The following is a 72,089-nucleotide window of genomic DNA, read 5'->3' as shown; positions in this document are numbered from 1 at the left end:
GGCAAGCCAGGACCCTGCTCTGACACCTAGTCCATTCTCTTCTATATAAAACATACATTAAACCATAAACATTCATTTTTGTAAAGCAGCAAATGGAGGAGTTAAATTCAAACTTAAGTGTGAAGTCTAAGAAGAAGGATGAACATAGGTGGACCCAAGGAGATCATGGTGTTAAGCATGCAGTATACAGCAATGATGTACAACATTGAATTAATAGCTTGCCTGAAAGAAATTAATTTTGAGTCAGACATTGGAATACAGATTAGGAAAGAAAATAAAGGAATGCATTTCAGGGTTTAAGTCACTTATTCATGGATTCAACAACTATTGAACAGCCACTATGTATGTACAAGATACTCTTCATAGCGCTGAGGCAGTAACTATCCTCAGAGTTACAGAATTTACACTCGAGGGTAAGCCATTAGTGTTAAATAGATGAGATGTGTTGAGTTTATGGCAAAATATACATGGCACTGACGTCAATGGAGTGGATTGACAGACGTCCTTGAATTCTGGACTCAGATGTTCAAACATGAAATAGGTTAGTGCCTGGAGAGTCATAATAAATTGTTGAACAAGTCCAAAGTGAAAGGCCATTCTTGACCTTTCTAGTCCTTTTCTATGACTGGAAAGAGACAGGGTAGACAAATAAGCAACAGCTCTGAGTCATCTTGAATATAAGTGTGTCCTATCATGAAGAGTAGACAATAGGAATAGCTATGGAAACAGAAAATAAATCCTTCCAACTTTCCACAGGATTTAAAAAAAAAAAAATCTCTACCCAGACTGACTTTGAGCTGGGTTTAGCAAAGCATTCGGATATTACTCTCGGATAAGGAACACCATAAAACACCTGTGTTAGGTAATAAAAGTCAACAACTCTCCTTTATATCAGGGCTTAATATCACCAATATTTAGTAGGACTTCTACATGGCCTGGTAAAGTAGATACAAATAGGCCTACTTCTCCAAAGAACTAGAGATAAGTACTTCCACAAAATATTGCTATTATGATGTTACTTATATCACATTTACAATCCTGTAATAAAACCAATAATAACACTTTGTACTTATGAACTGCCTTACACTGAAAATCTCAAGTGTTTTATAGACCATAAAATCTCCCAACACCCTTCATGAGATAAAGAATAATTTCTCTCCTCAATTAACAGGTAAACTAGAAACTAGGGTAGCTGAAGGACTTGCCCAAGGCCACTGAGGTAAGACAGAGTCCACTTGTTCAGAACAAGTGGATAAGCAGAGCTGATCCTAGACAGAAGGGTGACGTAGGCAATGCTTTATACTGGGTACTGTTCTACTTCCCTTTATTTCTCTACCAACTTTTGGCAACTCTCCTAAGTCTCTCTGAAGGTGTTAACAGATACCAGTTGATAATGCTCAAGGTGTTAGCCTTCCCAGAGATATCTACATTTTATTAGGGGGCTCTTGAAGGCTGGCTGGATGTCAAGAACCAATGAAAGGAGCTCTTTGAAACATCGGTGGCAAGTCATGTTTCTGTTCCCTTTTCATAACTCACAAAGTGTGCCGTCCAGGGCCATTTGTTCCTGTACTCTTTCTCCCTGGGGACCCTCTCCAAAGGAAACCATCACTCCTGCTACATCTGTCAGCACACTGAGGTTTTGCTTTGTGTAAGGAGCAGCAGTGAAAACAAAAGGAATCACCTTTGTGACCAGAACTACCTGACACTCATGTAGGGCTTGGCCCTGTATGAGCCATCTTTATGTTAGGAGGGAGGATCCCTGAAAACATCTGGTAGCCCTGTTTTTTGTGCCCAAATATTGTCAGTAAGCAACTTACATCCTGGCCTTTGCCAAGAATACAATCCGATCACCGCCACCAGTGGAATTCCTTTCACCTAGCTGGATAGACATTTTCTGTGGTATTTCCAAGGAGATGAACAATATCTAAATTGTCTTTCTACCTGAGAGGGGGAAATGGAACGATTTGAAACCACCAGGAAAGTGCCCAGTTGCACATAGCTCTTGGTTGAGACTTGTATCTGGTTTCCTGAATCAATTTCCAACTGCCAGTCTACTGCTAAGAGAAAGATGGAGACTGAGAACTTGGGGCCGAAGTTTGCCATGTGATCATTTGCATGTCTTTTATGACAATATGAGGAAGGTGGTTACCTTTACATTGTGATTAGGTGCTGAATGTAGAGAGAAAAATATTTTAACCAATCATTTAATTACTAGAAGAGAACTAGACCTGCCTTTCTCCTAAAAAGAAAACAAATTTCTGTTAACATGAAGTTCTTCCGCACAGTCTCTGTAGAGGCTGTTGAGGCATGCAGTATGGACAAGTTTAAAAAAAAAAAAATCCATCTTTTTTTTTCAACTTTCTGCTATCATAGGTAACAGGATAACACTGATTGTGACTCAGTATCCTCTTGTCAGCCATTTTTTTTTCCTACAGGAAGTGTGAGCTCTCCAGAGAGAGAGAAAAAAAGAGAGGAGAAATTACCCTCCACGAGGAATGGTCACACCACAATCCCTTCTCTTTCCTCCTTTGAGGATTTTGGGCCTGCACACACACACATGCCAGGTGTGTTTCTCAAGCCACACGGTCCGGAATTCAAACTTTGCGGTCAGCCATGTGAGATCCATCTACCTTAACCACCAGGCCATGGAGCTGGCTAATAGACATAGTGGAATACCCATTTTAAATTGTCCTTCAACTTCTCATATGTTTATGTATCAAATTATAGTGGTGTGTAGTCATCCAGAAAGGCTTCATGAAAAACAAAATGAAATCTTGAAATCCGAAGTTCACTGATCTGGAGATTAGCATTTTGGTTTTGGTTTTGTGTGTCATATTACCAGGAAATTTGCTCTAGGGTGTTTTAAAACAATAACTGCCACAGGAGCAGGAACAGATTCCTTGGGGGTATTCTTTGTCAAGGCCTCTGGATTCAAAAATACATATTAAATGAGCAGCACAGGTAATCATGAATTCCTTTTCAATTATTCCCACTTCCTTCAAAATATGTAATTCAATAGAAATGTACTGCACGCTGAGTATAGATGTGGAATTACAAAAATGGAAAAGCAACAGCTCTCAGCCTTGCTGAGTTTAGGATTTGCCAGATCCATTCCATTTTCATTCCTGTCCAGTCAAATCCTCCTTAGCTCACCCAGAGTACTATCCAGACACTCCTGTTCTGTTTACAGCTCAGCAATAGTTACCACGATTGACAACATGGATACTTGAAATATTTATATAGCATTTATGCAATTGCTTTTCATTGCCCAGTAAAAGAACTTGTTTGCAGGGCCTGGCACCTTGCCAGAGCTATCTTGATCTTAATTTTATAAGGCAAGAATTTACCCCAGAGTTCAAAAATTGAAAAACAGGGTGGAGGAGTTGTTGGTAGGTGATCATTTGTGGTCAAAGAAAGCTGTTTGCTTTTCCATGGGCAGATATCCAGGGGCAGTTTAAAATGACTTCCCTCAAGGAAGAAACACCAGAAAAACACCTGGAAACCCTGAAGCAAAAGTAAAGAATAAAATTAGTCCCCAGTGGGGAAATTTATCATTTCTACACCCCCATCTGTCCATGATCACCACACCTAAGCTACTTTAATTGGTCCTGTCAAGGTTTTACATGGGTTCATCTGAGCAGCTACACCTGGAAATTCGCAGGGTGAAAGGCAGAGGCATGCAACCATGTAATGAATGGATCTCTGAGTGGCAGAGGTGACAGGTGTCATCACCACCCTCAAGAGCCCTTTGACTCCAGACACTGGAGCATCAGTAACCTCTTTAGTCCATAGCCCCACTGCCAGAGATCTCTAGACATAGGAGTAGGATTTGCAGGAAGAAAGAGGGATGATAGGAAAAAGAATTAAGAAAGTTGAAAAAGGTAAAGAGATGGGACTGAACTTGAGGGCAGGAAAAGGGAAGAGGAGAGGAGTGAGCAGCATATATTTCAGCATTACCAGCTAATCCTTCCCTGTGCAAACTTGGAGGCATGAACAACTGCAAGAAGACAACTCAAGAAAACTGAATGGAAATGTTCATTGATTGTGCAGGGCACAAGTGGCCAGGCATGAACTGATTTCTAAAGTGTTATGCTTTTATTTCTTTTTTAAGTTTTGTTTTAAAGAACTATTTTTTAATTTAACTTTATTTATTTATTTATTTATTTAAATTTTACCAGAGAAAGACAGAGCAAGAGAGAGAGAGAAAAAAGGGAAAGTGAGAAAGCAAGCCACCAGGTCCAGGACTTTCATTGCCCAGTAAAAGAACTTGTTTGCAGGGCCTGGCACCTTGCCAGAGCTATCTTGATCTTAATTTTATAAGGCAAGAATTTACCCCAGAGTTCAAAAATTGAAAAACAGGGTGGAGGAGTTGTTGGTAGGTGATCATTTGTGGTCAAAGAAAGCTGTTTGCTTTTCCATGGGCAGATATCCAGGGGCAGTTTAAAATGACTTCCCTCAAGGAAGAAACACCAGAAAAACACCTGGAAACCCTGAAGCAAAAGTAAAGAATAAAATTAGTCCCCAGTGGGGAAATTTATCATTTCTACACCCCCATCTGTCCATGATCACCACACCTAAGCTACTTTAATTGGTCCTGTGAAGGTTTTACATGGGTTCATCTGAGCAGCTACACCTGGAAATTCGCAGGGTGAAAGGCAGAGGCATGCAACCATGTAATGAATGGATCTCTGAGTGGCAGAGGTGACAGGTGTCATCACCACCCTCAAGAGCCCTTTGACTCCAGACACTGGAGCATCAGTAACCTCTTTAGTCCATAGCCCCACTGCCAGAGATCTCTAGACATAGGAGTAGGATTTGCAGGAAGAAAGAGGGATGATAGGAAAAAGAATTAAGAAAGTTGAAAAAGGTAAAGAGATGGGACTGAACTTGAGGGCAGGAAAAGGGAAGAGGAGAGGAGTGAGCAGCATATATTTCAGCATTACCAGCTAATCCTTCCCTGTGCAAACTTGGAGGCATGAACAACTGCAAGAAGACAACTCAAGAAAACTGAATGGAAATGTTCATTGATTGTGCAGGGCACAAGTGGCCAGGCATGAACTGATTTCTAAAGTGTTATGCTTTTATTTCTTTTTTTCTTTTTTAAGTTTTGTTTTAAAGAACTATTTTTTAATTTAACTTTATTTATTTATTTATTTATTTAAATTTTACCAGAGAAAGACAGAGCAAGAGAGAGAGAGAAAAAAGGGAAAGTGAGAAAGCAAGCCACCAGGTCCAGGACTTGAACCATGGTCAGCCATGTGTGAGTCCAGCACCCTTAACCACTGCACCACCTGCCAGCCCCAGTGTTATGCTTTTAGATGGTTTCAATTCAGGATATAATCACGTAAGAGGTAAAGTGAAAAATGAAAGACTAGTTCTAGAAAGAAAAAGATCTTTCAAATAACAACCCTTCCAAAGAGACAAGAATCACACTCCATACACTGCTTTCAGACATGGTTCAGATCAAGGGAGAGAAATCTATTTGCATTTCATAAGCCATGAGAATTTAAACACAGGGACCAGCAGTTAGAGTAATGGCTATGTCACTGGATTCCCATGTAGATGACGGCGGTTTGAGTCCCGGACCCAGCGGCTTAAACTCAGCCAGGTGCGTGTTCTTGTGTGCCCAGGATCCCAAGAGGAGAATGGAGGAGAAGTGATTGCAGCGTGGCCATCCTCCCGGGGTATGATTTCTCACTTTCTGTCTCTCTATCTCTTTCTGTCTTTCTGATGAGCACACACGCCCTATAGCAAAAACCTCTCCGGAAAAAGAAAAAATATTATTTTAAACACAATTACAGATGACAGTTGTGACCCGAGCTGTCTGCAGGAAGACGCTGATTAGGACAGTGGCTAGGGTGCCATAGCACACGTCCTGAACACTACACATGGGACACAATGCAGAGAACGCCTGAGCAGACTCTCCAACTGTCAGAGTACAAGTGACATTTAAGCTGGTGGGAGGAATTCTTCCAGGTGGGCTCACGAAATTTCTCACGCCGTGATTCACGCATGACTCAAAACATTGTACCAACAGAGAAGTTGTCAATTGTTAGAAGTAAAATATTTTATCTTCCTCCCCTTCTTCCTCCCTCCTTGCCTTCCTTTCTCTTTCTTTCAGAGTGAGGTGTAGTGGTAAATTCTCATAGGACCTTTATCAGTGGAAATTTGAGTAAAAGTGGAGTTAAATAATACAAGGAAAATACCATCAGGTATGTAAATTATTGCGTCCTCAGAAAAGCCATGATGTGTTTTTGCATAGAAAAACACATCATGACTTTTCTGACAACCCAGTAGTTATAAAAACTTAGTGCACATGCTGTTTGGATATATTAATTATGAACCAGGACATAAAGTAGCATATATAGGGATAGGGATCCACTCTCTTCATAGTATAATTTCTTTAATTTTTAGTAAATAGAAAAGAATCAAAATGTTGCCTTATTATAAACACATAATCACAATACACAGAGATAGTCTATGCCTAAGGCATAGGAAAGAGGAGAGTGGGATATATATCCCCTAATGCTAATTTTACTTCTGTTTGGGTCCTGTGACTATGGGTGATGTAAAAATATATAAAATGAGGTTTCTGCCCTCAAGGAGCTGACTAATTCTTTTTCCATGTGATATTTGTTTAGTCATCTTTCATTTTCATATCATTAAAGTGTTAAGGAACATCTTAATTGAAAAGCAGTTTAAGAGAATCCAGAAATTAAAAGAAAGAAGAAGAAATAAGGGCTAAAATCAAGTTATTTTGCACTATAAGAATATGAACATATATTTTCATTCTATTGGGTCATCCAAAAAGTCATGATGTATCTTTCTATGTTTTTCTTTTCTTCTTTTTTAGAGAGATTTTTGCTATAGGAAACGCATACTTGCCAGAGAGACAGAGAGAGTTAGGCCCAAAGTGAGAAATCACCCCTGGGGAGAGGGGGAAATAGCCACCCACAATTCCTTCTCCTCCATTCTCCTCTCAGAATTTTGGGCATGCATATACATGGGATTTCGTGAATTTTAAGCTGCTGGGTCCAAGATTCGAACCATGATTGACTATGTGGAAATCCAGCAATGTAACCATTACGCCATCTGCTGGCCATTCTACATTTTTCTATGCAAAAATAAATCATGACTTTTCCAATGATCCACGTATATTTATATGGAAAACAAATGTGTTTGGAGGAGATTATTTGGCATAACACCCGTTCAGTTTATCACTATTCATTTGAATTCCACTCAGCAAATATGTGTTAAGGAAATATGTATAAGGAAATTGGGGAAAGGCAGTGGGAATAAAAGTCAAATAGTAATCCATGCCTTCAAGGTCTTTGCATCTAAAAGGTAAATTAACCTAGTAATATTTCCACCTCTCTCCAACTCCAATTTTGTGTCTTGAGTTCTTTTCAGATTTTCTTATTTAGAACAGAGAACAGGACCAAACTTTCGGATAAAATCCTCTGATTCTCAACATAAAGCATTAAGAAAGTCAGAACTCCTCACTCACTGGTCAGCGTTCCGCAGGCTATCCTTTCCAATGACTCTTTCTGTTGTCTGAGCATTCTTTTGTCCACACTCATATGGTTGTCTTTCCCATCATGCAGGTCTCAATGCAGTGTCTTAAGAAAGACCTCTCTTTCCATCTCAGTAAACTAGAACACTGTCCTGCATTTCCAGCCTCCACACACTTTCTGAATCCTACTAATTTGCTTAACTATCTTCATGACACTCTTGGCAAATTCTGTTTTGTTTTGTTTTCATTTATTTTTTATTTGGGTTGGGTTTCTTGTCTATGTTTTTTGGAATGTAAACTATATTTTACCACTCCCACCCCCATGGGATGTGATTACACAGAAATCCCTTCTCTTCCGTCTTTCTTTCCTTTCAAGATTTCAGGCACATGTACATGCACCCAGCATGGTTCTCAAGCCACTGGGTGGGGAATTGAAACCACATGGTCGGCCATGGGTGATATAGCTACCTCAACCACTACACCACAGTGGGCCCAAGGATGGGTATTTCATAAGTTCATCTCTATCTCCAATATCTAGAATAGTATGTAGTTTATAATGTACACTTAATATTTATGAACAAATGAGAAAGTAAACACCTGCCTCTGCCTCTCTGGACCTTGCCGTCTTGACTTTACACTTTAAAATAGGACAAACATTTACTTTATCCCCAGCTGCATCTCCAGCACCTGAGAGTATCTAGTACATAATGGATGTTCAATGAAAGTTGTTAACAAAAATGAAGATAGGACAGGAGCCAGGAAAAAAAAAAAAAAAAAAAAAAAAAAAAAAAAAAAAAAAAAAAAAAAAAAAAAAAAAAAAAAAAAAAAAAAAAAAAAAAAAAAAAAAAAAAAAAAAAAAAAAAAAAAAAAAAAAAAAAAAAAAAAAAAGACCTCCAAAACCAGAAAATCAAGAGCAAAACTGCTGTGTAAGGCAGGTTATATAACTATATATTGATCTCTGTGTGTTTTTTCCCATGAACCTTCCGTCAACTCCTGTTTTCAAGTTCAAGGTGTGTCTCAATTCTGTGTCAAAAATTGAGGAGCTGAGTGTTCAAGCTCAGGCTGGAATGAATGAATGGGAAATAGCAGACTCTCTCTGTGCAATCCCCTATAGAAATAAGAGTCAGCCGGAGAAAGATGGGCAGACGGAAAATCTGGGGAGGAAGAATTAGATGAGAAGTCTAGCCACTCCTTCTTGGGGTTCAGGTTCTTCTATTACTGCCAACTTTAAATCAGCTGGATTTTGTCTTATCTTACTGAGGAAATAGTCATTCCTTTATGAAAGTAAACAAAAGCAGCATGAATGGGGGCTTCAAAAAGATCATGGGAATTTCACCAATTTCAATTTTTTTCCTACCCCAAAGTAAATTTGTACTTTGTACACAATTGGTATATGGAATTCCATTTTTTCATGACCTTTTGAAGTCCCCTTGTGTCACAGAGTCTTTTAAGTGCTGTAGAAAAGCTCTAAAGATGATGAAGACATAAAAGAACTTAAAAGAACCCTAAGGATTGATTAGGAATCACTTCGCAGAAAAGGTAGCATTTTCAGATGTGGCTTAAGGAGCACAAATCAAGCAAAGGAAAATATCGTGTGAAGGAAACATGGAAAAGAACAATTGCTGGGACCAGCAGTTGGCGTAATGGCTGTGTCACTGAACTCCCATGTAGTCCACCGCAGTTTGTGCCCTGGACCCAGTGACTTAAAACACACCGGGCGTGTGTGCGTGCGTGCCCAAGATCCCGAGAGAAGAACAGAGGAGAAGGGATTGCGGCGTAGCCATACCCCCTGGGGGGGTGATTTCTCGCTTTCTGTCTCTCTGTTTCTCTCTGTCTGGCAAGCGCACACACCCTATAGCAAAATCCTCTCCAAAAAAAAGAAAAAAAGAAAAGAACCATTGCCTATGGGTGGAACATGGAGTATATGTGGGAAAAGAGAGAGATGCATCAGGAAATTAGATTGAGGACAAATTGTGGAAGGCTATGAGAACCATACTAAGGTATTTTCTGTTTTGAGGGTTTTTTTTGCTTTGTTTTGTTTTATTTTAATTTAGTCATTAATGAGCAGCTACTTGTTGCTTTTTAAGAAAGTTTATAACATTCATGTACAAAGTTTTAAGGGCTTGAATCTACTGGAAGTATTTACCTGGTAGGCAGAATTCTATAATAAAATGACTTCCAGAGACCCTCCATCTTGAATGTGGGAGGGAGCTAAGGATCTAATGAGAAATCACTTTGGTAATTAGCTAACGTTAAATGGCAAGGCTAACTTTAAGAAAGGGAGGTTATTGGGCTATCCTGTGGTACGGTGGTTGGGGCGACTAGATTCCACATAGCCAGATTTGCAAGTTCAAATCCTGGGCCCAGTGGCTTGAGGAGCATGCCGGGTGAGTGTGCATGTGTACCCAGGATACCAATAGGAGGGAGAGGTGGAGGAGATGGAACTGAGACATGGCCATTTCTCATGGGGGATGCTTTTTCACTTGCATTCACTCTATATATCTATCTCTAGTGAGCACACATGCCTTTTACCAAAATTTAAAAATAATGGGGTGTGTTGGGGCCAGCAGATTGCATGGTGGTTAAGGGCGCTGGACTCCCACATGGCTGACAGAGGTCTGAGTCCCAGGCCTGGCAGTTCAAGTCCCAGAGCTGGCGGCTTGCTTTCTTTCCCTTTCTCTCTCTCTCTGGTCAAATTAAAATAATAATAATAAATGGAATTAAATAAATCTTTAAAAAATAAAAATAATAATGGGGCATGGTAGTAAATGTGCTGGATTCCCACATGGCTCATAGCATGGTAGTAAATGCGCTGGACTCCCACATGGCTGACAGAGGTTTGAGTCCCAGACCTGGCAGCTTGAACAATCACTCCAGGCATGTGTGCAAGAGTGCCCAAAATACCAGGAGGAGAATGGAGGAGAGGGGATTATGGCATGGCCATATTCCTTGGAGGTGGGGAGTGCTTTCTCACTTTCTCTCTGTGGTAGGCCTGCCCCAGGCACGTTTTTTAAAAAGGATGAGAGCCTTTCCTAAAGAAAGAAGTTAAAGCACTATATTCAACACACAAGATATCCTTTGTTGATGGTTTGAAGACAGAAGGGAGCACGTGGCAGGTGGATTCTAATACTATAGTTAATATCAAGCTCAGGCTAACAGACAGCAAGGAGGTGGGACTTCAGTCTAACGACCATAAGGAACTGGATTCTATCAAAACCTGAGTGAGCCTGGACGAGGATACCATCAGGCCAACCCCCTGAATGGGAGACCCTGAGCAGAGAACACGGCTGAGCACACCTGGCCTTCTGAAATCCAGAGCTGTGAGATAATAAATGGGTGTTGTTTTAAGCCTCTAAGTATCTGGCAGTTTGTGAAGCCACGATAAGAATCAAACACAGTTGGAGTAAGAAAGAACTAAAAGCCACTTAAAAATTAGTCTGTATTAAAATACATGAATAACTCATTGAAAGAGGTCGGAATAAAAATAAAGACGGCATATGGGAGAAATAGCAAAGAAATAACCTCTTTCTGACTCCGCGGTGGATCTAATATGTAGTCAGTGAGTAGAAGGTAAATAATCCAGACTGCTAAAAGAATAATAGTGTTGTCCATGGGAGTTTGGAACCCCAGAATATGTTCGGAAAGGATGATCAGTTTCATTTTAGGTGTACCAAATGTATATGCCTGCAGGATATTCACAAGTTTATCAAAAATGGGGGGTGCTTAAAATTCTGCAGAGAATGTCACTACGAAGGTCTTAAAGAGGATAAGCATCTATTTGACGTTGAGGACCAGGGCTGAGGAAGACCCAGAACTATGTATTTAACGATCAGAGATGACCACCAAACCACCGAGAGTGAGGACTTTTCCATTGGGCTTCCTCCCAGGGCAGAGCAGAAAGACGCAAGGACAATAAGAGGAGGCAGTACACAGAACAGAGGGAGAGCAGAAAAGAAGAAGGAAAATGACCAGAAATTCACAGGGAAAAACCAAAGAGGGAGGGCGTTTCCAGGGCCTATTGAATTTTGCAATTAGGTCTTCATTATTAATCACAAAAGCTATTATGTTCTTTCTGCCAGGCTAAGATCACACACATGATCTCATTTAATCCTCACCCCTCTTCTTGAAGCATGTGTTATTATCTGCAGAACAGTTCTTGGGGTGGCTAAGGGCAAAATCCACACCGCAGCCAGTTGAGAGGAGACTGCGTGGGGAGAACACAGTCTGCATTGGGGATAAATTTGGGATAAAAAGGGATTGAGCCCCTACCAAAGGCTAGTCAGTGTGCCAGTCAGTTCAGCACTGCTTTCTACTGTCATCCAACTAAAACTGGAAGGAATGTGTTGTTATCCACCCTTAAAGAAGAACTGAGATGTGGAGATCCAATACGACCCCAGATCCTATTTCCAATAAACCTGATTGCCCCGCACCGGCACAGAGCTGTATAGACGCTGACTGTTTTACTGCACCTGGCCAGGAACTGTACTAGGAACATTTCCAAGAACTGCACTTTGACACTTCAGCTTAAATGCTGATTTCTTAAATAATAATGTCATAATAGAGGGGCTCAGAACAAAGACGCCTTGAATCTGAAGCTCAGCTCTGCCACCTACTGTGTGTCCTCTAACCTCAGTTTCCTCATCTGTTAAATGGGATGTGGGACCAGGCAGTGGTGCAGTGGTAAGGCAACTAGACCCACATGGGAGAAGATCTGGATTTCTGTACCAGGACCTCTGTGCATGCTCTGGGCCCACACCCAGAATCTGGAGGCTGACACTAGGGGTGGATTGGGCATGAAGATCCTATTAAGGGTGCCTCTTTTTCTGTCCCTCTGTGGAGAAATAAGAAAAACTTTTTTTAAAAATGAGCATTGTTGTGAAAATTCTTTGTAAAGAATACATGTGAAACATGAAGCCGGCGAGTGCCTAGGGCATGCTACATGCCCAATAACATATTAGCGAATAGTTTATTCTCCATCTTGCAGCCAAGAAAAGAGAGAATTACAAAGGACTGACGAGCTAGCCATCCCAAGAGCCTGCTCGGGACTCCGGGATCTTCCAGAAGCCCCTGGGTTACACCACCACTGCCCCATCCCGCAGGGAAACCTCTTGCGGGGCAGTGAGGGGCTGGAACTCAGGGTGGGGGTGTGGTGTGTTTGCTTGTGTGTTTTTGACATAGGATATCTCGCACAGATTTTTCTCCTGGGGGACGATGAAGAGGCAGGAGAAAGGGGACCTGCCCTGGGCGAGCTCTCTGGAAGACAGAAGCGATGGCCAGGGCGCAGGTGCAGGGGTCCCCAGGAAAGAACCGGGAAGGGAAGCGAGAATCTTATTCATGTCATGATTTTATTTGGAATCGGAGGGGAGGGGGGGAAGCCAGATTAAAGCTCTTCTCTTTTCTCTGCCTTGCTGCTAACACGAATCTAGACACCGTCCTTGAAGAGATTAAGGGGGTGGGGGGAAATACCTCGTCCCTCCTACTCTTTCTTTCTCCTCGATCTTCTTTCCTCCTCCTCTCCCCAGGCACCCCTACCGCTACTTCCTCTTCTCTCCCTCCCCCTGCTGGTTCGCTGGTTACTTCCCACCTCGCTTCTCTCCTGGCTATAGCGGGGTCCGAGCTGTCTACGCGCCAGGGAGAGGGTGAGACTGGCTGCGGGCTCTCCAGATCAGCCCGAGAACCAAGGAACGCAGTCAGCGCCTCTCTCTCTCTCTCTCTCTCTGTGTGTGTCTCTGTCTCTCTCTTTCTCTCTCTCTCTCTCTCTCTCTCACACACACACACACACACTCACACACACATACACACTCACGCACACACACGTACACTCAAAACTCGGACCAGCCGCTCCGCGGCTCCTCCAATCCCTGGAAAGGGCGAGCGAGCGCCCTCCGGACCGCGGTGCGCACCCCTGTTCCAGAGGCGTCCAACGCGGCTCTAGTCCTGTTCCCAAGGGCCGCCGCTTCGGCCGAGCGTTCCCGAAAATCAAGCAGGGAGGGAAGGGAGAGACAGATCCTGAAAACACCCAGGCCACACACGCCGCGACCTCAGCTCTTGCTCAGCGTCCGAGTGGAGACGGCGCCCCCGGCGCTCTGCGCCCGCCAGACCCGCGCCGCTGCCTGGGAAGAGCCCACCTGCCGGGCCGCGCTCAGCCGGCGCCGCGAGTAGGGCTTGTCGCTGTCCAGTTCGGGCCGTGACCGGGGCTCCGGGCGCCCTCCCCTCTACTGGCTTGAAGTTCAACGATCCGCTCTGCTGCCGACCCCTCTGGCCTTCCGAGAGCCCCCCGCGATGCAGGGAGCGGACGCGCGGCGCCGAGCCCTGGCCATGGCTGGGGCGCGCTGGCTGCTGTGTCTGTGGCTGGGCTGCTCCTGTGTGAGCCTGGTGCAGGGAGACGGACCCAAGCTGCATTCGCCCGAGCTCCGCAAAGCTGTGCCAGGCGACCGCGCAGCAGGTGGTGGCCCGGGGCCCGAGCTGCAGCCGCACGACAAGGTGTCGGAGCACATGCTGCGGCTCTATGACAGGTACAGCGGCGGCCGCAGGGTCCAGGCGGCGCGGATGCCAAGCTCCCCTGAGCGCGGCTGGAGGTCCCCGCGTCCCCAGCCCCTGCGGGAAGGCAACACGGTTCGCAGTTTTCGAGCGGGAACAGCAGGTGAGTGCATGAGATAAGACCCCTCTGCGCCCCGCCCCAGCTTTCTACAGGACCCCCTACAGCTTGCTTATCAGCCTCCTGCGTACCGTGCTGCCCAGGGACCTTTCCCCACCCTCCGGGTCCCTTGGTGTCAACACTCCACATTATTCCAGCTGCCGCTTGGGTAAGCCCAGTTTTAGAATCCAACAGGAGAGAGAGAAGGGCGTGGAGTAGTGGTGGGGTCCGCTGGAGGAACTGCGTGGCAAAGAGGAAGGGGCGACCCCCATCCCCAGTGTGGGCTCCCGCCTGGATGTCTGCAACACCTCTGGGGTACCTTCTGCTGATGATTCCTAACTCGGTCAGCGGAAATTCCCTTGGGCTGGTCTTTAGCCATGTTTACCCAGAGGCAAATGTCGTTTTATGCCAGCCCCAGGGCTGGCCGGGAGAGAAAATTCACTCTTGAATTAGGTGCTTTTCCGTCGCCTTTTAGAGTGTCACTTCTCCAGGTCTTGGACCCGTTCTTAACTCGCGCCCTGTGTGTTACTACAGTGTATTGGATACTTCCTCATATGACAGTCCCTGGGTGGCAAACACAAACAAACCTGGTGCTTGGGTGTTTCCATTATTTAAAACTCATCTGGGCAAATAGTGATTGGTTTATCCACCCTGGGAGGAGCTGCAGGGAAAGAAGGGAGAGTAGCCTGGACTTAAACAATTCTTGGAACCTGGGATGAAAATCTGCTCATCCCCCTTTTCAACACAAATCACTGCAGATTGAAATTCACAGTTTAACAAGGTTCCTCCTAGCCCCTGTGGTGAAGTGAATAACTTATACTAACAGCCTCCCTCCCTTGTGCTAACAGCTTGAGGGAAAGTTTCCTGGACACTAACTCTGTTTATATGCTTTGAGGATGCACCAGGCTTTTTCCGCTCACTACATTGGTGATAAATGGAAATGTAACTGCAAAGCCTGCCTTCCGTGAACCCTTGAAAAATAGCCAAGAATCTTCAAGGAAGGAGGCCATGCTTCAACGCTTTATCAATTCTGTCAGAATCGCTAGAAAGAACTCTCCCCAAACATTGATATGTAGGACTCCTGGAAAAAAGAAAAGCTTAAGCATCCATCAAGGAAAGCCCTAGGTTGACACTGTAAATACACACTGGAGCTCGTAGGCATGATGACATTTACAGTAAATGTGAATTATGCTTTGTAGGGCAGAAGTCTTCTTCTGAGCTGAACCAGATTTCACTCTCTTCTTAAAACCACTAACGTGATCTATAAGGAGCTGATCCCCCTTTAGAAAACAGAAACCTGCTCTTCCTTATCCACAGCATCCCAGCCACTTGAGGGGGCTGTCCTGACAGACCACACTAGTGAATGCTGTTTAATTTGGTGCAACTCTGAGGGCAGGGCTCAATGAAGGAGCACGTGAGAAGTAATGAGGATTGGGAGGAGATTGGGTGGGCAAGGCAGATGGGAATAAGGAAGAGACTCAGTTCGCTTTTACCTTGCTACTCGCTTGCTCAGTTACATTCATTCGCAGGGAACAGCTGTGACACTCAAAAGGCCTACAGTTTTTTGTTTGGTTGTGTTGTTTTATTTCTGAATCAACAAGTTTCTCTTTTAGTATGAACTGCAAGGTTTAGAGGTGGAATTTGATTTTGTTTCATTCACGTGTCATGTATAGCTTTTATTTTTTGTGGGCTAAGTGAACAACTCAGGCACCATTATACTTTCTGGCTTCAACTCATTCCACACATTATAATTTCAGTGTCGCTTATCAGCCTCACTGAAGTCTTAGACCATCAAATGATGAACTCTGATACAGAGGCCAGACAGTCCCATGAAATGATGAAGTGCAGCTGGAAGCATATACACAAGGCTGTGTGTCCTGATAAGAAAAGTAATCCCTTTAGCATCCTAGAGCCTTTTAATGACTTATTCATCAAATGTAGGCCCTGGATTTTGTGAACGCTTCAGTGTCACATTACCTTATTGGGAACTCCTGGTGAGGTGGTTCGTGTTGGACTTCTTCCAAGAGTGTTTAGTTACTAACACACTCAAAAGGCCTCATTATAAGGCAGTTCTGGCCGCAATAAGATAGGACTCCAGAAAGGTGCTAAGGTTTTCATGTGTGTCCCTCTAACTTCGTCCATATCAGCATTTATTTCCATAACTCCTTTCACCTTGTGACCTATGTTCAGATGTAAGTGAAAGGGTCTGTCTGTGTTAATAAACTGGATATGTTTCCCAGTCCAATGTGTTTAAGTTTCACAACATATGAATGTCTCTAAACCAAAGATGTTGCAGATTTTAGTGGGAGGCCAGGTGGTATGCTATATAAATGGAGTGACTGCTGATCTGGCAGTCTTTCAGTTGCTTATTCAGGCTGAGTTGTAGCCTCAGAGAGCCCTATTTGCTCCTTGGAACCTAACTGATTAAAATTATTTATTGTTCTAAACCTAGAATATCTTTGGTTGAAAGTTAGCTGCTGTGGTCTCCCTCTGATTACTTTCTACTTAAACCATTACTTGATGGTGGGTGGCATCCATCCTAAATACACTTCCTGCTAACCCCTTTTCTCCTCCCCAAATGCTATGTAGTTGGTGTGCCAAAACCGTAAGGTTGGAGTGCTTGTAAGATTTTTTGTGATGTGTAAAGGTTTACATAAAGATATGCTTTAGCTTTCCTTTTGTAAAAGGTAATTTACAAATTATTGATGGCAGAAAAGTTCAGTCTTGTAAAAACACACACTCCTGAAGGAAGACAGAGGATATAAAATCCACTTTTATTTTAATCTTGGCCTAAGTTGTCTTTGGCTGCTATGTGATAAAAGAAGAATATTTTACATGAGGTTTTCGCCTGCCTTGATCCTTTAAGATAGATGATTTCCATTCATTATTTTTCTCATCATTTTCATAGTCACTTAATCTTATTTTTCCTAATCATAAATGTAACCTCGTTAGGAAAAGCAATTAAAGCACATGTGTTCTTATTAGGAAACTATTACTATTTATGACATACAGTTACAGAAATATTCCATTTCAGTGGGCATGTATTACTTTTTTTTTTAAAAAAAAATCACAAGTATTTCATAGCAAAAAAAGAAGAGGAAAGAAAGAACATTGAGGTAATCTAGACCCACAAGGGAATATTTTACTTCAACGAGAAAGAGGAAATTATTTCCTTTTTCCTACCAGAACCAAATCACTTTTAAAACAAAGAACCATGATTTAGAAATGTTTCTGAAGTGCATCGCTAAACTGTAAAGCTTGGGGAAGATCGTACATAAATAAGGTCTAAATAATCCCTCCAATAGAAGCTAAATAGAATACCTGGACCAGTGAGAAACCATCATTTTTTACCTAGTGTGATGGCCAGGGGCTAGTAACTTTATTAAAACATAGTTACCTTGAAATGCCTCACACCTAAAACTAGGTTTGAAATAAAAGAATCCTTGGATTATCTGATGTTTTTATTTAAAGGCCAGAGGTAATCTGCAGAGGAGGAGCTGATATACAGCTGCTTTGAATTGCACACTACTTTGAATTCATGATAGCCTTTAATGAAGTTTTTACTGTAATAGGCAAGATAGCTTTACAATCTCTGACATTTAAAAATCCATAATACCATGAATTCCTGATTATCCATGCAAATGAAAAGGAGAAAGCGAATGAATTACAAAAAGCATAATTTAAATTTAGCTCTATAGCATAGTTTAACCCACCCAAGACCAGGAGAAAATAGGGGTCATTGAGACAAAAACCCCCTAAGGAGATAATTCACTCAAGGAATATTTGTACATTAAAAATATATATGGACTATTAAAAATGAATTAAGAGGATTACATACATTTTATCTAACCAGAGGAAGTTCATGAGAATGTGATTGAAGGATTCAGGTTTTTCTTAAATGTAAATAGGGATGTGAATGTCAGATTACTTTCAATCATGTTTGCATTATAGAATTTGGAAGTGGTATTAAGGCGAACCACTCCAACCCCTTCCTTTAATGGAAGCAGAAATGGGCATCATGATGGATTTGCAAGACAATTTTCCAGACATATTAGGCTCATCTCAAAACCTGTTATTTCGGGAACCAGCAGTTAGCATAATGGTTATGTTGCTGGACTCCCACGTAGTCAACTGCGCGGTTCGCGTCCCGGACCTGGTGGCTTAGAACTCACGCCGGGCGTGTGTGCGCGCCTGCCCAAGATCCCGAGAGGAGAATGGAGGAGAAGGGATTGCAGCGTGACCATCTCCCCTGGGGGGTGATTTCTCGCTTTCTGTCTCTATGTCTCTCTCTGTCTGTCTGACGAGCGCACATGCCCTAGAGCGAAAACCTCTCCAAAAAAAAAAAAAAGAACAACAACAACAACAAAAACCCTGTTATTTCTAATAGTCTGATCTAATTTTCTAGGAGACATTTTTGCAAAATTAGATCTCTGGAAGATGCTAACAGGTGTTAAATAAAATCCAGTTCCATGGTCAAATAAGTTTGGAAAAGGTGATAGATTTTCTTTGCTAGGATACTTGATAGAGTCTTTAAATGCTAATGAGTTCCCTAAGAGACCACTTTCTCCCCGAGAGACATTAGAGAATTATGATTCTAAGATATACTAACACTGGCTTGGAGCCTTCCTAATTTAGCAAGAAAGGAAATATATGAAATTCCAGATGAATAAATACTACCATTGAAAACTGTCTCATTTCCTTTCTCATTTAGTATCTACCTTAGGATGTTCACTTATATTGTTACATTTTAGATATGGGTCTGCTCAGCATGGTACTATCTTCTGGCTTTTATGTTACAAACTTCACTGAAGGTAATTTTAGAATCTATCATTAAATTTTCTCTCTTTATGAGAATCCTTTATAGAATTAGTGTTTATTATTTTACAATAGGCATTATACTTTAAAAAGAAAAGCTGTTTTATTGGTGGAGAAATTCACTAGAGATCATACATATCACATCGCTAGTCTTTCATCCTCTCCAAAAAAAAAAAAAAAGAACAACAACAACAACAAAAACCCTGTTATTTCTAATAGTCTGATCTAATTTTCTAGGAGACATTTTTGCAAAATTAGATCTCTGGAAGATGCTAACAGGTGTTAAATAAAATCCAGTTCCATGGTCAAATAAGTTTGGAAAAGGTGATAGATTTTCTTTGCTAGGATACTTGATAGAGTCTTTAAATGCTAATGAGTTCCCTAAGAGACCACTTTCTCCCCGAGAGACATTAGAGAATTATGATTCTAAGATATACTAACACTGGCTTGGAGCCTTCCTAATTTAGCAAGAAAGGAAATATATGAAATTCCAGATGAATAAATACTACCATTGAAAACTGTCTCATTTCCTTTCTCATTTAGTATCTACCTTAGGATGTTCACTTATATTGTTACATTTTAGATATGGGTCTGCTCAGCATGGTACTATCTTCTGGCTTTTATGTTACAAACTTCACTGAAGGTAATTTTAGAATCTATCATTAAATTTTCTCTCTTTATGAGAATCCTTTATAGAATTAGTGTTTATTATTTTACAATAGGCATTATACTTTAAAAAGAAAAGCTGTTTTATTGGTGGAGAAATTCACTAGAGATCATACATATCACATCGCTAGTCTTTCATCACCATTGGTACGTTGATGAACAACACATTTACTCAAGGCATCTATCAAATCCCCTATATAACTCACATTCACTGTATTTACTAGATATAAGAAAGCCATACCACCTATCAGAAAGCTTTGTGAAAGTTATTGAGCAACTCAGCATACACTTTCTCTTGACTGGTCAGATTTTTGTGCTGCAATCTCAGAACTTTCATTCCCAAATTTTGATGATTTTCCCACTTGTTAAACTTATATATTATAGAAATCAGTATCTTAATTATTTTCGTAATAATAGTTACATGATGTTTGATATAACAAATATCTCAGCTTGAGCTTTCCTATACCAAGTTTTAATTGAATGATTATTTTTATGATATGAACTCATGAAAACAGAATTTTTAAATTATTTATTTATTTATTTACTTTTGCTATAGGGCACGTGCATTTGCCAGAAAGACAGAGAGAGAGAGAGACAGAAAGCAAGACATCACCCACCAGAAGGGATAACAATGCCACAATCCCTTCTCCTCCATTCACCTCTTGGGATCTTAGGCACGCACGCACACACGCCAGCGTGAGTTTAAGCCACTGGGTCCGGAACTCAAATCACGGTCAACTACATGGGAGTCCAGCGACATAGCCATTATGCCAACTGCTGGTCCCTGAAAACAGAATTTTAATGAAAATATTAATCAAGTGTCACAAGTATACCTACTTTGGACACTAGTAAATGATTACAGTGTGACCGAGGAGCCCTCATATATAGACTGTAGCTAAAGCAATAAAATTGATTCATCTAGTCACATTAGTAGTTATTGTGATTTTTTAAAATTTAACTTTATTTATTTATTTATTTTTAATTTGACTAGAGAGGAAGAGAGAGAGAGAGAGAAAGCCACCAGGTCCGAGGCTTGAACCACCATTGGCCATGTGGGAGTCCAGTACCCTTAACCACCACACCACCAGCCAGCCCAGTGCTGATTGTGTTTTAACATGTTGGCATATAAAGCAAAACTCCTGGCAACACACATTTTCAGAGCTGATATGTTAACAAAGGCATGGATTTCTCTTTATTCAACATCAGTATATAGGCTACTTTCTCATTTAGTATCTACCTTAGGATGTTCACTTATATTGTTACATTTTAGATATGGGTCTGCTCAGCATGGTACTATCTTCTGGCTTTTATGTTACAAACTTCACTGAAGGTAATTTTAGAATCTATCATTAAATTTTCTCTCTTTATGAGAATCCTTTATAGAATTAGTGTTTATTATTTTACAATAGGCATTATACTTTAAAAAGAAAAGCTGTTTTATTGGTGGAGAAATTCACTAGAGATCATACATATCACATCGCTAGTCTTTCATCACCATTGGTACGTTGATGAACAACACATTTACTCAAGGCATCTATCAAATCCCCTATATAACTCACATTCACTGTATTTACTAGATATAAGAAAGCCATACCACCTATCAGAAAGCTTTGTGAAAGTTATTGAGCAACTCAGCATACACTTTCTCTTGACTGGTCAGATTTTTGTGCTGCAATCTCAGAACTTTCATTCCCAAATTTTGATGATTTTCCCACTTGTTAAACTTATATATTATAGAAATCAGTATCTTAATTATTTTCGTAATAATAGTTACATGATGTTTGATATAACAAATATCTCAGCTTGAGCTTTCCTATACCAAGTTTTAATTGAATGATTATTTTTATGATATGAACTCATGAAAACAGAATTTTTAAATTATTTATTTATTTATTTACTTTTGCTATAGGGCACGTGCATTTGCCAGAAAGACAGAGAGAGAGAGAGACAGAAAGCAAGACATCACCCACCAGAAGGGATAACAATGCCACAATCCCTTCTCCTCCATTCACCTCTTGGGATCTTAGGCACGCACGCACACACGCCAGCGTGAGTTTAAGCCACTGGGTCCGGAACTCAAATCACGGTCAACTACATGGGAGTCCAGCGACATAGCCATTATGCCAACTGCTGGTCCCTGAAAACAGAATTTTAATGAAAATATTAATCAAGTGTCACAAGTATACCTACTTTGGACACTAGTAAATGATTACAGTGTGACCGAGGAGCCCTCATATATAGACTGTAGCTAAAGCAATAAAATTGATTCATCTAGTCACATTAGTAGTTATTGTGATTTTTTAAAATTTAACTTTATTTATTTATTTATTTTTAATTTGACTAGAGAGGAAGAGAGAGAGAGAGAGAAAGCCACCAGGTCCGAGGCTTGAACCACCATTGGCCATGTGGGAGTCCAGTACCCTTAACCACCACACCACCAGCCAGCCCAGTGCTGATTGTGTTTTAACATGTTGGCATATAAAGCAAAACTCCTGGCAACACACATTTTCAGAGCTGATATGTTAACAAAGGCATGGATTTCTCTTTATTCAACATCAGTATATAGGCTACAGAATCAAATAATCATTGTGTGTTTATCGATTTCTTCAGTTGCCTGCTTTCCTTTAAGATCCATCTTCTCTTGGCAACAGAACCACAGTAGATAGAGTGCCTAGACTGTATTTGGACCAACTATGAATTAAAGTGTTTGGGTAAAAATGACTCCACTGTACTACTAGCTTCAGTTCGGGACTGAGTAGGGTACTATTAACTATTTATTTTATTAAAATTAAATTGTATCTAAGAATTTTAGGAATGACAGGTTCATTGTTCAGTCCTCTCATTTTACAGTTAAAGTAACTGAGATCCCTTATTTGTTTTCCCTTCAAAGAATTCTTAAATTTAATGCATGAAATGAATCTAAAGACTAAGTCGAGCATAATTGCTGCAGACGAGGGGGCTTAGGATAAATCGTCTTCAAGGAGAGAAGAGATTGCTCGAGTTCTGATATTCCTGTTACTTAAGGTTAAGACTTAGATCTAAATCTAATCTTGGCTGAACTACTAATTAAGAAAGTCGTCTAATATTACTATTCCCTATTTGTTTATCAAATGGGTTATATCACACCTACAGTACCTATCTCACAGAAAAATGCAAAAACTCAATTGAGAAAGTAAATGTGAAGACTTATTAAAAGTTTAGAAACTCTGTATCAGTGAGATAGATATTCTTAATATTGGGTCATCAGAAAAGTCATGATGCATTTTTCTGTTTTGCTATGCAAGCGTGAATCATGACTTTCCAATGACTCAATATTTTGAGACTTTGTCTACCTCTAGCTTTCCACAAAGCCTTAAGCAAATCTCAGATGTTAAAAATGTGCATTTGGGGAACCAGAAGTTAGCGTAATGGCTATGTCGCTGGATTCCCACGTAGTCAACCGCAGTTCGCATCCCGGACCCGGTGGCTTAGAACTCACGCCGGGAGCGTGTGTGTATGTGTGCCCAAGATCCTGAGAGGAGAATGGAGGAGAAGGGATTGCGGCGTGACCATCCCCCCTGGGGGGGTGATTTCTCACTTTCTGTCTCTATGTCTCTCTCTGTCTGGCTGGCGAGCGCTCACGCCCTATAGCAAAAACCTCTCAGGAAAAAAAAAAATGTGCATTTGTTTATAACACAAAGGGTATAGGTGTGATAATGTAAATATGAAGAGACAGTAGTCAACTTGTAATTCTGTATATGATATCCCAAACCTACATTCAACTATTATATTCACAGTTACTATTTCTGTCCTGCTGGCTAAATGAGGCAGGGTTGTACTTTTTTTATAGAAATTTATTGAAGTTAGTCATTCCCAAAGTATGGTCCCTGGATTAGCAGCTTCAGCATCACATAGAAACTTGATAGAAATCCTCCAGCCAGGTCAGCATATAGCACAGTGGTTAAGGTGCCTGGATCCCACATGATTGACTATGCAGTTCAAGTCCCAGACCCATCTGCTTGAGAAACATGCCAGGAACATGTGAGTGCTTACCCAAAATCCTGAAAGGAGAATGGATGGAGGAGAGGGGATTGTAGCAGGACCATGCTTAATGGAGAGTGCTTTCTTGCTTTCTTTCTCTCATTCTCCCTCCAGCAAGTGCATGTGCCCTCTGGTAGTTCTTTTAGGTTTTGTTTTTGTTTTGTTTTGGTTTGGTTTGGTTTTTTTGAGAGGTTTTCACTATAGGGCGCATGTGCTTGCCAGAAAGACAGAGACAGAGAGACAGAAAGCGAGAAATCACCCCTCAGCGGGGATGGCCACGCCGCAATCCCTTCTCCTCCATTCTCCTCTTGGGATCTTGGATAGGCATGCATCGGGTCCAGGACTCGCGGTCGACTACATGGGAGTCCAGTGACATGGCCATTATGCTAACTGCTGGTCCCTTGTTTTGTTTTTAAGAAAAGAATCAAGAAATCCCACAGCAGACTTTCTGAATCAAACTTTGGAGTAAGACTCAGATATCTGTGTTTCAGCAAACCATCCAAGTGATCTGATTTATGTTTGAGAAACACTGCTCTAAACTTCTGTCCCTAGAGTTGGAGTATCGTATATCGTAACCAGCCTCTAAAATCTAAGATCGATTAACATGCTATCTTGGTCTCATCTAGTACTTTTAGTGGACCTCTCCATGAATACATGGTTTGATAGCATATATACTGGTAAGTTTCTTTTGCTTTAGAAGGGATATTACTGTCTTGATAACAGTTTTTGCCCCAGAGAAGGCTTCAAAGTAATTTGATCAAGACCTCTCACTCTTGGGACCAGCAGTTAGCATAATGGCTATGTTGCTGGACTCCCATGTAGTTGACTGTGTTCGAGTCCCAGACCTGGTGGCATAAACTCAATGCCGGGCGCATGTGCATGTGTGCCCAAGATCCCGAGAGGAGAATGGAGGAGAAGCATTGCCATCCCTCCAGGTTGTGATTTCTTGCTTTCTGTCTCTCTGTCCCTCTCTGTCCTTCTGGTGAGCACACATGCCCTATAGCAAAAACCTCTCAAAAGAAAAAGACTTCTCACTCTTCTGTCACAGGTGTAGAGAGTTTGTGACCTAATAGATTTGTAAGGAGTATGGTATGAGCTAGAACCAGTCCCTGGAGGCAGAGGGTCTATCTCATTTTGACATTGTATTCCAGGGACCCGAAGTAGTTTGCCTCATAGTTTGAACTCAGCAAATAATTCAGTTGAGTTGGATTAGTTATTCAAGAGACAATAGAAGAAGAGATAGTAGAAAAGCTATCAGTCAGTCAAAATGTCCTTTACAATAATCTTGATTTGGTTCAGTCTCAATGGTGCAGCAGTAGCGCAATGTTCTACAATGCTGGAAGCCACATGGAAGCCCAGGGTTCAGTTCCCTAGTCAACCTATACATACCAGGTGTGCATTAGGGCATGCCTGTGATCTTAGCTGACTAGGAAAGGCTGAGAGAAGAATCATAAGATAAGAATCTGTTGAAGGTACTTGTTTTTCTCTCTTTATGTCTCTCTGTCTCTCTCTCATGAAATAAATAATTTATATTTTAAAAATCTTGGCAAAATGCTCATGGGAAATTCTTTTAAGGCAAGTTTACACACACATATAGATATATATATTAGGTTTTTGCCATAGGGCATGTGTGATCACTGGAGAAAGAGAGAGACAAAGAGAGACAGTGAGAGGATAATTGAGAAATCACCTCTTCAGGGGAGATGGCCATGTTGCAATCCCTTCTCCTCCTCCTCCATTCTCCTCCTGGGATTTTGAGCACACTTAGCATGATTTCAAGCCACTGGGTTTTGGATTCAAACAGCTGTTGGCCATGTAGGAGTCTAGATTTAACCACCTTGCCACCTCCTGGCTTCTGATAGCAATACTATTTTACTTCATATACAATTGCCCTAATAATTCCTCTTTTCTAATGAACTGGAAGGAAATACCATGTGGTACTTATACCCAAGAAGGGTTTTTGCTGACTTTTGAGAACTTGAGTCTACTTGAAAGTTTTTTTTTTTTTTCACTTTGGGGTTACAGAGGAAAAACTTTTGAATCTGGTAAGTGTACATAGTTGTTTATTCAACAAATTTAACAAATATTTTTCAGGATATAAATGTTCCAGACTGTAAAGTACTAGAAATTCAAAGATTTATAGGACATGGGTCTGCCCGCTGAGAGCTCACAGTCTAGGAATGCCCCTGGCTGGAGGCTGAGACTCGATAAACTGATGAATGAACACTTTGCTATTCTAGAAAAACATACATTATATCATCTTTGGCCATGTTTTACTTTGGACACAGAGAATGGTTGTTTTGAGATCTTATAAAACTCAGCCATTCAACTGCAACTCTGTAAGAAAAACCAAATTCTATGATATTGTCTTCCATTTAGAACTCTCTATATTGCCTGTGCCTGAAAGTTGAAGGCCTCAAAGGGAAACTGTAGGTTGACTAAGTAATCAGCTGTTGACCAGGGGTATACGTGACCCTGTCCTAGGCACCTCTGGCATTTCTAGCAGCTGTACTTTGTTTAGACAAAGAAGGAGAGAGATCATTCTTAGTTACATATTTTCTGTATGACTAAAATGTTTTCCCTGCTTCCTGGGGATTTAACTAATCATCAAGATTTCATTTAGTCTATTTGTTTTAAAATTAGACTTTACATAGAAAGCTTTCCATTGTGTGTTCTAATTCCTTTGGAGAACATTCTGTGGTGGGCCAGCACAAAGGTGAACTTACCCTTACCACTCCCGGAACACCACCTCAGTTGCTCCAGGAGAAGAGCTGAACGGTTAGGATGCCGTGGCTGGTCCTGCATCCCTAAGTCACAGCCTGACTACCCAAGCTGTCTTCCGAATTGTCAGATGCAGGTGCTTTGTTTTCATACAAGAACTGAAAGAATGTTTCTACCTTGGGTTGCTCTCCTAGTACAGCAGTTCCATACCATGCTTTGGAAACCAGATTCCCCTCTGGCCAACCACAGTTTGAATTTTAGCCCTGGTGGCTTGATAAACATGCCAGGCACGTGTGCATGAATTTCTAAGATGGAGGAGAAGGAATCGTGGCAGATCGTGCCCTGTTGGGAGGGAGGGGCTTTCCCTGTCTCTTTCTCTTTTACTTACACTCTTAGCAATTAACAAAATAAACAACCAAAAACTTCTACCTTGAACTAATAACCAAACTCCTAAAAAAAATATGTATGTAGGCAATAGAAGACCTGGCTTATTCTCCCAAATCAATCACTAACTGGTTAGCACCTATGAGTCTTCATCTTTGCATTTCTATAATGATGTAGATTGAAATAAATTTATTTATAAAGAATTTACTAAGGACTGAGTATGGGTCGAGCCCTCTGCTAGGGGCTGAAGAGGCTGGCATAGTAAAGCTTTGCCTCTAAGAAGTTCAAGGTCTCAACAAGGAGCAATCGTGTAACGAAAATGCTGATGGAGGCAGGGCGCTAACAAGGGAGTGAGTTGTCATAACAAGTTTGCTTCCAGGGTGGTGCCTCTGCTTTGCCTTAAAAAACAGGTCTGGATTATCAAGGAGGAAAGAGTTGAAAGAGTGCTAAAGGCATTCCAGAGAGAAGTGGCAGCAGGTGCGAAGTCCCAACAAGTGTGTAAGATCAGAGTTGGATTCGTTCAGAAACTTACCTGACTTCTAAACCCTCTTTCAATTCTCAGATATCAGGACTCTAGAAAATTCAAAATATAATAATGCCAATGGCAAGCCCTAAACTATAAAACTATATGCAGTAGATATAGTCCCAGAAAGAAAAACAAAACAAAAGGACTGCTTCTAGTGCCAGCAAACAGTAAGAAAATAGCACCACCTATGGGTAGTTAAATTTTGTCATCAAAAATATTTCTTTGGAAAGAGTTGGAAACAAAACCTGCTGTGGTTCCTTGCAAGGGACCTGAGGCGTTCTGTAATGCACCTTTCACACCCTGTCCTAACGTAAAGGGACCCCAGGGATAGCCCAACTTATGAACAGTTTTCTAGGCACACAGATCTCACTAAGTAAGCCAAATGGTAAGAAGTCATGACTTGCACTGGCCTGGATTCAGCTTCCATTCAACGATTGCCTTTAGACTTCCATTCTTATCTTTGCTACTGGAAAGAAAAACCTCATTGATCTCACCATAGAAACCTGGGTATTTGAAAATAATACTCATGTCATTACTAAACTTTTTTTTTTTTTTTAATTTCCTCTTTAGGTCATGTATTCTTACTTCTTCAACTCAAACTTAAAAGATAATTTTCAGATCCCTCAACATCTTGGTTACGTTCCTAGGGACTTGCTTCTGTATCAATAAACTAGTCAAAATAAGAGTACCTGGGGCAGGCACTGTGGCCTGGTGGTTAAAGGAGCTAGATCCTACATGGCCCACAATTTGAATCCCTACCCCAGAAGCTTGAAAAACAAGCCAGGTTTGGGACCAGCAGATGGTGTAATGGTTACATTGCTGGACTCCCACATGGCTGACCATGACTTGAGTCCTGGACCTGGCAGCTTGAAATTCATACCAGCCACATGCGCATGTGTGCCCAAAATCCTGAGAGGAGAATGGAAGAGAAGGTATTGCAGCGTGACCATTTCCCCCTGGGGGGGGGAGGGTGATTTCTCACTTTCTCTCTCTCTCTCTGTCTCTCTCCATCTCCAGTGATCACACGCACCCTATATAAAAAAAATCTCCCTAAAATAAACATGTCAGGTGCATGCCCAAAATCCTGATAGGATAAATAAATGGTGTGTGACCATTCCCCATTGGAGGGTGCTTTCTCCCTTTTTGTCTTCCTTCCTCTCTCTCTAGTGAGTGTATAAGTCCTCTGGCAATAAGGGAAAAAAAAAAGGCAACTAGAATTAGGCATACAAACCTAAGTATATTTAGACTGGTGTAGCATACAGTTCATATTTCCTAGTGCTACAATAGAATATAGCCTAAATATTCATATGCCATTTTACTGTAACCTGATAAAAAGAAACCCACCCTTGTGGCTTTTTAAATTATTGTACAGTTTGGTCTTATTCATCAGAAAATATGCTTCAAGTTTCTGAGTATGGAATTCTAAATAGTTAAATATCTGACCATTTCAGTATAGAAAAAGCAGACACGAAGACAGGTTTCATTTGCTTTTATTTATACCTGTGTGCAGAGATAAGTCTGTGGTACGACTCAAGGGGAAAAGAAAGAAACCTAATTCAAAACTCCAGTTCTTAAGTACATTTGAAGAGTGAAATCTCTATAAAATCTTTAAGAATTAAAACATGAAAGTAATTGAATTGATGTTATATATTTCTCCTTACAGGGAGGTATTTAATCTATTTCTTACTTATTCTTCTATATTATTGGGTTGTCGGGAAAGTCAACGTGCATTTTTGCATAGAAGAACAGAAGAGCACGTTATGACTTTTCCAACAACACAATCATTTGCTCAGTACCATGCAACTCTCTTGTTACTGGTTTTGTCTATGTTAAATACTTAATAAATCTTTTGGGGTTGTTTTTTGAGGAAGAGTATTGACTTGCACAGAAATTAAATGCTTTAAGATAAGAACACACAAAAATAAAGTATGGGGGAACCAGCAGTTAGCGTAATGGCTATGTCGCTGGACTCCCACGTAGTTGACCGTGGTTCGTGTCCTGGACCCGGTGGCTTAAAACTCACGCCGGGCGCATGTGCGTGCGTGCCCAAGATCCCGAGAGGAGAATGGAGGAGAAGGGATTGCGGCGTGACCATCCCCCCTGGGGGGTGATTTCTCGCTTTCTGTCTCTATGTCTCTCTCTGTCTGGCTGGCGAGCGCACGCGCCCTACAGTGAAAATCTCTCTAAAAAAAATAAAATAAAAAAATTTAAAAAATAAAGTTTGGGATAGAGAAGGCAAGGAACACTTTTTGGAATGGTTCAGATTCAACAGGCAGAGATCGCTAACCTGACTGGAAATAACATGACCCCTTTGGTTAGGACCTATTGTGAATTGGCTTTTCCTTTCTGAACTTGGGCAGCTTAGATGTTTGTGAGGACTTTGAATGATTAGGTTAATTTGAAGTTTTTCCCTAACTCCTATTTTAAAACAGTGGCAACACTGTTCATGCAAAAGCTTCCAGATATATAGCACTGCCTATTGCTTAAATGGTTCCTTCCATCCCCTCCCCATCACCTCCCTGCCTTTGTCTTTAGAAGTCAGTTCCAAGATTACCTCTTTATTATTTCTTTCTCCCTCCTACCTGGGCAGAATTCACTGTTCCCTCTTCTGCTCCAAGATCATAATTAAATCTGAGAAACAAGTGTTATCATGGCCAAACTGCCTACGGTTGCTCAGGAGTCCTTTTCTCCGCCACAGTGTGCACAGGAGCATCGATTTGTGCAGCCCAGTAACCCTGTCTAGGGTCCTGCACCTAGCAGATGTTCAGTTCATCGTTGTTAGAGTAAAACGTTCATTTCATGTTGGTCTCTGTTCTTTGCTGATTGTGGTGTATTTATGTGTGTAATACAAAAACAACACAATTAAAGCTGGGTCTCTCTGTCTTACGACACTATTACTAAACTGCCCATTTAATTGTATTGTAAAGCACTTTGGGGTCTCAGACTTCTGATTTCAGATTGAAATGGTCATGGCTAGAGGAAAAATTACACAGTAATCGACAAGATTATCTTTATGTGATATTTTCTTCATATATAAAGAATGTTGTGTTTCAAGAAGGCAATCTTGGAGGTCAGACAGTGGTGCAACTCTCAGTAAAAGCCAGTGCAACATGACGCTGCAGGGCTGACCCACGTAGGATGGTTCCAGCTTCAAGTTCAGAGACCTTCCTGAGTATGCTGGCACTCCTGTGCCTATGGAGTTGGCTGAGACTAGGAGTGAATCACAGTGTCAAGACCCTGCTGGGAGACTCATTGGCGAAAAGCTCACTAGTGGCGCCACCAGTGTAGTGATATGATGCAAGATTCCCATTTGGGACCAACAGTTAACGTAATGGCTATGTCGCTGGACTCCCATGAAGTCGACCGCGGTTCCCGTCCTGAACCTGGTGGCTTAAAACTCACGCCAGGCGTGTGTGCGTGCGTGCCCAAGATCCCGAGAGGAGAATGGAGGAGAAGGGATTGTGGCATGGCCATCCCCCCTGGGGGGTGATTTCTTGCTTTCTGTCTCTGTCTGGCGAGCACACGCGCCCTATAGCAAAATAATAATAATAATAATAAACTCAAAAATATTAAGACCCTGCTGGGAGAACTGACCCTCTATCTCTTTTGCTCATGGCAAAAATAAACCAACTTTTTTTAAAAAAAGTTTTTTAAAGGGGAATCTTGCTCAATTAAGTGGTTTGCATCTTCATGTGAAGCAAAACCCTTATTCTTTACTGCATTTAGAGACTAGATTTTTTTTCTTACCTTATGGACTATATGACTACAAAACTCGTGGTTATTTTAGACCACTAACGTTCAGTAGAAATTTAATACAAACCAAATGTGTGATTTGTATATGTAATTTAAAAATTTGTAGCCATATTTTAAAATGTAAAAATCACAAGCAAAATTAATTTTAATCATATTATATATAGTACAATATATTTTAATATTATCAGCACATACTTAATATAAAACATAGTAATGTGATATTTTGCATTCACTTTTGGATTCAGTATTCAAAATACAGGTTGCATTTTTTTTTTTTTAAGTTTTGCCAGAGAGAGAGAGAGAAGAAAAAGAAAGAGAGGGAGAACATAAAAGCATTCCCCGTAGGACACTACAATTCCCTCTCCCATTTCTCCCTCTTTTCAGGATTTTGGGCATTCATGTACACATGCCTGGTGTGTTTCTTAAGCCACTGAGTTTGGAACTTGAACCATGTAGTTGGCCAGATGGGATCCAGTTGCTTAACCACCAGGCCACAGCTTGCCCCAAGTTATATTTTTATGCTCAAAACACACTTAAATTATTTATTTAAGTATTTATTTATTTATTTATTTCCATTTGTTACTATTATTTTTAAATTTGGTCAGAGAGAGAGAGAGCGAAAGGGAAAGCAAGGAAACAAGCCACCAACTCTTGGACTTGAACTGTGGTCAGCCATGTGGGAATCCAGTGCCTTTAACCCCCACCCCACCTGCCGCCCCACACACTTAAATTCTTACTTAAGTGGGTAGTCACTGTCATACTGAACAGTGCAGTTCTAGATAGCTAACATTTATTGACTATTTTCTATGTCCTCTGTGCTTTACTTGTGTATATTCATTTAATCATCAACAACTCTGTGGCTGGTGCTATGAACCCATTTTACCAAAGAGCACACTGGAGCTTAAAGCACTCAGATTATTTGTGTGCAAATTGCTATTGGTGTAAGGAAGCTAGAACTGGGCCATTTTGACTTCAAAATAAGGATCTGAATTAAAACGAGTCATTAGAGGAGACAGCATGACAGATTCTGAGACTTTTTTGAAAGGATATGGAAGATTAGACACAGGGGTAGAGGCTAATTAACATCAGGTCATAAGGTGACAGGAAACATGTTTGAAAGAAGGAAACTTTTGAAGCAAAATGTGAGGACAAGGGATAGAATTGCTTTATCCATTAAGACACTGCCACCCGTACCCCTTGGAGTTCATTTATTCTCTGCCAGGATGTTTGGCAACCACCCAATGACCACATACTTAGAACAGAGTGACTTCTCTTCCTCCCATTCTCAACCTCCATCTGCTTCATGAAGTTTGGGTAGAAGTATAGGCTATGGTGACTGGTATAAATTAAGGCTAGAGTCTCTGAACAACCATGATGCCATGGCTTTGTTATAAAGGCCTGTAAAATATTATCCTGGTGTCATGGATTATACAAATGTGCACCAATGGCAGTTTCCTCCTTTCCTCATTTTGAACACAATGTTCAAAATGAGTAAAATATGTTTCCCATCGCACTTCCCTTGTGCTTAGGGACCCAGTGAACTCCTTTTAAGCATTTTAAGTTTTCCACATCTTTATAAAAATGTTTTGTTGTTTTACAGAAACATGTTTTTGATCAAGAATGTAATTTCACAATTGCGTGTGTGTTTCTGAAACAAATACGTGGATGGAACGAGTGCATGGAGGTGGCTTAGGTTCTGGTGATCCAATCCGGAAGTGCAGACTCTCATGTTCACCCCTCAGGTTTGACTGAGAGCTCATTAAATGATCTGAAGAGAAGGAACCACTCAGCTTCCTGTTTTTGTACTCTTTTTACTTCTGGATTTAAAGAATTAGAATTGAACAATTTCAATCATTTTTGTCGAGCCACATAGAAATTGAACTCTTAAATTCGTGGGCCATCATGAACTTTATAAAAGCATGACAGCAGTATCCATTTCTGATATGTTAGAAGGCATGACTTACTTCCTTCAGTTACTTTATCTAAATCTTTGGATATCTTGTCCTGCTTATGTTATCCAACCTTTATTCTTCACCCTACATTGTTTTGAGACAGGCATGAGAGGATGTTATCCTACAGGATATATAGTATAAATACCATAACTAAAAGCGTTAATGTATATTTAAGAAATACTAAACCTTCTATGAACTGTTATGCACCTCTCATTTAATTCTGATGACATGGGAAGTAGATATTACCTCCATTTTATGAATGAGAACATTGACTTGCTTAAAGTTATAGAGCTAATAAGTAACTGATCTAGCATTTAAATCAAGGGAGTTCTAATTCCAAACCCTACACTTGGAATCAGTAGGGTATACATGGGTCATATAAGAAGGTATTACGTATTTTCCCAAATTTATAGGAATAAGTTTTGGTAGTCTTTAGAACTGTCAGCTCTAACTTTATGACGTTTACTACTATGTTACAGTTTTCATATATTTATGATATTTAAGACATAAGCAAATTAGTAAAGATGGCTGATCCTTTCTTTCTTCCCTTATTTTTTCTGACTTTTAAAATTACTCATTTCCTCTTTTTTTGCCACTCAAGAATCCTTGGGACAAAAAAAGAGGCTGCATAATTTTTTTATTTGTTATCTTTTTTTTTAATTTGGGTAAAATTCACATAGCATAAAACTATGTTAAGTAAACAATACAGTGGCAATTGATACCTTCACAGTGTTGTACAACCACCAAGACTGTCTAGTTCTAAAATATTTCTGTCATCCCAAAGTAGAAAGTTTCTTCTTCTTCTCCTTTGCCGCTAGCCCCTGGCAAACACCAATCTGCATGGATTTAACTATTCTGGATATTTCATATGAAAGGAATCAAACAATATGTGACCTTTTGTGTCCAGCTGTCACTGAACACAATGTTTTTAAAATCATCCATGTTGTAGCGTGTATCAGTTCTTCATTTCTAATCATAGCAGAGAACATTCTATGGCATGGATGGATTACAATTTGTTTCTTCATTTCTCATTTGAGCTGTTTCCACCTTTTGGCTATTATAAATAGTGCTCCTAAAACCATGTACTTATTGAGTACCCTGTTTTTAATTCTTTGAGGTACATAATTAGGAGCAGAATTGCTGAAGCATGTTATAATTATACATTTAACTTTTTGAAGGACTGCCAAACAGTTTTCCTTTCTTTTTCTTTTTTACAGAGTTTCTGCCTTATGGTGCATGTGCTTGCCAGAGAGAGAGAGAGAGAGAGACAGTCAGTGAGTGGGAAAATAAGAAATCACCCCCCTTAGGCCTGGCTGTGCCACAACCCCTTCTCCTCCATTCTCCTCTCGGGATCTTGGGTGCTCGTGCACACACACACACACACACACCCCCACACACACACCAGGTGCGATTTTCAAGCCACCAGGTCCAGGACTCAAATCATGGTCGGCCATATGAGAGTCCAGCAATGTGACCACTATGCCATCTGCTGGGCCCTGCCAAACAGTTTTCTACAGTAGCTGAACCACTTTACATTCCCACCAGTACTGTAAGAGGGTTTCTGTATGTCCTCACTAACTTTCTCAGGATTTTGTTTTGTTTTGTTTTGTTTTGTCATATCTATCCTCCTGTGTCAAGTAATACCTCATTATGATTTTGATTTGTATTTCCCAAATAACTGATGATGTTGAACATCTTTGTGTGTGTATGTGTGTTCACCATTTGTATAAGGGGAGTTGCTAGAAAATTCATTAAAAATACACATTATGAAAAAAGCTATGCATGGATTTCAGGGTTTATTGCCTCAAAAAACCTCCTACTTTAATTCCATTTTTTAATGAATTTTTCAAAATTCTTTCATATATCCTCTTTGGGAAAATGTCTGTTCAAATCTTTTCCCATTTTTTAATTGGTTTGTGTATCCATTTGTTGGTGAGGTATACCTGTAATTTGCATATTCTAGATATTACTGTAGCTTTTTCAGATATATGATTTGAAAATATCTTCTCCTATTCTTTAGGCTGTCTTTTTACTTTCTAGATAATGTCCTTTGATGCACCAGAATTTTTAATTGTGATAAAGTTCAGTTAATCTATTGTACTTTATAAATGCATCTTACTGATTTATCTGTTTTTCTTTTGTCTTTTTTTAAAAATCACACTTTGGTCATCATATCTAAGAATTCATTGTCAAATCCAAGATCATGAAAACTTACCCATATGTTTTCTTCTAAGAATTTTATGGTTTTAGTTTTTATATTTCGGTCACCAATCCACTTTGACTTCGCTTTCGTATATAGTGTGAAGTAAACATCCTATTTACTCTACTTTCTCTTTTTCTTTTTTAATTCTTAGGAACTCTTGAAAGTAAGGGACTGCATATTTTTAATCTGACTTCTCTAACCAAGTCGGAAAATATTTTATCTGCCACACTGTATTTCTATATTGGAGATCTAGTGAACATCAGTCGGAGTTGTCCAATATCCCAAGGATGCTCACATCGTGCTCAGAGGAAACACATTCAGATAGATCTCTCTGCTTGGATCCTCAAATCTAATATAAATCGAAGTCATCTCCTGGGTAATCTGTCAGTGGAGGTAGCCAAACATCATCGAGACATCATGTCCTGGCTATCTAAAGACATCACTCAACTCCTGAGGAAAGCCAAGGAAAATGAAGAGTCCCTCATAGGATTTAACATTACCTCCAAAGGACATGAGCTTCCAAAGAGGATGTTACATTTTCCAGAGCCTTATATCTTGGTGTATGCCAATGATGCTGCCATTTCTGAGCCAGAAAGTGTGGTATCAAGCTTACAGAGACACCAGAATTTCCCCACAGTAGCTGTGCCCAAGCTGGATAGCCACATTAGAGCCACCCTTTCTATGGAACGGAGGAAGAAGCGCTCTACTGGGGTCTTGCTGCCTTTGCAGAACAATGAGCTCCCTGGGTCAGAGTATCAGTATAAGGAGGAGGGAATGTGGGAGGAGAGGAAGCCTTACAAAACCCTCCAGACACAGCCCCCAGAGAAGAGTAAGAACAAAAAGAAGCAGAGAAAGGGAGCTCACCAGAAGAGTCAAACACTGCAGTTTGATGAGCAGACCCTGAAAAAGGCAAGAAGAAAGCAGTGGATTGAACCTAGGAATTGTGCCAGGAGATACCTGAAAGTAGACTTTGCGGATATTGGCTGGAGTGAATGGATTATCTCTCCCAAGTCCTTTGATGCTTACTATTGCTCTGGAGCGTGCCAGTTCCCCATGCCAAAGGTAGCCATTTTTCATTGTCCTGTACTTCCTATTTCCATAGGGTAGAAAGACACATTGACTAAGTTAAGTGTGTGTGGGTGTATAAATGTGTATTTCTATTTACAAAATTCATCTGGACCCTTACTTATTACATTCTACAGTATCAGAGGTAATATGGTTATGCTTGGTTTTTCTTTAATAGTCGTTAGAGTAATATGAAGTCAGAATTGGTATGAAGGATGATATCAGAAAACATGTGTGTGTAAAATATGGTTTCATGTTGCTTCCAGACGCAGGATATATTCAACTACATGTTCATGTGTCAATGATAAGCAAGCCCCAGATAGTAGAAGGCTGATTTCTGAGAGGGTATTCAGGGAACGTGTGGGTGTCATGGGAAGAAAGAAAAGAGCTAGTAGGATTGATGCCTTGATGCAGAACATTTTTGATAGTCACTCAGAAAAAAGGTGAGTTGTCCCCATGGACATCAGTATCAGGATTGGGTCAAGTAAGCTGGCTTCACAAAATCCACTAGAAGCTTATTTCATTTGCTTCTCTGCTATCCATCAAAAAACAGGGTAAAAAATAGAATGTGAGGACTCTCTAAGCTTTTTCCAAGACCCAATTCAACCTATCATAGCTTACCTGTGTCTCTTCCAAAATTGAGGGACTGTGCTTTATTATATCAATACTCAGATTCCTAACAAATATCTTTTCAGAAGTCTCTCCACCTTCCACCTCCATCTTGCACATCAAGTCCAAGTAACCATTTTCTTTGAATATAGTGTAAATAGTTCACTTTAGAGCAAAATATTATGATGCCCTGTAGCCTTCAGTTAATCTTATTGCTGCACTTGCATCCTCTGCTTGTAACATTTTGAATCACAGTTACATGATCAAAAGTGATTCTGGAAACAGAATTCACAGGAAGATTAAAATCTCATTTTTTTTGTCAGAATGTCTCAGAAAAATGAATGTTTTACATTTTTTAAGACCTTGTTTTCCCCACCTCCCCAAATTTTGATGATTTCATATTTTGTAAACCCAAACACAAAAGGTTATATTTACAATTATACAAAAAGCCCAATCTTGTCTAATTTTTATAAAACACATCTCACTGATCAAACAGGACTCATTTCATTACCATGATATTTAAAAACACACACAAACAGAGCTGATAAACATAGCAATGTGTCATGAATCTTTATTTTTTAAACTTTTTTCAAGAATTATTTTATTTAACTTTATTTATTTTATTTTATTTTTAATTTTGACCAGAGAGGGAGTGAGGGAGAGAGAAAAAGAAGGAAAGTGAGAAAGCAAGCTTCCAGATCTGGGACTTGAACCGTGGTTGGCCATGTGCACGTCAAGCACCCTTAACCACCACGCCACCTGCCAGCCCTGATGGATCTTTATTTTATGGTATGGCTTTCCATGTGAACTTGAAATGCCAGAATGGATTTACAACCCATCTTTAAACCCTGGATGACTGATTTTAGGTAGGTCTTGGAGGCTTGTGAAATAACCTTACTCTCATAAACTGTAATTTCACAGGTAGCCTGGGAAAGCAATTTTTCTTTTCCAATTTTTAGAAACCAGGGATTCATGATAATGTAGAGGTACTTGGTTTGTCTTTCAATCCTTGACTCCAGAGAATTGGCGTGGTTCGTACCCTCCGCAATTACTTCCAGCTTGTCCTCCTCAAAAACAGTTGACTGTTCTTACTGTTCAAAAGCCTGCAGTACTTTGAAAAGAGCTTTACTGGGAACCAGCAGTTAGCGTAATGGCTATGTCGCTGGACTCCCACATAGTCGACCGCGGTTCGCGTCCCGGACCCGGTGGCTTAAAACTCACGCCGGGCGCGTGTGCGTGCGTGCCCAAGATCCCGAGAGGAGAATGGAGAAGAAGTGATTGCGGCGTGACCATCCCCCCTGGGGGTGATTTCTCGCTTTCTGTCTCTATGTCTCTCTCTGTCTGTCTGGCGAGCGCACACGCCCTACAGTGAAAATCTCTCCAAAAAAAAAAAAGATAAGAGCTTTACTATGGTTCTCAGTGACCTAGAGACTAACTGAAAACTAGTAAGGAGGACCAGCAGATAGTGTAACGGTTACGTTGCTGGACTCCGGCATGGTCAATCGCAGATTGAGGCCCAGACTCAGTGGCTTGAAACTCACACCTGGTGCATGTGCATGCATGTCCAAAATCTCAAGAGGAGAATGGAGGAGAAGGGATTCAGGCATGTCCATCCTCCTTGGGGGTTGATTTTTCACTTTCTGTCTCTCTGGTGAATGAGTGTACCCTATAGAAGAAATCTATCTTAAGAGAAAAAAAAAAAACTGATAAGGTACACATTAAGAACAGCAGAGATATAAACATGGTTTATTTTAGCCAGAGTTTAGGACAGATTAACCTAGATAAAGAAACTCTGGTTCCCCAGAGATTTGCTCACGGAAATAGTGACCAAGAAAAGTGGTTTCTTTCGTTTTTATTTATTTTTTAATTAATTATTTAAACTCCATTTGTTATTATTATTATTTTTAATTTGACCAGATAGAGACAGAGAGAGAGAGAAAGGGAAAGTGAAAAAGCAAGCCACCAGTTCAGGAGCTGAACTGCAATCAGCCGTGTGGGAATCCAGTGCCCTTAACCACCATGCCACCTGCTGGCCCCAAGAAAAGTTGTTTCTGTGACAAAGAGAAGGCCAAGAGGGGAGTTGACCACTTGTTTATGTAGAGTTTACAGTGATCCATTTAAACTAATTCAGGCAATTGATTAGCTGTACCTTATTCTTTACATGAATTCAAGAACACCGGGATGAAGAAAATGTGGGGGTCACCTTGTATAATTTACAATAAACTAAAACATGCCCCTGGGGCAATAACCCTGATGGGTATCGGACAAAACAACAAAAATAAAAGGCAACAGAGATAGATTGAAGGAGAGAAGTATGTCAGTACAGCAGAATGATTAAATGGGCATGCTTGGTCATAGCAGGGCTTCTTAATTTTTCATGTATGTATCTGTAAACTGTCTGGGGTCTTGTTAATATATGCAGGTTCTGATCCAATGGATATGGCAGAGAGCCTAAGATTCAGCATATTTAGCAAGCTTCTGGTGTTGCCGATGCTGCTGATTCACAAATTGTACTTTGAGTAGCAATATCAAGAGTCGAATCCTTTTGGCTTGAATTTTGGTTACACTACTTAGCAGCTGTGGTTCTTTGGAGAGGCTACTCAAACTCTCTACATGTTAGGATTATCATCTTTGAAATGGACAAATCAGTAAACAGTAAAAATAATAGCATCTACTTAATAAAAACGGGCAAAATTAGATAGTAGATCATTGAACCTAACAGGCACTCAGTAAGTATTTGCTATTGATATTGTTAGTAACGGTTATTACTGAGACGGAGAATAAAAAAAAATTAAATGTAGGAAGCTACAGAAAGATTATATAGGGAACGAGATCAAGAAGATGAAAATCACAAGGTGAGAAAAAATTTTCTAAATGTGTCTAGCCCCTTCCAAACACCATGAAGCTGAAAACAGGATTCTCTCTGTGGATTCAACAGCCCGTGAGTTCGTGCAATAAGATTCCTTTGGAGAGTCATCGAACCAGGGAGCATCAGTTGGAGCAACTGAACTCATAATATTTGTCAAAACTTGGAATGACACCCTAACTCCAGGGAGACCTAATGGGGATAAGTGTGGAGCTTTCTCTCTGAGCTTGAGATTTCCTTTTGCCAAGTGGAGAGTGGAAGTTTGGCTGTTACATGGAGTTCTCAATCTCTCATCACCTTATGTGAATCTGCTTAACTTTTAAAGCTTTTTTAGTGGGTCTCTGTAAGCCTTCCAGGCTTTGTGTCTTTTAAGTGGTACAGCCATTGAAAACGGCTCAGAAATGTAAAGCCACAGGAACCTGCTACATTAGGGATAATTAATTAGCTTCACCGTTATCAGCAAGTGTCCAACATGGCAACCAGAGTAAACTATTTAAATAAAACTACAGTCTGAGCAACAGAGGAAAGCAGAGGTCTCTGACCAGATCAGTGCACGCATGTGGAATAATTGAGGTGCCAAAGAGCTTTCAGACGTTAGATATACATTTTGCCCTAGAGATATGTTCTCCCAGGCCAGACTCCTCGTTTGCCTCCTTTCTCTTGGCCTCCTGAGCAAAAACCTGCTCTATATGGCAGGCTTTTTGTCTGCAAAACTCGACAACCTGTTCTGTAATTCAGAACAGCTGTGTTCTGCCTTTCCCAAATTCCAGGCTTTGCCCTTTCACTGATTCCAATTAGGTAGTTTCTGGGCTATCACACCCATGTGGGCTGGGCTTGAAGAGTGTGGAGCAAAACCCCATGGCCCAGGTCAGGAATGAAGGCCCTTAGCTGATGACATACTCTCCCCTGCTAATGCATTTGTAATCAGATTCAACCCGAGGACATCATACACAGCTTGGCAGGTGCAGGCCTGACCACTGTAGATTTCATTCACAGACACGGCAGTTTGGATTTTTCTGATTTCTAGTCTGCACAGCCAATCTGTTCTCCCAAAGAGAGACACTTGGAATTGTGCCATGAGATGAAAAATACCCGTATAGCTAAAGCCAAATTCTATGCCTTTGCCCCTCTCACCACCTTAGCGGAGATGGAAAACAGAAATTTCCAGTGAAAATGATTGAACCAGGATGCTGACAAAGGTCCAAGAGAACAAGAATTGGAGGAATGAAAGCGTTTTTGTTTTGTTTTGTTTTGTGTTTGCAAGAAATTGTGCAAAAGCTAGGAATAGCAAAGATATCGGTAGAGGCAGCGAAGAGCGCAACCGCTAAGAACCAAGGAGCCCGTGTAAAAACAAGAAACTCACATGTGATAAGTTCAACATGATGTCCCTTCAATTAATTCCCTGAATTTTCCAACTCTAATTTCTGACCATGAACTCTAAAAACATTAAATCTTGCTGTACTGAGTTACCTAAAACCTAAGCAAAAAAATGACCTAAACTGATGTTGAAGTCATATTTCATCCTCATTAAAAAGAGGAACCGGCGAGGGAACTTCCAGAGGTTTGCACTTATGATTGATATATTTTACAAGCTCGGTAAAGACAGTCATGAGAAATATGATCTGAATCAAAAACAAGCAAAAATCATGTGCTTCTTGCAAGAAAAGTACTGCATGGATCTTTTGTGCATGACATAATTATTCCTGGTAATGGCCTCTTGATGAGAGGATTCCATTGTGAGGGAAAAAAAGGAGGAACCTCCCTAATGCTCTGAGAGATTCCTGATAAAACACACCAACCCAGAGCAAAGGCTTATTTCTGAATTTCTGTGAGCCCACTAGAGATTACCCATGTACACATAGTTTTTTGAATTTCTCATTTCTGAGTTGGAGAGAGAGAAAAAAAAAAAAAAGACAAGAATTTTCCTAGGAAACACCCATGAATTTTTTCCAGATCTACACCAGGTCATTTGCACGGAACCTTTTATTTTTGTTGTTGTGAATTATTTCCACAGGAATAGGTAAGATGGAGGCAAAGCCGGAATGCCGTCTCTTATGTCTCATCCATTCAGTAAGCGTTTATTCAGTGCCTACGGCATACACCGCTCTAGGCACTGAGGGACAGCAATGCACAGCTGTGTTTATCACCCAAGTCCTCATCTAATTGAGTTTCACTTGGCATGAAACTTAGATAGCATAGAAGTCATTCAATGTTGCAATAAGAGAATAATGCTGGAAAAATCTGATTGGAGAATCTCTGAGTTTAAAGAATCCTTTAGCCTTTATGACAAGCTGTTGGGACAATTGAATGTTAACGATAACTTAAAATCAACAGAGAAAAGTGGATAGCTGTGAAAGTTTTGTTTATGAATACTGAGGAAACAACAAGCATTTGCTGTTGATATCTGCTCTACAGTATGGATTCCAGGTTGTGTAAGTCGCACATATTTTATTGATTATGCACGGCATACAACATGCAAAATACAACAACATGGACGTCCTTTCCATAAGGGGAGAATATCCTGCTTTGCAATGAATAAAAACTCATTAACTGAAAGTTATTCTTTTTAGCATATACTTAAAGTTCCTAGGAAGAATAAAAATGTTGCCTGTCATGAGGACTAATCTTTAATGATATGTGCCTCTTCATAATAAAATTGAAATCTGATATGTAGTTACTTGTTTTTCATTGAAACTGAACAACGGGATGTGACAGATAAAAGTTGTCCTTTCTCTGCGAGAATCTTTGTTTTTAACAATACGCCCACTTTCTATATTACTGCTGCTTCTCCCTTGGTTTATAATATAATCAATCTTCCATTTTCCCATGCTTAGAGTTTTAGGAGTTTGAAATTAAAATACCAATTCATTGGGGCAAAAGAAACATAACATGACTCCAAATGCTGAAATTTAAAAGCAAGAGTTTTGGCTAAATTCTACTCCTGACTTGTTCTCTGGAAAGCTAACAATTTCTGTTTCTAGATTGTTGAAAACAAAACTAGTTCCACCTGCCCAAAAGACACATGGGGGAGACTGATGTTGCAAAGAACGGTATCTCTTACGAAGTTCTCACCACTCCGGCGATCCCTAACCAAGTGGGCTTACAAAAGTCACTGTCCCTTCAGTGCTTTCAGGGAGAGCAGGGCTGTGTGAGGCTTTCTAAATGAAACCACATGTTCCACATGGATGTTAAATGGTCCCATTTGGCATCCTTTTAGGGAAAAGATTTTACCCAATCTTCTTTGGTCTAATTTCTGACATATACGGGATAACCTTGGGCCCTCCACATACTATTCCCAGAGGACATGGCCCACTCTTAAGAGCACAACGTTTAAACCCATGGAGCAACAGTGACCCCCAGTGGCCAACAGTGTGGTCTTAACTCCTGTTTGTACTTGGGAGAGTTGAATGATGGTCACCATCCAGTTCATCCTATTGATAGCTATTAAATCAATTAAATAAGTCAATGCTTCTGTGACCTGCTTGGTTTTGCTTTGACAGCAATGCATACATGGCCAGCAATAATGTATCTATGTTAAATAGGGAGCTTGTTAGGCTTATTTATGATTAATATAGGGTCGAGAACAAATCTTTTGTTCCCCAATCCTGTTAATGAAAATAATCTAGCATGTATTAACCTGTTGGAGTACTAAGTTATGTGTAATTAAATGATTCTTGTGGAGAGAACCGAGTTCAAATCCTTCCTGTACCACTTATTCTTTGATCTTAGACATGTCACTGAAGCTTTCTGCATCTTTGTGAAGGGGGAAGAAATGGTAGTTTTGTTGTAAGAACGGAGATACTAGATGCAACATGCTTGGAATGTGGCAAGCATTTAATAAATGATAACCATTTTGTTGGTAGTGGTATAGGAGCTTGGGTTGAAATGTTTATGAATGCCAGGGCTTTATTAAATTGTTGATAGAGTCATTATATCTAAGCCTCTTTGTGATGAGAAGTAAGGAATGGAAAAGTCATTCCACCTAACATATGTGTTCTTCCTCTGCTTCTGTTTCTAGTCTTTGAAGCCATCAAATCATGCAACAATCCAGAGTATCGTGAGAGCTGTGGGGGTCGTTCCTGGGATTCCCGAGCCTTGCTGTGTACCAGAAAAGATGTCCTCACTCAGTATACTATTCTTTGATGAAAATAAGAATGTAGTGCTCAAAGTATATCCTAACATGACAGTAGAGTCTTGTGCTTGCAGATAACCTGGTGAAGAACTCATTGGAATGCTTAATTCAATCATTAGTTTATTTTTATGGACTTTTTTTTTTTGCACTGCCAATGCATTTTGTTCCAAAAGTTTCTTTTTTTATATAGTCAAAAGAAAATGAGAAAATAGACTGAAATTTTCCACCAAGGAGAACTGGACTGTATTTGTTTCTGAATGTAACTAAAAGCAAGATTTTATAAATATGGACATTTCTTTCTTTCTTTTAATGACACAAGGAAAATGATCGCTCAAACTGTTCTTAGAACTGTTAGAGAACACACTGATTTATTTTTGTAATGGGCTTTGAAAACACATTGGAAAACCAGCAATAGCATATCATTTATCTCTATTCATCTAACAACTAAAGGAAAAATGGGAAGTAATTTCATATTTCGAAGTGGGCTCATTGCCTTAGATTCCTGAACAACTCAGCAAGTGCTAAATAATCCAATCAGCGTTGATGCTGATCTTAAAAGTTTTTGAGACTCTTGTTTATCCTGATTTTCCCTCCGCAAGTTATCGTGTGAGTTCATTAGAAAGCGTGTGCTCAGAGTTACTGTGTGTGTATATATGTGCATGTGCCAGGTACCTGTACCTCTGGGTTTGCTTAAGTCAATCCACACAAGACTTTTTTTTTTCTTTAATTTCGCATTCTGGCAAGTTTCATTCACTTATGAGAACTTTGCTCAATATGATGGAAAGATTCAAGAACTTATACAATTACCACTTGACACAGCCATTAAGGTGGCTATCCCGTCGTTTCCATTTCACTGACTCCCAGAAAAAAAGAAGCAGCAACTCAGTTTTAGAAAACCCAGATGCAATTCCCCTTCCATACTTCTTTTTTGCAAGTCTTCTCATTTGTTCTTCTAAGCTGAGTTCAAAAATATTTCCTTGAAGCCATTAACTTTTGAAAAGTTGTGGAAGTTCGAGCTCCCTTTACTTCTTGTAAAGTTATCAACAGATGTTGATGCTTAAAAATGGATGGGATATCGGAGATCTCATTAATTCAGTCACATAATGAATATCATGCTTCAGCCACACCCAGTTTCAGGCAGCTTTTCACATGGATCAGACTTTCGGCCAAGTCATGGAATCTACGCTTTAGCAAAGCTCACTAAAATACATCTACCAAGAAAGTCAATTCATCTTAGCTCCATCTTACTTATTAATTAGAAACAGCTAAGCTATTTCAGAGGCTTTGTAGTATCAGAAGACAAGGGGTTTTGTACTGTCTCTGCCTGTAGCTATCTGTGGTGGTTCAGTCATTTAATAAATATTTATTGAGCATCTATTTTGTGGAAGGCACTGTGTTAACTGTGCGTCTTTAGTCCTACGCTAGTAAAATGAACTGATCACTTGAGACTACTTGAGCTGGAAGGTCCTTTTAGCACTAAAAGATTGGATTTATAATACTATTTCACATGTGTCTTCTTTGAAGGGCTAGTAGTCACAGAAAAACACTGCAGTTACCTCTGTTCATAAACCAACTGAAAGAACATCCTACAAGTTCAGTGTTTGCAAGTGAGTCTGGGACAGCATTGTCTGTGGTTTACATGGTATGTGTTTATTGGAAGCCTATTTTTGAAAGATTATCATGAAAAGAAGACACTTTTGGGTACACAAAGCTTAGTGTGGATGTGTGTTCATTCTGTGAATTATGTTTGGGTGCCTAAATTACTTTGATTTCTTCTAGTTCATTTCTTGTTCTAGTAGCATAAAGTTAAAGACTCAGTGAGATGGAGGATGAAGTGACGTTTTAATAAATTTTCTCAAGAATTTGAAAACAAAATGATCTGAATACTCTGGTCAGAAATAGACCAGAGTAGGGACCAGCAGTTAGCGTAATGGCTATGTCACTGGACTCCCATGTAGTCGACCACGGTTCGAGTCCCGGACCCGGTGGCTTAAACTCACGCCGGGCACGTGTGTGTGCGTGCCCAAGATCCCAAGAGGAGAATGCAGGAGAAGGGATTGCGGCGTGGCCATCCCCCCTGGGGGTTGATTTCTTGCTTTCTATCTCTCTGTCTCTCCTCTCTGTCTGGCGAGTCCACGTGCCCTATAGCTAAAAACCTCTCCAAAAAATAAAAAAGAAATAGACCAGAGTATAGCTACCATATCCAAGTCAGACTGTTTTTGAATAAAGAAAATTTATTTCTCATTGGTAAATTTGATAAAATTGTTAATTTAGGTTTTTTTTTTCCTTGAGATAAATCAACCCAAGTCTTTTGTGATTCCTATGATCACTTCTTAGCATTCCTATATCCAGATGTTTGTAACCTTTCTTAATTTCAATTAATGACTACTTATTACAGATAAAGTTCTTCAGTGGGAAAAAAAAAAAAAAACCACCTCTAAATAAAAATTTCCAAGTACCAACTAATTAAGATTTTTAAGTAGCAACTAAAATGATAAAAATTATAGCACGTGAAAGAACTTGGACAGTCTCTTAGTAATGGAATAAGTTTTGACCAGGAGTTATTTCTGGGTGAACTGAAACTATCATTTCACTACTGAGTTGGAGATATATTACTGCATAAATGGGAACCATTGTATCTGCAAAGGATAAAAGAAGTTACTTTTCAGAAGTAGGAGTTGAAGGTAGTAGATTTATGTTTTAATTCATACGAATCTGCTTGGAAAAGTAACGAAGTGCCTATCCACAATTCGCTAGGTCTAGTTTCTGTGTAATTTCTACATACACCTTTTAGAAGTCTCCTGATATAAAATTGGCATTGATGATAAGAGAAACTACATTTATAAGTGTCATCTCTTATACCGTGCCCCCCTCCCTCTCTCTCTCTTCCTCTCTCTCAACATGCCCCACCTTCATATTTCAATGCAGGACGCATGTGCACGTGCACGCACACTCACACACAGTCATTTTTTTTAAAAAATTCCTTTACAATAACTGTTTTCTTGAACTCAAATGAAGGGACTATTAATGAAAGTACAGTGTTTTAAAAGTCATTTGTGTCATAGAACTTTAACTGGAAAATTGGATTTCTCAGATCTCAGGACTACAGTATTCCAGCTAAATTTTTACATGCATCTAGCTAGATATTATTACCTGATGATTTACTCATGATTTACTCATTAAGATTTTCTTTTACCTATTTCTGAATAGAAGTCTTATTACCTGCTTAATATTTTTATAGGCCATCATATGTAATATTATTATCAGTTTGCTTATAAAAACATTTTTATATGACATTCAGTTTACTATTTCTGCTTTTACTTTTCTCCTACCAAGTAACTAATGTGTGAACATGTGCTTTTTGTTGAATCAAGGTTGGGTTAGTGACTAGCTACGCACAGCTGATATGTAAGATTAAATAAGAAATCACGGGTAAGTCTGATTTCTCTGTATAGCTTTTTATCCCCTGAGAATTGTATGTCGATGTAGTTTATAAGTGATAAAATGATCCCTCTTTTTAAAAACCAAGGCTTCCCTTCAGTTTTCCATACTAGTTACTGTAAATGTTTCTTTGAAAACTTAATGCTTGTACAGTCAATGGCAGTTTAAAAAATATATATATATTATATGTATATGGAAAAACTTAAAAGGTGCTTTTAATTTATTTAATGACTGTTGCCTTCCTATAATGGTATAATTTCCATCCTTAGATTGTGAGAAAAACTTCTTTTATATATAGTGATTAGATACAAAATGAAATTTGTTTTTTCTTGGTCCAATTCACTTAAAGGACATATCGCAGTGAAACTGGGAGGGACACTTCACTACTGATGTATAAGCTTTGCTGAATTTGTATCATTTTGCTCCACTAATGAAGAGCTTTTCATTACACAACATGGAAATAAAGGTTGCTTCATCGAATATTTCCCCATTCTTTTCTACTTATTGAGAAAATCTGTATTTCCAGAACGTTTTCAACTGTGCTATATTTAAAACCTTGAAAATAAAGCATGGACAGAGAGTTGCACATTTTCAGATGGTATTATGGCAGTTTAAAAAATATATATATATTTTCTGTATATGGAAAAACTTAAAAGATGCTTTTAATTTATTTAATGACTGTTGCCTTCCTATAATGGTATAATTTCCATCCTTAGATTGTGAGAAAAACTTCTTTTATATATAGTGATTAGATACAAAATGAAATTTGTTTTTTCTTGGTCCAATTCACTTAAAGGACATATCGCAGTGAAACTGGGAGGGACACTTCACTACTGATGTATAAGCTTTGCTGAATTTGTATCATTTTGCTCCACTAATGAAGAGCTTTTCATTACACAACATGGAAATAAAGGTTGCTTCATCGAATATTTCCCCATTCTTTTCTACTTATTGAGAAAATCTGTATTTCCAGAACGTTTTCAACTGTGCTATATTTAAAACCTTGAAAATAAAGCATGGACAGAGAGTTGCACATTTTCAGATGGTATTATGAAAGAATCGTGACCTACATCAGCATAGCATCATTAGCGTTGTGGGAAAAGATTGAAATACACCCAAAAGGGGAAATAGCTTTTATTTTCCAAACTTGAGGCATTCAACTTAATTTTTTTCATATTTTCTTTTCCTTTTTTTCCCCCAAAGAGTACACACTCACTTAAAATCGGTATGTCCGTGTGCATGCAACATATTTTGAGTGTTAGGTTTCAGTGAAAAAACTTTAATTTGACAGGAAAAACTATTGAGGGACAGCCCACAGCCCAGTGGTTAAGGAAGATGGGTCCCACATGGTTTGCCATGCAGTTTTTACATCCCGGACCCAGCAGCTTGAAGAACACCCTCGGTGTATGTGCATGAGTGCCCAAAATCCCAACAGAAGAAGAAATGGAGGAGAAGGGATTGCCCTGTGACCATGCCCCATGGTGATGCTTTCCCTCTCTCCCCCTCTCTCTAGCAAGCTCTCAAATCTGCTGGCAACATAAAAAAAAAAAAAAAAAAACTGAAATTAGGTGAAATTAAGCACATATCAAAAATTTCACCCAATTTCAATCATTCAAAAAAAGAAATGTTGCCAGAAGATGCATGCAAACTGGGGACCAGCAGTTAGAGTAATGGCTATGTCGCTGGACTCCCACGTAGTCGACCGCGGTTCGAGTCCTGGACCCGGTGGCTTAAACACGCCGGGCACGTGTGCATGCGTGCCCAAGATCCCAAGAGGAGAATGGAGGAGAAGGGGTTGCTGCGTGGCCATCCCCCCTGGGGGGTGATTTCTCGCTTTCTGTCTCTCTGTCTCTCTCTGTCTGTCTGGCGAGTGCACACGCCCTATAGAAAAATCCTCTCCAAAAAAAGAAAAAAAAAAGATGCATGCAAACTGGAGCAATTTGACTTTATCCTCTCTAATTTGGATGCCCTTACATTTATGTCCCTTGCCTAATTATTCTAGCTAATCTTCTATTTTAACTGAGTGTGGAGAAAGGGAACATCTTTGTCCAGTTCCAGTTCTCAGAGAAAAAGCTTTCAATTTTTTCCTATTCCAAATGATGTTAGCTGTGTATTTGTCGTATGTGGCTTTTACTATGTTGAAATATGTGCCTTCTATACCTAATATGTTGAGAGTTCTCTCATACAAGGATGTATATATTTTATCAAATGCTTTTTTACTTCAGTTACATAATCATGGTTTTCATCTTTAATTTATTGTTGTGACATATCATGTTTACTGATTTTCATAATTTTAACCATCTTTGCATTCATGGGCTATATCTTGTTTGAGCATAGTGTAGCTTTTTGGTGTGCTGTGGGATTGGTGTGCTAGTATTTTGCTGAATAGTTTTACATCTATATTCATTAGAGATAATGGTTTCTAACTTTCTTTTTTTGTTCTTATCTGATTTTGGTATCAGGATAATGCTGACCTCATAAAAGTGTGAGAGGATTCTTTCCACTTGAATCTTTTCAAATAATTTGAGATGAATTGGTGATAATTTTTATTTGATGTTTTTTTTAGGATTCAGTGGTGAAGCCATCCAGTTCTGGAATTTTCTCCATTGGGAGACTTTTTATTACTGATTCAGTCTCATTATCTATTCATGGTTTGTTCAGTCTTTATTTCTTCCTGATTCAGTCTTGGTAAATTGTGTGAGTCCATGAATTTATCCATCTCCTCTAGATTTTTCAGCATGTTATTGTAGTTTTTCATAATAGTCTCTAATGATCTTCTGTATTTCTGTGGCATCAGTTGTAATCTCTCCTTTTTCATTTCCAAGTTTATTTAGTTGGGTCTTTTATCTTTTTTTCTTAGTCTAGCTAATGGTTTGCCAATTTAGTTTATATTTTCAAAAGGCAAAAAAAAATAATTTTTTGTTCCATTGATCTTTTGTATTGTTTTGTTGTTGTTTTAGTCTATTTCATTTACTTCTGACCTGATCTTTACTATTTCTTTCCTTCTTCTATTTTTGGGTTTAGTTTGTTCTTGCTTCTGAAGGTCCCTATAATAATATCATTAGGTTATTTATTTAAAATCTTTTCATTTTATTAATGTAGGCATTTTTTTAAATGCCAGACAGCTCATGTGCTTGCCAGGGAGAGAGAGAAAAACAGAGAGAGAGAGAGAAAAGACAAAAAACATCCTCCCGCTGGACTGGTATGTTTTTTCAAGCTGCAGGGTTGGGATTTGAACTATAATCAGCCGTATGGGATTTTGCCGACTTAATCAATAGGACAGTTGTTGATGTAGGCATTTATAGATGTCCCACTTAGTATTGCTTTTCCTGCATCCCATAGGCTTAGGCATGCAATGTTTCCATCTTTGTTTGTTTAATTTACAAATCAAATTTATATTTTGATTTCTTAATTTATATTTTCATTTTTTTGTTACCCAATAAATACTCAGAAGCATGTTGTTCAGTCTTCATGTATTTGTATATTTTTTTATAGTTCATCATGTTTTTGATTTCTAGTTTTATTCCATAGTCAGAAGAGATACTTGAAAGGGTTTCTATCTAAACTTTGAGGCTTATTTTGAGTCTTATTAATAGAGGCTTATTATTCTCTATTCTAGAGAATGTTTCACGTGCTGATGAGAAGATGTGTGTTTTATAATTGCTTAATGAAATGTTCTGTAAATGTCAGTCAGGTTCATGCAGCTTGATGCCCATGTTTCTTTGTTGTTTTTTTAATGGCTGAATAATACTCCATAGAGTATATATACCACACTTTTCCAATCCATTCATCCGTTTGTGGACATTTAGGTTGGTTCCATGTCTTGGCAATTGTGAATAATGCTGCAATAAACATTGATGTGCAAGCACTTTTCTGACTGAGCGTTCTCTTGTCCTTTGGATAGATACCTAGGAGTGGATTGCTGAATCATATGGTAGTTCTATTTGGAAACATTTGTGTTTCTTGAATCTGAATGTCCATATTGTTCCCTAAACTTCAGAAGTTTTTAGCAATTATCTTATGAAATAGGTTTTCCATGACTTTCTCATCTCTACTTTCTCTCAAATTTCCAGATGATAAAAATTTGTTCACTTCATGATGGCCCATAAATCTCAGGGTGTTTTTGTTTGCTCATTTGTCTCATTGTGCTGTTTCAAAAGTTCTGCTTCTCTTTGATGTAGTCTATTGTTGATGCTCTGAACTGTATTTCTTTTCACTTCATTTATTAATTTTATTTTGATTTCCAGGATTGGTGGTTGGATCTTTTTTAGGATCTTTCCTCGTCTAATTTCTTATAAACATCATAGACTATTTTCTTGGCTTTGCTGAGTCATTTATGCAACCCATAGTCTAATGCTGCTGTTGCTAAGCTCTGGGCTTGTGCACTTTACTAAGTTTCTTCACCTCCTAGAGGTCTTAATTTTCTTGTAAGTGGTCTTTAAAAAATCCCTTCTTGTTTTAGTATACCAGCTTCTATGATCCAAATAGCTATATCAAGACATAACTCATGTGAATTTATGTCCTGATATTGTAGGAAAAACTACAACAAAAGGCCATGACGAGGGACCAGCAGTTAGTGTCATGGCTATGTCGCTGAACTCCCATGTAGTTGACTGCAGTTCGAGTCTCGGATCCGGTGGCTTAAACTCACGCCAGGAGTGTGTGCATGCGTGCCCAAGATCCCGAGAGGAGAATGGAGGAGAAGGGATTGTGGCATGGCCATCCCCCCCGGGGGTGATTTGCTTTCTGTCTCTCTGTCTCTGTCTTTCTGGCAAGCACACATGCCCTATAGCAAAAACCTCTCAAAAGAAAAAAAAAAAAAAAAGGCCATGATGAAAAGGAAAGTGGGAAACATATGAGAAAGGAGTGGAAGAATAGATCACCTGATTCACGACTCAGGAGGAGGTTATAGATTCTATCACACCTTTATCACATGATGGAGTTTGTGAAACTCTTTTTTCTTTCATATCTCTGGTTAATTTACAACGTTCACCCTCTCATTTTAGTAATAAGGTATTCTTTTAAAAGCCAGGTTGACCTATTATTAATTAGAAAGAGAACTTCACATGGTAGTTAGAACTCACAATGCGGCCCAGACTTGAAGCCAAGCAACTCGTATCAGAATCCCAGTTTTGCCACTTACTAGCTATGTGAGTTTGAACAAGTGATTAAGCCTTCCTGTGCTTCCATATTCTTATGTGTAAAATGAGGACAAACAATAAAACCTTTTTTGCAGTCTCGTGAGTATTCCTTGAGTTATTACATGTGAAATGCTTATAAATGTTCATAGAACAAAGTAAATATTTTATAAAGTTAGCATTTTGATTTATTAAAGTAACTTCAAACATTTCCATGAGCAAGTCCTAATCTGACCCTTTAAAGTAGTGGTGGGTAATAGCTTCATTTTACTAAGCAAGGGGAATAATTATCTTACTCTAGGTCCGAGCCATGCAAATAGCGTTAGAGTTCAAGCAGTGTAGATCTTCCCTGATTGTCCCATTCTTTTCCACTTTGCCTCAGAAGCTGCTTCTTAAAATCAGGATAATTATACCTATTTTCCCTCAGAATTTGGTCTTTTTTTTTTTTTAGATTTTTGCTATAGTGCACATGTGTTCATGAGAGAGAAACAGAGAGAGAGGGAAGGTGAGAGATCACCCCCAGGAGGGTTGGGATAGCCCCACTGCAATTCCTACTTCTCCATCTCCCTTCTTGGGATTTTGGGCACACATGTATGCACGTGAGTCTGGCATGATTTTCAAGCTGCCATGACTGGAACTCGAACTACAGATCCTATTATGTAGGATCAAGCATCTTAACCACACCACCTCCTAGAATTCTGAGAAGTTTTAAGGAAATAGACAAGACTTTGGAAAAAGGGCAAAAAATTCAATTTTAATATGGCAATGTTTGGTCAGATAACTTTATCCTTCTAAAAACAAACAAAGGAGGCAGAAGCAGAAAATGTTTCTCCAATACTATTTCCTCTCAGAGGGTATCCCCCCAAAAAAGAAAAAATTCTGTTCCCTCTCTAGAGAATTATTATTATCCCAAAAGTGGGATATTAATAAGAGCCCCTGCCATGCTACCATATGAGAAATTCTGGCCTTCCTACATACCATTAAGCTTGGAGACCCAAAAGAACATGAGTACAAGTGACTATCACCTTAAATCTCAACATGGCCCCACTGAGGAAATGTGGCCAATTTTCATCATCTCATCAGTAGAACCATTGCTCCTTCTCCCAAACAGCAGAGCCATGAGACGGAAGCGAAAGAAACAGAAAGTGTCTTCCATCACTGTTCCTTCTAAGAACTGAGCTAGAAGTGGAACTTCCTTTATGGAAAAGCGAGAAGTGAAGGAAAAGGAATTGCCTTAATGTATTGTGATATGAACCACATCCTATCACTTTTTAAACAAAAACATGCAGTAATTATTTCAGGTAATAGCTGTGATTTTTTTTTTCCCTTGGTGAGAATTCTATTATCCTGTTTGCCTGTTTTCTCAAAGTCTGTCAGAGGATGGGAAGGAAAAAAAAATATTTCTGTTTTTGATTTGCTTCAGGTCCAAGACTATAGTTGTCTATTCGAGAAAGAGAAAGAGAACTATTCTGTGAGATCGTTGGAGACTGTTGATAATCAATAAGATCTGAATGTGAAGAGTTACTTTTTTCTTCTCCCTGTTCAATGTTGTCTATTTTAGTTGGTGGTGACTTGGTTTTCATTTAGTCTTCATTTCCTTCTGGGGCACTGAAACACTGCCCTGAGGGCAGTAAGAAATCCAGTCCCAGAAAAAGTGAAATCAGAGTGTAGCAGGTGTTTTCCTCCCCCACATTTCCTTTATCCAAGCTTCACCCAGTCACCAGTCTCTTCCCCCTTCTCTCTCTCTCTCTTTCTCTTTCTCTTTTTCTCTTTCTCTCTCTCTCTCTCTCACACACACGGAGAATAGAGAGAGAGAAAGAAAGAGAGAGATGCCCAGTTCCACCAAAACATCACTGAAGCAGAAGAGGTTGGTTACAATCCAACCCCTTATTCAAAGTATCAGCTTAGTACACATTCAGACTCAGCTCACAGGCAAACTGCCATCAAGTTACAGTCAGCACCAACCCCAACCTCATGGGGACTCTGGCCAGATGTGCATGCTTCGGTCTAGAGGTGAGGCAATTATGTGCAAGAGCCATGTGACAGAGCTTTCTCTAAAATGGACTTACTTAAGAGAAACATGTTGGTGTTTATAGGACTTCTGCCCTGCTTTTTGGAGATTTTCCAGCACTATAAACACTGAAGCATATACATGTGAACATACATGGATTTCTAAAAATGGATCCAGCATATGTAATTTCATTAGATCATCTCATTTGTTAGAAATGGAAAAAGTTCACACAATATTGAAATTTTGGCAGCTGAAATAGCTGCATGGACAAATGCTATATGGAAGTGGCTGTCTGTACACTGGTATCGGTTCGGAAACAGAGCTGTTAGTAATTTGCAGATGAGACAATGCAGAGGTGGATGTCCTCCCTCGTTAGGAGGTATGTGTTAAGAGATAACTAGGCTATTTAGAGGTGTGCTTCCTCGGGAAAGTCATGATGCATTTTTGCATAGAAAAACAGAAAACTATGGGACCACCAGATGACATAGCAATTACGTCTCTAGGCTCTCACATGGCCAATGGTGGTTCAAATCCCACACCCAGTGGTTTGAAAAATCACACTGGGTATGTGTACATGCATGCCCAAGATCCCGGGAGGAGAATGGAGGAGAAGGGATTGCAGTGTAGCCATTCTCTCTCTCTGTCTCTTGCTCTCTCCGGCAAGTACATGCACCGTAACGCAAAAACCTCTCAAAAGAAAAAAAAGAAAGAAAGAAATATACATCGTGATTTTCATGATGATCTAATACTTCTATTGACTTGAAGTCCAACTCTTCAGAAAGAAAACAACATGTTACAAAGAGAGGCTTTGGGTTTGTAGGTTAGGATGAAGTTCTCTGTTGCTTTAATGTCATCAGTAGTTTCCTTTCCCTCCAGCATCGTGTTATAGGGGTTGTTTTTCATTTTGATCCTACCCTAACTAGTTGCCTAACTGATACCTAGAACGTATCATTAGATGAATGGGATTTCTGTCCTGTAGCAGGCAGACTCCTCTATTATGTGTTGTTTTTTTTGTTCTGTTTTGTTTTTTGTTTGTTTGTTTGTTTGTTTTATGGTGGAAAAATGTGTATTTAGAATTAGCCAGCTGGATTTGCTTTAGATGATCCCAGTTTTGTTGGCAACATCCAGAGCATTGTAATCGGGAGCCAGTCGCACACATGCCTTCTTCTCTCTGTCAGGCCTGATTAAAGTGTTGACCTTGGCCACATCAATATCATAGAGCTTCTTCACAGCCTGTTTGATCTGGTGCTTGCTGGCCTTGACATCCACAATGAACACAAGCGTGTTGTTGTCTTCTATCTTCTTCACGGCAGACTCGGTTGTCAGGGGGAACTTGATGATAGCATAGTGGTCAAGCTTGTTTCTCCTGGGGGTGCTCTTCCAAGGATATTTAGGCTGCCTCCGCAGCCTGAGCGTCTTGGGCCTCCAGAAGGTGGGTAATGTACGGATCTTCTTTTTTTTTGTGGCTGTGGACGCCTTTCAGCACTGCCTTCTTGGCCTTCAAAGCCTTCGCTTTAGCTTCAGCTTTGGGAGGGGCAGGAGCTTCCTTCTTCGCTTTTGGCGCCATCTTGGCGAAAAGTATTAGGTGTTGTTTTAAATTGCCTATTATACACGTAGGAAAATGACCCTATGCTTTAAGAACAAGAAAGAAATCACCTAAACATAAATATATTGATTATCATATTTTGCTTACATAAAAAAATCTTAAGGAATCTTGAACTCCGTCATTTTCTTTGACAGCTTTCTGGAATAAAATTTGAGTTTGAGAGAGGGTACAGAAGCCTCTGTAGTGATTATCAAGCACATATAGATGATGGCATAGAAACCTAAATTAGTTATAAAGTAGAAGTAAAATAAAAAGGAAAGATGGAATGGTTGAAGCTATTGGGCTGTCGGCAAAGTCATGGCACGTTTTTACAAAGAAAACCAGAAGAATACATCATGACTTTTCCAACACCCTAATACTTATTGAACATACTTATTGACAAGATTTCTTGTCATTTATTGTTATTTATTGTTATTTCTTGTCATTTATTGTCATTTCTTGTTATTTATTGAATCTATGGGAACATAACAAAGCCAAACTCTGGACTTTTATACATTTTGAAAAATAATTAACTTGACTAGTAAGCCTTTTATTCAAAAGAAAATAAAAAATGTCTGTTTTGAACCACAGAATATTTACAGTGTCACCATGTCTACCTTTGAAGAGGTCCTGAATAGCAGTTTATTCACTAATGGATATGAACAGCAGTGGCTGAACATGAAAGGGTCTTAAATTAATAGCCCTCCAGTAATTTGAATGATGCAGCTTAAGTTTTCATTTGGGCCTAGGGTTTAAAGGTCCAGCATATGGTAACGCTGAACTGCTCAGAAAGACTCCCTCAGAGGATGAAAGAGGGGAGAGAGCTTGACTCTATGGCTGCACGGATACCATAGCTGCTAGCCTTCTGTGACTATTTAAAGCAATTAAAGTTGAACAAAATTAAAATGCAGTTCCTCAGTCCAACTAATCACATTTCTCATTCTCAATAGCCACAGGTGACTGAGGCCTACTTTTATAGAATCACAGATAGAAAACATTGCCAGTACTGGCAATTACTCTGAGGTAACTCAGAGAGTTCTCTTGGGTCCCACTGATCTGAGGGATAAACCGGAAGTAGTTTCACTCTGACTCTTTTGGAGGGGGGGAACATGAGTGTGGCAGAGAGCTGATGTATCTCCCTCATTTGAATAAGGTGCACTATTTTTTTTTTTTTGAGAGGTTTTTGCTCTAGGACATGTGCACTTGCCAGAAAGACAGACAGAGACAGAGAGACAGAAAGCGAGAAATCACTCCCCAGGGGGGAATGGCCACACCGCAATCCCTTTTCCTCCATTCTCCTTTCGGGATCTTAGGCACACATGCACACGCTCCCGCGTGAGTTTAAGCCACCGGGTATGGGACTCAAACCACAGTCGACTACATGGGAGTCCAGCGACATAGCCATTAGGCCATCTGCTGGTCCCACAAGGTGCACTATTAAATAGGGAAATCCTTGGTCAATATGTAGTTTCAGAAAAGCAATAAAAGATCCAGTGACCTCATGGCTGACCAAAAATTAATAAACTATTACGAATTTATAACCCATATTTCTCTAAGTTTCTATGTTAATCACCCTCTGACTTATGAGTTGCCTCAGGTCACTTCTCCTGGCACTTGGTCCAGTTTTTATTCAGCTGTGGTTTGTAACACAGATGTTAATGACCATTCAAACAGCTGTAGTAGTCATTCTGGATTACGTGACAGACGCGCCTTACCAACACATCATGCCTTTGATTCTAAACAGCTCATGGTGACATTAAGTCTGTCTGCAGTTATTCCTAATCCTGTCTCTCAGGTCCACCTATTCAGGAAAATAGTCTTTCTTTTTTCTGAACATTTAGAATATGTGTAGCTAGATGGGAAGATAGATAGAAAGTTAGACATTAGTGAACTACTTTCATCAACAGTTATTTTCATTCCTATTGGACACTAACTCATATCCATAATTATTTTATATAAGTGAATGACGTGACAAATTAACATTAGTGACAATCAGACCAGATGTTATAAATGATTAATAGAGTGTCGGAACGTTGTGTTGAATAAGGTGCACTATTTTTTTTTTTTTTGAGAGGTTTTTGCTCTAGGACATGTGCACTTGCCAGAAAGACAGACAGAGACAGAGAGACAGAAAGCGAGAAATCACTCCCCAGGGGGGAATGGCCACACCGCAATCCCTTTTCCTCCATTCTCCTTTCGGGATCTTAGGCACACATGCACACGCTCCCGCGTGAGTTTAAGCCACCGGGTATGGGACTCAAACCACAGTCGACTACATGGGAGTCCAGCGACATAGCCATTAGGCCATCTGCTGGTCCCACAAGGTGCACTATTAAATAGGGAAATCCTTGGTCAATATGTAGTTTCAGAAAAGCAATAAAAGATCCAGTGACCTCATGGCTGACCAAAAATTAATAAACTATTACGAATTTATAACCCATATTTCTCTAAGTTTCTATGTTAATCACCCTCTGACTTATGAGTTGCCTCAGGTCACTTCTCCTGGCACTTGGTCCAGTTTTTATTCAGCTGTGGTTTGTAACACAGATGTTAATGACCATTCAAACAGCTGTAGTAGTCATTCTGGATTACGTGACAGACGCGCCTTACCAACACATCATGCCTTTGATTCTAAACAGCTCATGGTGACATTAAGTCTGTCTGCAGTTATTCCTAATCCTGTCTCTCAGGTCCACCTATTCAGGAAAATAGTCTTTCTTTTTTCTGAACATTTAGAATATGTGTAGCTAGATGGGAAGATAGATAGAAAGTTAGACATTAGTGAACTACTTTCATCAACAGTTATTTTCATTCCTATTGGACACTAACTCATATCCATAATTATTTTATATAAGTGAATGACGTGACAAATTAACATTAGTGACAATCAGACCAGATGTTATAAATGATTAATATTTTAAAGTAGCATGATTAAAATTATATTATACATTTATATCTCATAAAAATATGAACTATTCTGCCAAATTTCCTATCGGTCACTTTCCTTTGAGGTAGATTGCTATCAAGATAAGTAATATTCATTCAAAAATAATTAGTTCAGGAAGATTGCTACTTTCAATGCTAAAATAAAAAGCTGTGATTATAAACTCGATAAACCAGTCAGTTGTAAGCCCTCCGGCTACTTCTCCAGGTGATGGGTGTTTTCTTGGAGGAGAGAGGGAAGTTTTCAGTCTCTATAGCTCAGAGACTATACCTGCTGTCTTCTGAAGATTTTGTGTCTAAGGTTTTTTTTTTAATTTTTTTTTTAGCTTTCCAAAATACAAAAATCTGTCAACTGACTAGCAGCATTGTTTCTGAGGCTTAGAATGGAACTCTCAGATCACACACATGAAGTGGATCTTATTATCTTCTTTGCTGCAGGATTTTTTTCTTAACATCACTTCTGCCGAGATAAACAGATAAATTAAAATGCATTCAGAGTCACTTGTTTTTGATTCAACCCAATTCTGAGTGGAAATTTAATAACTGAGGTTAAAAAAAAATAACTGAAGTAAGACTTTTCAAATGGAAGCTGAGCAATAAGTAAGCAAGACAATATTAATATAATTGCATGTACCTATATAAAGTATTAAGGTTGGGAAGTATTTGAGAAACAAGTAAGGAAGAAAAACAGAGGCTTCTCAAGACTGGAGAGTAGAGTTCTAAGCACATGCTTTGAGACTCTCCCAGGGCTCAGCTCAGAGTCATTAGGATTTTCTGTGTCCAATCTCTCTCTCTCTCTCTCTCTCTCTATCTCTCTCTCGCAAGAAGAGCACTTCCCACTCCTTTACCTCTTTCTCATGTGTGCTGTATAGACAGGCATGCCTGTGTGTGAGCTCACACACATACACTATGACAGAAAATTTTTCTCCAAATGCCCCCCCAACACCTGACAAATCTATGTTAAACTCCCTCCAGTCTCTATGATGCACCTGCATTCTGATTTTCTGGCTAGGAAAGAGAGAGTGGAAACTTTTGGAAGCCATCAAACTCCTCTTAAATCAGCCAGATAAATGAGTTACACATGGCCTTTAGCGTTCACAGGAACTCCCCAATAACATGGCGAGGAACTAATGCAATCCACAGTAATGCGTGGAAATGTACCCACAGTCCATAGTTTATCCCTGAGCTGTGAATCTTGTGGTTGTGAAAATATATTGTAACCCATAAAATATCACAACTTTAAATTATTATCAATTCTGTGCATTGTGTCTATCAATTCATTTACAGTTGTCAATAACCCAAACCCAATAAATCTCCCTGGGGTTTTCTAATTATGAATAAGATTGTTAAATATATCCTTTTGTTTTACAGGTGCTATGTATATAATAGAAACAAAAATCATAACATTTTAAGATCTTAAAGTAACCATACATATGACTAATAATACCATTGATAGTACCTTTCATTTATTGAGCAATAGAACACTAATTTCTTTCCACGACATTCAGTGTAATCTTTTCAGCCATAGAATCTGAGACTTAGAGAAGCTAAGCAACTTTTGATGATCTCTTTTCAAGTTAATAAAAGTTAAAGTTGAACTCTGATTTTTCTGAATCCAAAGCTAATAACAGAGCACGGTGGTTTCCAGACTTACTCTATGAATAGTGCTTGTGACATGTAATGATGACTGGTATGTTGGGTGCCATATTGCGTGGTATTATTATGATTACTCATCCTCACTCTATAGATCTTGAAAACAAAGGTCAAAGATAATTGAATTCTCAAAATGTATATGGCAAATTACAATGACCTGCCCATTTATTATTTTTTATTTTTTATTTCATAATTAGTTGACTATTACCTCTTTATGTTTTCATCCCACACGTTTACAGAGCTCTGTGCTAGGCCCTGTATAAGCAATATAAGCATAAACAAGATGGCCATGGCGCTTCCTCTCAAAGGCCACGACCTAGTAAGCACAACATGCGATTCAGAACCGCAAAGCAGAGTGACACCACTGGATGCCAAGAGACCACAGGTATCCTACCCCGTCAGAAACTCCCACTACATCACTTGGGAGGCCAGCAATCAGCAGCCTCTGCTCTTGACCCAATAGGCAGTAGGAATGACTGCTGCAGTCTGAGGCTGCCCATCAGAGTACAATTATCCAACTGCTGGAAAGCTGGGCTCAGTGCCAGGAACCACCGAGAAAGCGCAGGGGCCATTTCCTGGATCTAAGACTAATAGTTCCAGGGCATATGGTCATGAATTCACTAAATAGATATTGAGTACGTACAGGTGCATGCCACCAGGGGAGTAAAATCACAAAATGTACCATAGCGAGGCTGCCTTGCGAGCAAATAAGAGTAACGCAATGTAAATGCATCATGGACAATGGTTTGGGGGATTATTGGGTTCTCCCAAGCCATGACCCCTAACAGAATCATCCAGATTCACTCCTGATAACAAAGCACCATCCATTGTAAAGGTTGTTCAATTTGAGAAAATCAGATTCAGAATCTTAACCACAGAATAACCATCCATCTCAGTTTGCCCAAGATAGTTTTAGATCACGTTTTGCCTCAGTATAAAGTACCTCCCCTCCCTTTTGTGTAATAAATTTTATGATCACCCAACATGTAACTAATGGAAGCTAATACCTGTTTCGTTTTACTATACAGGGAATGGCTTAATGTTCATTTCTGGAACACTGACTCTGTGCTAGGTCCTAGGTATATGCCAGCTCTTCCTTTGCAAGAATTAAATGCAATGGTATTATCTCTGCTCTACAGATGAGGAAGCTGACATTTGAGAGAACTGAATTATTTGCCTAAGGACTGCATACATTCTAAATAGTAACATAAGGATGTAAGCACAAGTCTGTCTGGCATCACTATAGCAGCAGATGGAGTAAGTTTGGCAATATTTAGGACAAGAGAAGAGTATCCTCAGAGAAGCTGAGAATAGCATACTACTTGTCCAGGTGGGAGACAAACAGGGCCAGGAATATAAGTGTGGAGATGGGCGCTCAATGGAGGCCAGGGAGTCCATGAAAGGGCTGCATTCCTCAGCCATGCCCTACCTCCCCTTATCTAGGCTTAGCTATCACTGACCATTTCTTCCACTCTCACACCTTGACCCTCACCACAGCAAGTGCACGGGGTCATAAGGGTCACTGCGGACAGAGGGGGCTATATCCTGACCAAGACGCGCTCTCTGTCGGCACACTCCTTTGGAGAGTGACTTTGTGTCTTTGCGTGTTTCCTTCTTACCTTCTTCCATATGGAGCCTTCGTATAGTGCCTGAGGGATATGAAAAGAGGATTTTTCACCAGCGAAATGGAACTTTTATGGTCTGTGAAAGGAGGCATCTCTTTTGTTAGTCCCTTTATTTACCTCTGCAGTACTATAAACTGAAGCAGGAAATGATACTTTCAGATTTGAAAACATCGTGGAAGATGTCAAGATTTTCATGGGAATTCGCCTCCATCATTCAGGCTTCCCTAGGCACAATAAAATTGCTTAATTGGTTTATCTGTTAATAAAAGTAATTTATCATAATTGTAGGAAATACGACAACAGAGACAGGTATAAATAGTGAAAGTTGCCTGTTATTTTAGCTAGAGATACCACTAGCTATATTTTTTTAATTTAGTTCTTCCTGGTTATTTTTCCTTGCGAATTTATGTGCACACACAGTTTAATATTTTAATAAACTTGTAGCATGCTGTACATATTCTCTTGAAAGCCCTTTTCCTTAATATATTGTAAATATTTTTGTGTTATAAATGTAGGTCTATAAACATTTTCTGTAGAGTGCAATACTCTATTATATGGCTATTGCCATTTTAACTCCTCTCAGGTAGTACAATATTGGTTATTTGTTTCTTGCTGTTACTTTTGCTATTATACAAAAAAATGCTCCAAGGAAGCATTTTGCTGTTCTATTTTGTTTCTTGCTCTGACTTGCTGTTTCTTCCTATTTTGCTATTATACAAAATGCTACAATGAAGTTTATTATACAGTTCTGTGTATTCATTATTCAGTTGTTTCTTGTAGATATATTCCTTTAAAAAATCAAGCCTTTTACATTTGTTTTATGATTCCAGGCTTTTCTCTAGATGGCTTAATACACATTCCCTTCATTAATATCTACCAGCCCATTTCTTCATGGCCCATCCAATGTTATGGCTATCATGCTTTATTTTTTCTGAACTTTTTAATTTGCTGCTATAGATGAGGGTTAAAACAAAGATGGCAGCAAGTAGCGAGCATATTATGATTATAGTCCTTCACTCGTTCACTACTGCATATGAAATGCCAGCCATGAGTGTTATTCACTGGCCCTATTCAGAGGTTTGACACTGAACACCACCTCAGGGATGATGTTCATCCTCATATGCTTCTCCATTGTAATGGTGCCATCTTTCCTGATGTCAACTGAAGTCCACCAGTTCTACCTGGTCCATTTCATCAGTCTCTTCTACTTCCTTTCAGGTTGAAGCTTTTCCAGCAAAGAGAGTTTATCAGGAGACAGAAAGCCCTTCTCAGGGAAGTTTAGCTTAAATTAAATGACCCTTTTCATATGGTCTCATTGGCATGCCTTCATTTAACACACACTTGATATCTCCATGCTTGACAATCTGACCTGGATGAGAGGTGATGACTGTGGTTCAGTTGTCAAGAGTGGAACTTGACTTCTGGGAGTCACACAATGCTTCAATCAGCTGTATGTCCATATGCTTGAAACGGTCTTCTCCTCGAGTAAAAACAGTGCGACCTTTCTGATCTAGTACGATGATAATATCTTCTGGCTCCAGTCCTGGTTCTTGGTCTCCTTTATCATGGGATGTTATCTTCTGGCCATCTTTCATGCCTTTGTCAAGAAGAACTTCTAGAATCTTCTTCTTTTGAACTATCTTCCCTCCATTGCAACTCTCACATGCATCTTTAGGATTGATCCACTCCCCGTGGCCTTGGCACACCATTCATACAGATTGGATTTGCTAAATCATTCCAGGTCCTGTCTGATGAATTCTTATTTGCATTCCAGTACCTCGGCAATCGGGACAGCACTCTACTGCTCCTTTCTTACCACCTCGGCCTTCACATTTGTCATGAATCACATTCCTTTTCAGGGCCAATTTTCTTGTCGCACCATTATAAACATCTTCTAAGATTACTGACAGCGGATACACAATATTTTTACCTCTTCTTTCTCTCTGTATCCTCCAAAAAATGTATCAAAGATGTCCACTGGGGAACTAAAACCACCACCTTTCATTGCTCCACCCTCTTTAATTGCCTTCTCTCCTTTGTCATATAATTCCCTTTTCTTCGCATCAGAGAAAACTTCATAAGCTTGAGAAATCTGTTTAAACTTCTTGCCTTCATTTGGATTCTTACCAGAGTGGTACTTCAAGGCCAGTTTCCTGTAAGCCCTTTTCAGTTCTTCCTGGGTAGCATTGGATTTGCCCCTCAAAACATCATAGTAATCATAGTAAGTCATTTCTTACACCATTTTCTACAGCCAGTGAGTAGGCTGAGGCCAGTGTGAGCGAGAAGGTGCACATAGCTATGCGCAGCTCAGGCCATCGCTGCTCCTCAGCTTCTGACCAAGCATTCTGGAAAGTTCCTGGCTATTGCACTTTACACATTACTGCTTTAGCCAGAACTCTTTAAAATTTACTGTTACTGAGTCTGCCAGGGGACATGATGGTTAAGGCACTGGACTCCCGCATGGCTGACCACAGTTTGAGTCCTGAACCTACTGGCTTGCTTTCTCACTTTCCCTCTCTCTCTCTGTTTCTCTCTGGTCAAATTAAATAATAATAATAATAGTGGTAAATGATAATAGATCAAATTAAATAATTCTTTCAAAAAATGTGCCATTACTAACAATGATTAAATTTAGTTGATTAAATAATAATTACATAAATTAGAATTAACTAAAGGCTGATTTCTCTAATTGCTAGGAGGTTTAAATTTATTTGTAACATTAGAGATATTATATATCTCTAGTTCTTTTTTTTGTGAGAGTGGGCTGTTTATATCCTTTGCTCATTTTGTCACTAAGGAGTTTGTATTTTTATTATTTATTTCTAAGAATTCTTTAGGCTTTATTCATTATGAATATAAAATACTATCTGTTTTTCACGTTGCAGATGTTTTCCCGACACGGTCATCTGTCTTTCATTGATTATGGGTTTCATTTTATTGAGCATACACGTATATTTATATGTATGTGCTTTTCAGCGTGTATACAGAGAGAGAGACCAGGTGGAGACATAGATACAGCCTCTGATAGCCAAGACACAGACACGAATGGACATCAGTATTCATGACACCTCCTCCTTCCTACCACCTACAAGTAATTGTATAATTCTGAGTTTCCTCTATGTAACTCTCTTGTGGCCTTCTGGTATGCAATTTAGCACTTTCTAATTATATTTTAGAAATTTTTCTCCTTGTAATTTAGCACTTACCATAATGTATTACAGACATGTGCATTAACATGTTATCTCTTCTCTTGACTTTGAAATCCCTTGAGCCCTGCAAGGCACCCACCTAGGCTTCTGAAAGGGTATCTTAAAGAAACAGCCTCATGTCTCAGGCTTTCCTTGCAGACCTAAGGAAACCGTTCCCACAGAGGTTTTATCTCACATTTCTGATCGCAGTCACAGAGAGGAATCAATTTTCCCGACACTCCACCCAGTACGCTTGCTATCGTCATCCTTTGTTTCAAATAACACAACGCACCAAACAACCTTCAGTGTGAGACTGGCTTCAGGTGAGCGAAAGCACTTCCGACCTGCCAGGCCTCATCTGTGACAGAATCCTACCCGGCAGATGGGAGATATCAGACGCCTGATATAGAACACCCGAGAGGCTCTGTGTTTTCTTGTTTTATTTAGTCACCTTCAGATGCTCTGACAGCAGAGCAGCCACGCGTGAAGAACTGTCTACACGCTGTGGTTTAGTCTCATCTAAGCACCGAGAGTCCAATTTCTTATTACGACCACTAGAGGGAGTCCAGCCATTAGCCTGAAGGGACAAGACTGCTCATTGATTACATCCCAGCTTCTGTGCAGACCCAGTGAGCCTTGAGGTAACCAGAATATGACCCGCTACTACATAGAGGCAGCTCTCAGGCAGCCCTTTCTCCCAGAGGGCACAATTCCAGAAGAGGCTGGCGATCCTAGGGTTCTGTCTTTCTTTTTGCTGTGAACTAATTATCCATTTGAGAGAGTCTTCGGTAGAATTTTGAAGTTTCATTTAGACATGAATCTGAGATGAAATTGCTCTTGATCTTGTGCTTGATTAAATTTTTTTTAAGAAAATAAGATTCAGGAGTGTCTTTTATCACATGACTTTTCTGTCAGTTTTCACAGAGGACATAGCAAATTTAGCAATTGCCATCCTTTTCTATGCATTGAATACTTCTTAAATGTGCACAGTTTTATAACAAATCATCACATCCATTAAACTCAGAAATAGCTGACTGAGGACACAGATGCACACATTACTCTTTCTCTTCAAAAACAATGAAGACAAAGGAGGGGGGAGATTGATTATGTGGACATCGAAATGCAACTTTCAAATTCCACTTAACAGCCTCACAAGTGGTAATTAGTTCACAATAAAGAGAAAGACTCAACTCATGCAAACCCTTCAAATATAAGCACAAGTAAGTTGTGATGGAAAGAGAGAACAAGGGATAGCAATTACAAGCCTGAGCACACTCATCCCTTAAAATTCAAGATCAGTCTGCTTCACCTGTACAAAAAGGAATTGCCTTCACTTTACCAGGAAGCTCGCCATCAGTCAAATTTACCTAACCCTCATTTAGAATAGGGGGGAAAAAATCACCTTATAGATTTATGTTAATATCTCTAAATACCCCTCCCCCCCAAAAAAAAGAAAAACAACTCAAGTTTATTACAGATGTTACAGGACTTCCCTGTATCAACCTTAACATCATTTATTTGAGAATGACCAAGATGGTTTAAAAGACAGACTTGGAAAAATAACTCATCATTTAACCAGTTAGTAATAGAGCCCCATAAATGTAACCAGCAAAGCAAAGTAAGCTTGCAGGTTAAAATGAAGGTCTCTTGGTATATATTTAATGCTTCAAAAAAATATAGAGCCAGCCCATGGTATGTGGTTAAAGCAGCTGGATCCCACATGTGTTGTTCAAGACCCAGACCCAATGGCTTGAGAAACACAGCGGGCTTGTGTGCGTGCTTGCTTAAAATCTCAAAAGAAGGAAGAAATGGAAAAGAAATTTCAGCATGACTATGCCCCATGGGAAGGGGCAAGAACCTCCACATTCGTTTTAAGGGGCACAGCCACAGCCCCCTAAGCGGGATGAGATTCTTTAATTGTTTGCACTTCTGTTTAAACCACTGCTATAGGAAACAGTAATTCTTGGAAATGGGATACATCCATTTTTATAAATAAGATTGGTGCATATTTTAGGTCACACACAATTTAGGTGCAGAGGTTACACTAGCTATACAGAATGAATTGGGAAATATTCTATTTTTCTTTGTTCAGAAAGAGTTTGAGTACCACAAGATTTTTCTGAACCCAATTAAATTATCTGGTCTAATTACCTTGTGAATATCAGTAATTACTATTTTACTGTGATTGATTCAGATTTTTCACCTCTACATAATTTTTAGTGATTTACATACTCTTGGAAAATTTTCTTCCATTTTCTCATTTAAATTAATTCAGACCTATAGTTATCTCTTCTCCTTTTTTTAAAAAAAAAGCATTTATTTGATTTTACCTATAATTACTATTTTTCTTTTATTTGACCAGAACAAGAGAGAGAAAGAAAGGGAAAGTGAGAAAGCAAGCTGCCAGGTCTGAGACTTGAACTGCAGTCAACCATAAGGGAGTCCAGCGCCTCAACCACCGAGTCACCTTCCAGCCTCAGTTATTGCCTTTGTTATTCCTGTATCATTTACTTATCATTTCTGTTTTTCCTTCTTCGTTGGTCTTCTGTCATGATTTTTTTTAATCAGATTTTGTCTGTAGAGTTTAAATTTTATTTCTTTCATTATGTTTTGATTGATAAAATATTTTTCCTACTGTCATTAAATTTTCTTTCTTTCTTTTTTTAGCCTCCCAAGGTAAACATGGAATTCACTTATTTTCAATTCTTCCAGTGTTTTAATAAGTACATGTAAGAAGAATCATTTTCCTCTAAGTACTATTTGACAAAATTGCATGGGTTTTTTTAAATGTGCTGCTCATGTTCTTGCTCATTTCTACCATAAAATTGTATATTGTAAAGTCATCTTTAAAACCCAGAGTCACTAAAAAAAAACAAAACTAATTACCTACTGAATAGTTGCTTGGGGGCTATCCTATTATTGACTCCAGTTTTAGTGCATGTGTATTTTTTTTCCAATCTACTTTTGAGTACTATAAAGTGCTTCTGAACAACCTAAAGTCCTTTTATCCAAAATTTAACATAAACCTTCATTTTAATTTGGATAAAGTACGTTTAAGCAAAATGAATTTAAAGAAAATGGTTTTCTCTCACTAAATTTGTGTTTTGGAAATACACATGCTAACTAAAATATTATTATAATGACAACTGATGGAAAGTTAGGCTGGAGACAAAGAGAACAATTCTGCATAATTAGATAATCCAAGCAATAGATGATGTTAGCCTGAACAGTGATACTCATTGATATAGGAGCTGGCCATGAAGGAGTTACTTTTTTTTTTTTTTTTTTTCTGTAGGGCACATGGGCTTGCAGGAAAAAGAGAAAGAGAGAGGGAAAGTGAGAAAGCACTCCCAAGGAGGGCTGGCCACACTGCAGTCCCTTTTCCTACATTCTCCTCTAGGGATTCTGGGCGCACGCACACGCACACGCCGGCCATGTTTTCCAAGCCACAGAGTTTGGAACTCTAAACACAGAGTCAGCCACATGAGATCCTGCTGCCTTAGTCACCACACCACTGGCTGGCCCAGGAGTTATGTTTTGAACTGAGCTTGCAGCATAGAAAATGCAGATAGAGACACCTGAAAGTCTCTTGGCCTGAAGTTCAGCAGTCTTGCCCGGAGGTAAGAACTTTGGTGTTACACCTTTACAGGTGATGTTTAAAATAAAGTAGGAGGTAGAGTCATTTGTAAGGAGCAAAGGCCTAAAGGGATTGAGAAGAATGATACAGGTTTGATTGTTTAGAACAGTTGTAATGAATGGAGACTACACAGAAAGAATGAATGCCAATGTTCTGAATAGAGTGTTGAATTTTAAGTGTTGAGAAACCAACTGAACGCTGGAGTTTGGATTTGTGTTGGCAATAATTTTCAAAACCTGTGTTTTTTTTTTCTGTTCTACTTACCCCTCAAGGTGTAAAATTAGAGGACATGATTATATTGTTACAAGTCCAGGATTCTGCCATGTTGGTGTGGGGGAAAAAGTGTTAAATGTGTTAAATGATGAGAATGAGTTTAATTAAAGAATCACTAAGTTATAGAATAAAATGAAACCAGGAGAGGGCTGATAGATTTGTCATCCAATATGGTTAAAGAATAGAAATAGTAAAATTAAAGAATAGATAACTAGAAGATAGTTTTTTCTCTGAAATTCAAACTTAAAAGTCAGCCATACAACTGACACTCCATTTGGGTTTTGCCACAACCTAAACTGCACACCTGTGACATAATTGTCTTCTATCTCCCCCAAACCTACTCCTCTCCTTATTCCTTATATCAGAGAATTGGTTGCACCTGATATATCCAATGGTACTAGTCAGAAATCTACAGTTATTCCTGGATTTTCCCTACCTTTTTCTCCTACATCCAATCTTTGGATTCTGATAATGTTAATATAATACATCCAGATTTTTTTCATTTAACGTCATTCTTCAAAATCATCTGTTGCCTTGGTTACCACATGAGTCATGGAGGGAGGAAAGGGGAATTTAAAGCACCGTTTTTGAATTGCTTCCAACACTAACACACTCCTCTTCAATGGACCTGCCCTGTTTTTACAGTGTGTCTTTCTGTAGGTTAATTGACCTGTGTAGACTGTGGAGGTTGAGTTTAACAGCCCTTTGTTTCTCCTATAGAGAAGTCAGAAGAAGAGTGGGATTTGAGGAATCAAAGATGAGGAATTGTGTTTCAGACATGTTCAGACATATTTAGCAACAAGTATGAAAACTTCTAGCATGGAAGTTTAAAATATGAATGCCCAGAGTTTGACTAGAGAGTTAATAGTGGGCTCAGCCAGGTCATATGTCCTTCACATAAGGGACTGAAATGCAGGAAGTTTGGATCCCAGGATCAGCCTGAAAAGTATGCTAGTCTCAAAGAGATGCCCAAGATCCTGAAGTGCTGGAGGACTGGGGGATGGGAATTGCCATATGACAAGACCCTGTCAATAGTTCTTGATCTCTCATCTGCTTTCTCTCATACACATGGCACACAATCATTCATTTTAAAAGAGCAGTAGTGGAAGTAAACTTTACTGTGAGAGTAAATAAACAAAAGGTAAGTAAAATCTTGCAACTAGTAGAGGAAGTTTCAGTAGGGCAGTATGATCCAGCATTTAAACATATTAGAACTTACTCTTCTAAATGAGTTCCACCTTCCCTACCTAAAGTAATTTCCTTGAGAGGCTGCATACTTATTTAAAAATGTTGTTATGCCCCTCAATTTACAAGAAAGTACATTTTTTCTCATGATAGCAGCCTGTTATTTTGAACCAAAATGGCATTTCTTATCTTTCCTACTAGTCTGTTCTCAGACTTGGCGTATATGGGTTTCTGACTTGTTTCCATATATCCTTAGGTTATCTTTTTTTTTTTTTTTTTAAGAGAAATGTTATAGTAAAGGAAAAAACGCTACATTACCTGATTCTGTAGGTGACTTCTTTGAATAACCAATACTCTTTTGAACATTAAAAACAATCACGTTGGGGATGGCAAGTGGCGTCATGGCTAAAGGCGCTGGATTCCTACATGGCTGACCACAGTTCAAGTCCTGGATCTGGTGGCTTGCTTTCTCAAGATCTCTCTCTCTCTCTCCTCTCTCTCTCTCTCTCTCTCTCTTTCTCTCTTTTTCTCTCTCTCGCTCTCTCTCTCTCCCTCCAATCAAACTGGAAAATATTAATAATAAATAAGGTTAAATAATTCTTTAAAAAATTATAGAGAAAAAACAATCTTGTTTATTTCTGTATTTCTTATTCTGTGAATGCAAGCTATAACAGCAAAAGTAATAAACATGACCTATAGAAAAATAGCAGATAAATTTGGTAGCCCAGTCATGCTGGAGATGACCAGAATTATACCTGAGTTGGGAAAGATGCAGAAAAAGTTAACCAAGTGAAGTGCATTGGTGTCTGTGGCTTAGGTCTATTTTAGAGGAGGAAGGTATTATAGACTGTTGAGAAAAGAAAAACTACATGATGTAACTAGCAACTAAAGATTGTTACAACAGCTGCATAAAAGATCTGATATTTCTGGGCCAGCAAGCAGTGTGGTGGTTAAGGTGCTGGACACATTGCTGACCACAGTTTGAGTCCTCAACCTGGGAGCTTAAAAATCATGCTGGACACAGGATCTGTGGATTGTGTAATGATTACATCACTGGACTCCCATGTAGTAGACCCAGACCCGGTGACTTAAAACTCACATTGGGCACGTGTGTGTGTGTGTCCAAAATCCTGAGAGGAGAATGGAGGAGAAGGTTGATGTGCGGCCATGCCTCTTAGAGGGTAATTTCTCACTTTCTGCCTCTCTGTCTCTCTGGTGAGTGCATGTACCCTATAGCAAAAATCTCTCTCAAATATATCACACCAGGTGCATGTGCATGCATGTCTAAAATCCCAAGAGGAGAACGGAAGAGAAGGGATTGAGGTGTGGCTTAAGCCCCTGTAGGGTGATTTCTCAATTTTCCTCTCTATCTCTCTCCAGTGAGTGCTCATGCCCTAAGGCAAAAACTTAAAAAAAAAAAAAACTTGATATCTCTTATGTATTTTATCTGTTAACTCCTTATCAAATATATGGTTTGCAAATATAACTTCTCACATTCTGTAAGTTGTTTTTTCACTCTTTGTTCTGCAGAAGCTTTTCAATTCACTG

General features: G+C 39.5%; 1 protein-coding gene, 1 non-coding gene and 1 pseudogene across 2 annotated transcripts; 1 reads left to right on the top strand and 2 right to left on the bottom strand.

The window, feature by feature from the left end:
* The first annotated feature begins 13,328 nt into the window (after window positions 1–13,328).
* BMP3 (bone morphogenetic protein 3) lies at window positions 13,329–43,987 on the top strand. The gene is made up of 3 exons (XM_006151455.3): window positions 13,329–14,156; window positions 35,342–36,252; window positions 43,749–43,987. The coding sequence occupies exons 1-3, from the start codon at window positions 13,796–13,798 to the stop codon at window positions 43,938–43,940; spliced, it is 1,464 nt and encodes a 487-aa protein (XP_006151517.1). The 5' UTR covers window positions 13,329–13,795; the 3' UTR covers window positions 43,941–43,987.
* Window positions 43,988–63,541: 19,554 nt separating this feature from the next.
* On the bottom strand, window positions 63,542–64,500 carry LOC102472551 (dnaJ homolog subfamily A member 1 pseudogene; annotated as a pseudogene).
* Window positions 64,501–67,293: 2,793 nt separating this feature from the next.
* LOC114008315 (small nucleolar RNA SNORA68) lies at window positions 67,294–67,422 on the bottom strand. The gene has a single exon (XR_003549874.1). It is a non-coding gene; the product is annotated as a small nucleolar RNA SNORA68 (small nucleolar RNA).
* Between the last annotated feature and the right edge of the window lie 4,667 nt (window positions 67,423–72,089).

The sequence above is a fragment of the Tupaia chinensis genome, unplaced genomic scaffold, assembly GCF_000334495.1.
Source record: "Tupaia chinensis unplaced genomic scaffold, TupChi_1.0 Scaffold000318_1, whole genome shotgun sequence".
NCBI lineage: Eukaryota > Metazoa > Chordata > Mammalia > Scandentia > Tupaiidae > Tupaia > Tupaia belangeri.
Note: the sequence above shows the minus strand (reverse complement) of the source record. Positions and strands in the feature narration are given on the sequence as shown.

What these genes read in the sequence shown, in the direction of transcription:
- BMP3 (XM_006151455.3), top strand. Translation starts at nt 13,796, where the DNA reads ATGCAGGGAGCGGACGCGCGGCGCCGAGCCCTGGCCATGGCTGGGGCG. An exon ending in TTTTCGAGCGGGAACAGCAG is followed by an intron (nt 14,157 to 35,341) that starts GTGAGTGCATGA and finishes TTTAATTCTTAG; the next exon opens with GAACTCTTGAAAGTAAGGGA. An exon ending in GCCAGTTCCCCATGCCAAAG is followed by an intron (nt 36,253 to 43,748) that starts GTAGCCATTTTT and finishes TTCTGTTTCTAG; the next exon opens with TCTTTGAAGCCATCAAATCA.